Raw genomic sequence first — 72089 nt, 5'->3', positions numbered from 1 at the left:
CAGAACTCCTGAAAATGTCCTTAAATCTCAGCAATATGGTAAAATAAATATTTTGTAGATATTATAATAGTTATTACTTCATTATACTAAAAGTATTTTTTATTAAGTATTCCTCATGAAATATGATGAAAACTTTGTATTTTCAGAATATGCAGCACCCAGAGCGAGTCCTTGAAGTAGCTGTTAAGATGGTTGGTTGGCAGCTGTCTTGTGAACCCTTAATAAGACGCACAGTTAGAGAAGTATACTTTAAACGTGCCAGAATCAGTAGCAGGCCCACTCCTCAGGCTGTGAACATCATTGATGAACATCATTCACTTTATGAACTTAAATATTTAAAGGACAAACCAGTCATAGATCTACAGGGTGACCAGTTCCTTCGTCTCAAATGTGGTGTTGAAGACAAACTGTTGACCGTTAGTTTTTCCGATACCATTGAAGGAAGTACAACTAAGACTTACCTGGATGAAATGAAGCAGTTGTACTGCCGGGATGAGTTTTCCCAGGTTGTCCAAGACTGGAATGATCTGAGAGGCCGGGCAATTGAATTTGCCTACAAACGGATTATTGAAGATCTTAAAAGGGAATTGTCTCAACGTTTGCTCCAGGAATCGAATGATCACGTGATGGAAAAGTGTTGCAGTAAACTCAATAACTGGATAAAAATTGCACCCTATAACACCGGAGACTTTTCTGGTGAAGACGAAGACTGGGATACTGAAAAAGGCTTCAGAGTATTTTCTATTGCATTTGTTCCAGACCTTTCCCAGGCAGCATTTGGTTGTTGCATTGACATTGACGGTGATTGTTGTGAATATATTCGTCTCCCACATTTACTCAAACGGCGCAATGCTTACAATGAAAGAGACGCTTTGGCTAAAAAAAGTGATATTAGGCGCATGCAGGATTTTTTTACTCGCTGTAAACCACATGTTATTTCCATATGTGTACAGTCTCGAGAAGCTCTCATGGTTAAGGAAGACCTGATTCAAATTCTCAAAGATCTAGAAAAACAAGAAAGGTTTCCTAAAATAAATACAGAAATCATTGACAATGACCTAGCTCACATATATGCAATGTCCAAGAAAGGAGAAACAGATTTCCTTGATTACCCTCCGCTATTACGGCAGGCTATATCAGTTGGTCGACGTGTTCAGGATCCATTGATTCAATTCTCGCAGCTATGTAATGCTGATGAAGAATTACTTAACATTAAGTTCCACAGTCTACAGGACCAATTAAACTCTAAGGAACTACTCGATGCTCTGTACACTGAATTCGTCAACTGCACTAATGAAGTTGGGGTCGACCTAAATCGTGCCGTAGCACATCCATATACACAGAACTTGGTCCAGTTTGTTTGTGGTTTAGGACCACGAAAGGCCAACCTTCTTATTAGGAATATGAAGCAGAATAATCATCGTCTAGAAAACAGGAACCAGTTAGTTGTGAACTTCCACATGGGTCCAAAGATATTCATTAACTGTGCAGGATTTATTAAAATAGACACCAATGCTTTGGGTGACAGTGATAATTATATAGACGTTCTAGATTCTACCAGAATTCATCCAGAAGCTTATGACTGGGCTCGAAAAATGGTTTTTGATGCACTAGATTATGAAGATGAAAATGGAGAACCTGCAGAAGCCTTGAAGGAAATCTTAGAAACTCCAGAGAAACTTAGTGAGCTTGATCTTAAAGCTTTTGCTAATGAACTACAGAACCAGGGCTTTGGCAAGAAGAACACAACTTTGTATGACATTAAACGTGAGCTGAAACATAGATACAGAGATTTTAGGTCAACCTACAGGTCTCCGACGCCAGAAGAAGTTTTCAGTATCTTGACTAAGGAGTCGCCGGAGACTTTTTATGTGGGTAAGCTTGTTCAGGCTACCGTCACAAATTTTATTCATCGCAAACTCCGTCGAGATCAAGTGGATAATGCCTATCCTGTCAGAACTGAAGGTACAGGTCTTTGGCAGTGTCCCTTCTGTCTAAAAAATTATTTTCCTGAACTAAGTGAAGTGTGGAATCACTTTGATGCCGGTGATTGCCCAGGTCCAGTCATAGGAATTAAAGTTCGATTAGATAACGGAATATCAGGTTTCATCAGTATAAAAAACTTGTCGGATAAAACGGTGATAAATCCAGCAGAAAGAGTGAGACGAGATTGTTTAGTTCTTTGTCGTATCATGAAAATTTATCCTGATAAATTTTCAGTTGCTCTCACGTCGCGATCATCAGACCTTCAGGACCGAAATAACAAGTGGAAGGCTCCAAAAGACACTTATTATGACCATGAGGCTGAAGAAAAAGATTTAAATTTGGACAGGAAAAAGATGGACCAAAAAGCAAGTCGGTATCAAAAGCGAGTGATTGTTCATCCCTCCTTCAGAAGCATTGACTATAATGAAGCTGAAAAGGTTATGCAGCAATTGGAGCAAGGTGAGGTGATCATTCGACCATCAAGTAAAGGCATTAATCATCTCACTGCTACCTGGAAAGTTACAACAGGAATCTGTCAGCATATCGATGTGCTGGAACAAGCTAAGCAATATGACTTTTCTCTTGGTCAGAAACTATGGATTGGAAATGAAGAATTTGATGATTTTGATGAAATTATTACCAGACACATTTTACCTATGGCCAGTAACGTAAGACAAATACTTGAACACAAATATTACAAGGAGTCTATCATGGGCAATAAAGAGAAAGCAGCAGAGTTACTGAAAGAGGAGAAAAGGAAAAATCCGAAGTCGATCCCGTATATCTTTTCGCCTAGGAAGGATTTGCCAGGAAAGTTTCTCATGTCATATTTACCAAGAGCGAAAGTGATCCATGAATTTGTAACTGTCAATCCTGAAGGTTTCAAGTTTAGGCAGAAAATGCAATTCCTAAATCTTGCCAGACTACTTAATTGGTTTAAGCAGAATTTCCATAGAACATTATCAGGTGCAACACAAAGAATGATGTCCACAGGCACGTCATACATGGGCAACTCAACACCATATCTTATGGGTGTTGATGCCTTCACAATTCAGAAAGTGGCTCAGAACCTAAATCCACAAATGCTGCATAACCTCTCCCAGGCAGCCACTAATACACCTTGTAGTGTCAACACTTCTGGAGGATTCTCTCATGGTTTCTCAGAATACGCTAATACTCCTTACACACCTTCAGATCAGACACCATTCATGACACCGTATGCCACCCCGGGGCCATCCACCATACCTCGCTATAATGGATCACAGACACTTGTGCCATCAAACCCAACTCCCTCACATCAATATGAGGCAGCATATTCTCAGCATATGATGACCAAAGTAACTGGACACTTACCTCAGCCATCTCGCTGTGGATCCCCAGTTAGCAGCCAAGCAAAAACAAAGGATTGCAAAATGGCAGCAGATGCTTTGGTGGAAGTTAACGGTGCGACTAATGGACATAATAGACGAAGGATGACGTCACAATGCAATGCTGGAAACCAGTCAACACCTCGCAATACTAATCAATATAATGTCCGCACACCTCGCCATACTCCTCAATATGATGACCACACATCTCGCAATACTCCACAATATAATAACCAAACACCTCGACTTTCCATGGTTAAGTTCATCATCATCCATTCACGCGCTAACATGAGCACTGGTGGAGACCAAACACTACCCTATGATGATGAATGCCATATATGTCTTTGGTATTGATGACAAAGTTATCTCACTACCTTCAAATTATATGTTTGTATATATAATTTGTACAGTTAAAGAATAAGGAACTGTATTTAATCATTACAATAAGTACTGTAATTAAAAAAATTGTTCACGTAACTAAGGTATTTTTACCAGGGCAGTCTTCAGTAAAAATATGTAGTTTTCTGTACCTACATTCATCATGTTTATAGCATGTGAACGCTGTAATTTTGGATAAAAAAATATTTGTTTATAAAGAAATGCAACGTGTCTCATACGAGATGTTGCATAACTATTCCAAATTTGATTTGTTCCTTTAACTTCATGTTTCCAACTATGACTGACTACCATTGTGATCTGTGAAATGTTTGCTGTGATCTGAGAAACAATTTAGTCAGAAATAATACACTTTATTTCTTTAGAGAAATACACATCAATTTGTTTTTTTTTATCCTGTATTTGTTTGAATGAAATGACGCTGAGCGCACCCGACACCAATTCTTTTAGAAGGTGAGGTGTGATGGAACGATGATAACGACATCTTTTGAGCCCACTGTTAAGAACCTTACTTCCTGTGGAGGTTCTTTCCTATTATAAATTGTTGGTGGACACATTGGAGAATGTTTTCTTGAAATAAATCTGCAGCTGATAACAGGGAGGCCGTGAGTGACTAGTATCATTGCTAAGTAATTCCTACTGAGCTGGAGATTGTTTAGGAATAATGTGTATTGGAATAGGAAAACTATGTGAATGAAAAATGGACTCAATCAAAAAATGATTGGGGAATATGGTAAATGAAGTCAATACAGGGTTTGATTGGAAATGTAGTAGTAGTAGGCATCCGTCAATCCGGTTATGGAGCCCTGGGTGTCTTTTTGTTGTATTCTAGTTGGATGCAGCATCTGCTGTGGCTGAGAAGGCCAACCCGAGAATGTCAGTCTCGACTGCAGCGAGCGCAGATAAAACGCTGAAGCGGGTGCGTCTGGCAGTGGTCGAGACCTCCTCTAAAGTCTATTATCCTCCGCCTGCCTCTTTAGGTCATCCTCGAATTGCTGGAGTCCCTTCTGACCTTTGCATTAGTGGCAGATCTGTCCACTGCTGCTGCCTCCCAAGTGTTGATGTCGATGTTCATCTGCTTGAGGTCGCGTTTGCAGGCATCTTTGAAACGCAGCTGAGGTCTTCTGGTGTTTCTCCTTCCTTCCTGATGCCAGTTCTCCATACAAGAGGTCCTTTGGTATACGGCCATTTTTCCATGTGTGTGTGACATGTCCCAGCAATCGCATGGGTCTCTGTTTCAGGAGATTGAACATTGAAGGGCCTCTGTTCTCTCGAGTACTGTGTTGCTGGTGACGTGGTCTTTCCACGTGATGTCAAGGCTGCGTCTCAGGTTTGTCATGTGCAAGGTATTGAACCGTCTCTCCTGGCGAGAGCGCAGGGTCTAGAATTGCGAGCAGTAGAGACATGTACTCACCACACATGCCATGTAGACTTGTGCCTTGGTGTGCACTGTCAGTTTGGCATTTTCCCAAACGCGCTTTGTGAGCCTGGCAAGTGTTGTTGCGGCCTTCCCGATACGCCTGTTGAGTTCAGTGTCCTGGGAAAGGATGTCTGAGATTGTGGATCCCAGGTATACAAACTCGTGAACTACGTCCAGCACATAGTCGGCTATGTTTATACAGGGTAGCTCATTCACGTCTTGTCCCATCACCTGTGTCTTCTTCAGGCTGATTGTCAGGCCGAATGCGGAACAGGCTGCTGCAAAGCGGTTGAGTAGCTGCTGCAGGCCTTTTGCTGTGTGTGGTGATCGCTGCGTCGTCGGCGAAGAGGAACTCCCTGAGGATTCGCATCTTTACTTTTGTCTTTGCTCGGAGTCTGGATAGATTATAGAGCTTTCAATCAGATCTTGTACGGAGATAGATGCCTTCTGTGGTTGTTCCAAAGGCATGCTTGACGAGGATCGCGAAGATGCCGAACAGGGTTGGAGCAAGAATGCACCCCTGTTTAACATCACTGTTGATGTTGTACTGTTGACGTTCAGTAGTTGAGCCGTCATACACGACTGTCCCCTTCATGCCCTTGTGGAACGATTGTATCATGCTGAGTAGGATGGGTGGGCAGCCAATTTTGGCCAAGGTCTTGAAGAGTCCGTCCCTGCCCACTAGGTTGAAGGCCTTTGTAAGGTCAATGAAGGCAATGTACAAGGCTTTTCTTGAAGCTGTCTCAGGGAGAACACCATGTCAGTGGTCGACATGGTGTAGATTCCCAGGTGAGGTATTAAGGCAGAACGTTTTGTGCCAGTGATAGGGGGGAACAGATTAAGGGTTTGCTATCCGGGAGCTGGAATTGGTGATATTGTTGGAAACATGAATGATATTATGACGGGAAATGGAAACAAACCCATTATTTGTATTAGTGCAGGGGGTAATGATGTTGGACGAGTTAGGAGTGAGGAACTAATACAGAGATTCAGGACAGCCATTGAATTAGTTAGGAGCAAGGGAGGAATCCCGATCATGTGTGGCATTCTTCCAAGAAAGGGAGTGGGAAATGAATGGATGTCGAGGGCAATTGGTGTCAATTGCCGGCTGGAAAGATATTGCAAATCAAATGCAATATCTTTCATAGACAACTGGGAACACTTCTGTGGAAGAAATGAAAAGTATGCTCGTGATGGGGTGCATCTATCGAGAGCTGGGGTTGTTGCTGTTGCGAACTCGTTAAAAGAAGTGGTTAGAGGTGTTTGTTTGGGTTTAAACTGTTAGTAGATAGATTTATGGGAATTGATTTAGAGGAAGGAGGCAATAAAAGTATGTGTTTGAGGGAGAAAGGAATTGGCAAAATGATCAGGGAAAGAGAAGGGCCTCAAAATAACAATTCACTTAGGATATATTACACTAACAGTAGAAGTCTAAGAAATAAAATTAATGAATTAAATGCTCTTGTCTGCACAGAAAAAATTGATATTATTGCACTTACCGAAAAGTGGATGAACGTAGAAAATAGAGAACTATTAGCTGAATATCAGATAAATGGATTTAAACTATTTCACACAGATAGATATATTAGACGAAGAGGGGGAGTAGCCATATATGTTAGGGACAATTTGAAATGTAGTCTCAAAGAGGGAATCAAAACTGAGCCACACACAGAAACTATTTGGATAGAATTAAACGAAAAGGCAAATAATATTATAATAGGAGTTATATATAGGCCACCAAATTTAGACAGAATGGAAGCAAAGCATTTATGGAATGAAATATCTAGAGCATCTAGATCTAACAGTATTTATTTCATGGGTGACTTTAATTTTAGTGGAATAAACTGAGTGAACAAAACAGGGAATAGTGAAGCAGAAGATTTTCTAGAATTAATTGACGATTGCTTTCTTACGCAACACATTAAGGAACCAACGCGGGAAAATAATATTTTAGATTTAGTGTTAACTAACAGGGAAACACAAATTAATGACATCGAAATAGGGAGTGAGCTAGGGAACAGTGATCACAAAGTAATCAGATTTAGCATAGAATGGAATAGACCTGTAGGAGAAAATTCTGTTAAAGTGCCAGATTTTCAAAAAGCTGATTTTAATAGCCTAAGAAACTTTTTGGGTCAAATAAATTGGAAAGTCTTGGGTATTGGGTGTGGGCCGGTCTTGGAGCGAGACATGAACCCAGCGATAGGTGACGTAAAAGGGGATTTCGATGTGGATTTAATATATAACTTATTTAAGAATATTCTAAACAAAGCACAGGAACGTAGTATACCATACAAATTGAATAGGTCGAATACTAATGACCCAAAGTGGATAACAAATAATTTAAAGAACCTTATAGGTAAAAAGAGAGCTTGGTGCAAAACGATTAAGAATGGGGAAGTCAGGTTAGAACAGGAATTCATACAACTGGTTAGAAATGTTAAAAAAGAGATTAGGAAAGCAAAAAGAAACTATGAAGTTCGCATAGCAGAGCAAGCAAAGTCAAATCCTAAAGGGTTTTTTCAGTTATATCGAACTAAGACTAGGGAAAGGATAGGTCCATTAAATCTGAGACAGGTCAAATAACGGATAATGACAAGGAGATGAGTAGTATTTTTAACAAATATTTTATATCTGTATTTACTAAAGAAGAACTTAACGATATGCCATCAGCCGAACAAGTCTATGTGGGTGGGGATGAGGACAGGTTGACTAGTTTAGCAGATACCAGGGAGGATGTAATTAAACAATTAGAAAAACTAAAACCAAACAAATCCCCAGGGCTGGATGAAGTGTTTGCCAGGGTGCTTAAAGAATGCAAAGAGGAGCTTTCCGAGCCACTGTCTACCATATTTATTAAATCAATAGAGTCAGGCAGAGTGCCAGAGTCATGGAAGGTAGCTAATGTGGTACCAATTTTTAAGAAAGGAGATAGATCACTTGCGTCAAACTATCGGCCAATTAGCCTAACGTCTATTGTGGGAAAGTTACTTGAATCAATAATTGCAAATACAATTCGTCTCCATCTTGAAAAACATAAATTAATAAATTAGTCGCAACATGGTTTTACAAATGGCCGTTCATGTTTAACAAATTTGCTAACTTTTTATTCCAGCATAGTTGAGGCAGTTGATAGTGGTAAGGATTGTGATATTGTGTACCTTGACTTTAGCAAAGCTTTTGATACAGTGCCACATGAAAGACTAATTAAAAAAATAGAAGCTCATGGTATTGGGGTGCTATATTAACTTGGATTAGGGCATGGCTATTCCAAAGGAAACAGAGAGTTAGTATAAATGGGGTTAAGTCAGATTGGGATAATGTTGTTAGTGGAGTACCTCAGGGCTCTGTCCTGGGACCTCTGTTGTTTATAATATATATAAATGATTTAGATTCAGGTTTCAGTAGCAACATTTGCAAATTTGCCGATGATACGAAAATCGGTAGGGAAATTAATTCGGAGGAGGACTCACTATCACTTCAAGTTGATCTAGATAGGGTTTTGAAATGGTCAAATGATTAGCAAATGCAGTTTAATGCTGATAAATGTAAAGTTCTGAGGCTAGGTAATGATGATAGAGTTACAAGATACGAGCTAGATGGTGTTGAGATTGCGAAGTCGGATTGCGAAAGGGATCTGGGAGTTATGATTAGTAAGAATTTAAAACAAAAGGATCAATGCATGAATGTTCGTATTAAGGCGAATAGGACACTGGGATTTATTAATCGAAGCGTTAGTAACAAGACACCTGGTGTGGTTCTTAAGCTATATAATCCCATAGTGAGGGATTTGGTGAGTATTGTTGGAGCTCTGAGAGCAGAGATGGATTCCCTGCGGGAGGAGGTGCGACAGCTGGGACTTCGGGAGGAAACGAAGGAGGAGGCCGGTGTTGACGGGACCTCATTAAGAAGGACTGACGGGACCAGTATTAAGAAGTCCTCGTCTTGGCAAGTTGTGAAAGACAGGGGTCTTAAGAAGACCTTGGCAAAACCGACAACTAATAGCCTACACCTAAGGACTTTTAATGCGTTTGACGTATTAGAGGACGAGTGCTGTGTTGAACCTGTTGTTCAACGAGGTGGCAAAGACAAAGTAACGAGGAGCATTAAAACGCAGGTCCCTCAAACTGCTCGAAAGGAAAAGGGAGAATCGAAGCGAATTTTGGTTGCGGGAGATTCCCAGGTGAGGTATTTAGACAGAACGTTTTGTGCCAGAGATAGGGGGCACAGATTAAGGGTTTGCTACCCGGGAGCTGGAATTGGTGATATTGTTGGAAACATGAATGATATTATGACAGGAAATGGGAACAAACCCATTATTTGTATTAGTGCAGGAGGTAATGATGTTGGACGAGTTAGGAGTGAGGAACTAATACAGAGATTCAGGACAGTCATTGAATTAGTTAGGAGCAAGGGAGGAATCCCAATCATATGTGGCATTCTTCCAAGAAAGGGAGTGGGAAATGAATGGATGTCAAGGGCACTTGGTGTCAATTGCCGGCTGGAAAGATATTGCAAATCAAATGCAATATCGTTCATAGACAACTGGGAACACTTCTATGGAAGAAATGAAATGTATGCTCGTGATGGGGTGCATCTATCGAGAGCTGGGGTTGTTGCTGCTGCGAACTCGTTGGAAAAAGTGGTTACAGGTGTTTGTTTGGATTTAAACTGTTAGTAGACAGAGGTATGGGAATTGATTTAGAGGAAGGAGGTAATAAAAGTATGTGTTTGTGGGAGAAAGGAATTGGCAAAATGATCAGGGAAAGAGAAGGGCCTCAAAATAACAATTCACTTAGGGTATATTACACTAACAGTAGAAGTCTAAGAAATAAAATTAACGAATTAAATGCTCTTGTCTGCACAGAAAAAATAGATATTATTGCACTTACCGAAACGTGGATAAATGTAGAAAATAGAGAACTATTAGCTGAATATCAAATAAATGGATTTAAACCATTTCACACAGATAGATATATTAGACGAGGAGGGGGAGTAGCAATATATGTTAGGGACAATTTGAAATGTAGTCTCAAAGAGGGAATCAAAACTGAGCCACACTCAGAAACTATTTGGATAGAATTATACGAAAAAGCAAATAATATTATAATAGGAGTTATATATAGGCCACCAAATTTAGACAGAATGGAAGCAAAGCATTTATGGAATGAAATATCTAGAGCATCTAGATCTAACAGTATTTATGTCATGGGTGACTTTAATTTTAGTGGAATAAACTGGGTGAACAAAACAGGGAATAGTGAAGCAGAAGATTTTCTAGAATTAATTGACAAGCAAAGCAGGGCAGGCAAAGACAAATCCTAAAGGGTTTTTTCAATTATATCGTACTAAGACTAGGGAACGGATAGGTCCATTAAAAACTGAGACAGGTCAAATAACAGATAGTGATGAAGAGATGAGTAGTATTTTTAATAAATATTTTGTTCTGCATTTACTAAAGAGGAACTTAACAATATGCCTTCAGCCGAACAAGTCTATGTGGGTGGGGATGAGGACAGGTTGATGAGTTTAGCAGTTACCAGGGAGGAAGTTCTTAAACAAATAGTAAAACTCAAACCAAACAAATCCCCAGGGCCGGATGAAGTGTTTGCCAGGGTGCTTAAAGAATGCAAAGAGGAGCTTTGTGACCCACTGTCAACCATATTTAATAAATCAATAGAGTCAGGCAGAGTGCCTGAGTTTTGGAAAGTTGCTAATGTGATACCAGTTTTTAAGAAAAGAGATAGATCACTTGCGTCTAACTATCGACCAATTAGCCTAACGTCTATTGTGGGCAAGTTACTCGAATCTATAATAGCAAATAAAATTCGTCTTCATCTTGAAAAACATAAATTAATAATTGAGTCGCAACATGGTTTTATAAATGGCTGTTCATGTTTAACAAATTTATTATCTTTTTATTCTAGCATAGTTGAGGCAGTAGATAGTGGTAAGGATTGTGATGTTGTGTACCTTGACTTTAGCAAAGCTTTTGATACAGTGCCACATGAAAGACTGATTAAAAAGATAGAGGCTCATGGTATTGGGGGTGCTATATTAAACTGGATTAGGGCATGGCTATACCAAAGGAAACAGAGAGTTAGTATAAATGGAGTCAAGTCAGAGTGGGAAAATGTAAGTGGAGTGCCTCAAGGCTCTGTCCTGGGACCTTTGTTGTTTATTATATATATAAATGATTTAGATTCAGGTTTAAGTAGCAACATTTGCAAATTTGCCGATGATACGAAAATCGGTAGGGAAATTAATTCGGAGGAGGACTCACTATCACTTCAAGTTGATCTAGATAGGGTTTTGAAATGGACAAAGGATTGGCAGATGCAGTTTAATGCTGATAAATGTAAAGTTCTGAGGTTAGGTAATGATGATAGAGTTACAAGATACGAGCTAGATGGTGTTGAGATTGCGAAGTCGGATTGCGAAAGGGATCTGGGAGTTATGATTAGTAAGAATTTAAAACAAAAGGATCAATGCATAAATGTTCGTAATAAGGCAAATCGGACACTTGGATTTATTAATCGCAGCGTTAGTAACAAGACACCTGGTGTGGTTCTTAAGCTATATCTTGCTCTAGTTAGGCCCCATTTAGATTTTGCAGTTCAGTTTTGGTCGCCATATTATAGAATGGATATAAATTAACTTGAACGTGTCCAGCGTAGGATGACTAAGTTAATTCCCCAAATTAGAAATCTTTCATATGAAGAAAGATTAACAAAGCTTAAGTTGCATTCACTGGAAAGGCGAAGAGTTAGGGGTGACATGATAGAGGTTTACAAGTGGATGAATGGACATAACAAAGGGGATATTAATAGGGTATTAAAAGTATCAACACAAGACAGAACAAAAACAATGGGTATAAATTGGATAAGTTTAGATTTAGGAAAGACTTGGGTAAATACTGGTTCAGTAACAGGGTTGTTGATTTGTGGAACCAATTGCCGCTTAACATTGTGGAGGTGGGGTCCCTCGATTGTTTCAAGCATGGGTTGGACATGTATATGAGTGGGATTGGGTGGTTATAAATAGGAGGTGCCTCGTATGGGCCAATATGCCTTCTGCAGTTACCTTTGTTCTTATGTTCTTATGCCTGTAGAGAGGTTACCTCCCATCCCCCTGGGATGATGACCCATGTAGGATGATCAATGAGATAACAATGAAAAATCCAACATGATACCACAAGAAATGAGGCACAAATTTCTTGAGGAAATTTATAAAGAAGCCGGAAATGAATTAGATAAAATCTACACTGATGGATCATCTAATCCTGCCAATGGCAGAGCTGGGGCAGCATACTGAAAAAAGCACGTATTGAGAACTATGCCTCATCAACGCAAACAGAACTGCCATTATAATGGCGATAAGATTTCTTGAATGATACAATAGCGGTACAGTGATCAAATATAAATGCTGTTCTCAAACGGTTCCTCCCATTTTGCACCCGCAAGATAACGTAAGATTTTAAGGGTTGCCAAATGTTAATCTTGTTTGATAAGCTGTTCCTAATACAGAGACAATTAAGAAAGTCTCAGATGTGTCTGGGTACAAATGACAGAATGAATAACCCAGCGGGTTTACTTCCTATTGGGGAGTGTTGTACATGCTGCAATGGCGGTGTGTCCACTCACAGGGTCAGTAGCGTTGCCCAATACTGTCACTATGGTGGTGTGTCCGCTCACAGGATGAGTGGCGCTGCCCAATACTGTCACTATGGCGGTGTGTCCACTCTCAGGGTCAGTAGCGTTGCCCAATACGGTCACTATGGTGGTGTGTCCACTCACAGGATGGGTGGCGCTGCCCAATATTGTCACTATGGTGGTGCGTCCACTCACAGGATGAGTGACGCTGCCCAATACTGTCACTATGGTGGTGTATCCACTCACAGGATGAGTGACGCTGCCCAATAAGCTCGCCCCTCGGGGAAAAACTAAAACGGTGTGTTGTGAAGAGTTAGCAAACTTACCAGAAGCTTTGACAAAGTTTAAGTTTAGGAGCGAGTTTATTAGGTAACCCTACTCATCCCGGGAATGGACAGCGCCTTAGTGTATGTACAGAACTCCCTGCAGGTTCGCAGCGGCAGCAACCCCAGCCCTAGACAGATGGAAATGTAAGATTTGTTAATTTCTAAAGAATGTAAGTTAAGATTTGTTAATTTCTAAAGAATGTAAGTTAAGCTTTGTCAATCTTTCTTCATATGATAGGTTTCTAATTTGGAGGATTAACTTTGTCATCCTACGCTGGACGCGTTAATTTATATCCATTCTATAGAACGGCGACCAAAACTTAACTGCATAAATGATTTTCTTATATACTGGTTCAGGTTCGTTTTAAATAGTGGTTCAGTAACAGGGTTTTTGATTTGTGGAACCAATTACCGCGTAACATGATAGAAGTGGGGTCCCTCGATTGTTTCAAGTGTGAGTTGGTCATGTATATGAGTGGGATTAGATGGTTATAAATAGAAGCTGCCTCGTATGGGCCAATAGGCCTTCTGCAGTTACCTTGTTCTTATGTTCCTATCTGTGTGCCGGCTGGATAACAATGTCTGGAGCTAAGATTTAGAGTCTGTATGAATGATGACATTATGTAAATTATTCTCACTTGCATAATTTATGGCCAATTTATTCTTTCAGGGTATTCATTTTCTTTGAGTGGGAAAATGTTGTAAGTGGAGTGCCTCAAGGCTCTGTCCTGGGACCTCTGTTGTATATAATATATATAAATGATTTAGATTCAGGTTTGAGTAGCAACATTTGCAAATTTGCCGATGATACAAAAATCGGTAGGGAAATTAATACGGAAGAAGACTCACTATCACTTCAAGTTGATCTAAATAGGGTTTTGAAATGGTCAAAGGATTGGCAGATGCAGTTTAATGCTGATAAATGTAAAGTTCTGAGACTAGGTAATGATGATAGCTAAACTTTCTAATATGCTGCATTCACCTGAGGTCTATAGAAGAAGAACGAAATCTGATTATGTATTTTGGTTCTACAAGGTAGCCAACTCCATCAAAATATTAAATATGTACCCAACTCAATTAATGATTAATCAACCAATTACTCCATGGGATAACTGGGATTTATCAGTTAATTTTGTAAATGCGCCCAAGAAAGATAGTGTGCACTCTACATTATTAAAACAGTTCACACTGAAAAGAATCACTGAAAGTAATCAGAGTATGGGTAGCGTTGTGTATCAGTGCTATACCGACGGCTCTGTAGAAGAAAGTGGACGATATACCGGATGTGCATGCAATATATTTGAACAATCTTCTCTCGTACATACAGCAATGAAGCGCGTCAATGACTGGGCAAGTACAACTCAAACCGAACTTGCAGGCATATACCTTGCCATTGAATTTTTAAAAGACAAAGGCAGTGGACTTATATACTGTGACTCGCAGAGTGCACTCCTGGCATAGAACGAACATAGTAGTGACATCCAGAAAACAGTCAGTTATATTCGAATGAATGTTTTAGCTGCTAAAGAAAACAGATTTGAAATTAAATTCCTATGGATACCATCACATGTTGGCATCTCAAGGCATGACACTGTTGATATGCTTGCAAAGACAGCCTGCAGAAAACCAATGATAGAAATTGATATGGGTGTTTCATTAGCAGTGACAAAGAGAATACTTAAACAAATATCTAATGAAGATCTCACAGACCTAACAAATTCACAAAGACCGGAAAGTTGTAGCATTAAATATTATGATAGATATCGTGAGGAGACATTCACATATGGGACTAATAGAACAAGAACCCGGCAATGTGATGTTATAGTGGCCAGAATACGCCTGGGATATAGACGTATCTGGCAGCTTTCTCAAAACCCAAATGTCGAGTTCACAATGTGTCAACTTTGTGAAAGAGAAAATATGCACTCTCTTGAACATTATATTGTAGAATGTCCAATATTGACTGACTTTCGCCGTCCTGGGCTAAGGTATGCTGAACTCTGTAATTACTATACGAGTACTGGAACACTTGATGATATATTGGACTTGTACCCAAGATTAACCATGTAATGTATCAATTATATAATGTATGTGATGTAACTATATAACCTGAGCTTGTAAAAGCACCTTCATCACTTTCAGTGATTAAATGCTTAATTGCACACTAGTTTCTCTATCAGCTATCTCACTCTGTCAGAGTAAAAGAGACATAAGAACAAAGGTAACTGCAGAAGGCCCATACGAGGCAGCTCCTATCTATAACCACCCAATCCCACTCATATACTTGTCCAACCCGCGCTTGAAACAATCGAGGGACCCCACCTCCACCACGTTACGCGGTAATTGGTTCCACAAATCAACAACCCTGTTACCGAACCAGTATTTACCCAAGTGTTTCCTAAATCTAAACTTATCCAATTTATACCCAATGTTTCGTGTTCTGTCTTGTGTTGATACTTTTAATACCCTATTAATATCCCCTTTGTTATGTCCATTCATTCACTTGTAAACCTCTATCATGTCACCCCTAATTCTTCGCCTTTCCAGTGAATGCAACTTAAGCTTTGTTAATCTTTCTTCATATGAAAGATTTCTAATTTGGGGGATTAACTTAGACATCCTACGCTGGACACGTTCAAGTGAATTTATATCACTATAAATTCGTACCATTCTATAGTACGGCGACCAAAACTGAACTGCATAATCTAAATGGGGCCTAACCAGAGCAAGATATAGCTGAAGAACCACACCAGGTGTCTTGTCACCAACGCTTTGATTAATAAATCCCAGTGTCCTATTTGCCTTATTGCGAACATTCATGCATTGATCCTTTTGTTTTAAATTCTTACTTATCATAACTCCCAGATCCCTTTCGCAATTTGACTCCGCAATCTCAACACCATCTATCTCGTATCTTGTAACTCTATCATCAATACCTAGCCTCAAAACTTTACATTTATCAGCATTAAACTGCATCTGCCAATCCTTTGACCATTTCAAACCCCTATTTAGTTTGATTTTAAGTTATAGTGAATTTTCGTCCGTGTTTATTTCCTTGCCGATTTTTGCAATATCGGCAAATTTGTAAATGTTGCTACTCAAACCTGAATCTAAATGATTTATATATATTATAAACAACAGAGATCCCAGGACAGAGCCCTGTGGCTCTGTTTCCTTTGGAATAGCCATGCCCTAATTCAACTTAATATAGCACCCCCAATACCACAAGCCTCTATCTTTTTAATCAGTCTTCCAAGTGTCACTGTATCAAAAGCTTTGCTAAAGTTAAGGTAGACAACATCACAATCCTTACCACTATCAACTGCCTCAACTATGCTGGAATAAAAAGATAGCAAATTTGTTAAACGTGAATGGTCATTTGTAAAACTATGTTTCGAATAATTTATTACTGTTTTTCAAGATGAAAACGAATTGTATTTGCAATTATCGATTCAAGTAACTTTCCCACAATAACCTTTAAGCTAATTGGCTGATATTTTGACGCAAGTGATCTTAAAAACTGGTACCACATTTGCAACCTTCCATGACTCTGGCATTGTGCTTGTCTCTATTGTATTATTAAATATGGTTGACAGTGACTCGCAAAGACCCTCTTTGCATTCTTTGAGTGACAGTGGCGCCTTTGTTGCTGTTCCACAGAAATGACACATTTTAACAATTAGGTTTATTACCTCCCAGCAACACCAAGTCTGAGTCTGAATATGGCTAATGCAATGTCTCTGGATATCTTTTTGTCAGGCTTGAAAGAGTAGTATAGAGTGGCTTGTTCGTACCACATCACAGTGGATCTTCCTTCCGCTACTTTGGCTCTGTGGCGACTTTTGATAGTTGAGAATATTTTCTTCTTGATTTGCTCCTTAGTCTGTGAAAAACTTGGAGGTATTTGAACCTGTACAACAGGTAGAGCAGTGGCAGTTTTTGCTAGTGAGTCTGCCTTTTCATTACCATCTATGCCAATGTGACTTGGTATCCAATGTAGGGTGATTGACAGCCCTAGATTGTGCTTATTTTCCTATATGAAGGATTTCTGTGATGAGTTGTATATTATCTCTGTGCTGACTGGATAGCAATGCCTGGAGCGACGCTTTAGAGTCGGTATGAATTATGACATCATGTAAATTATTCTCAATTGTATGATTGACGTCACAGAAGACACAGAGAGCAGAAGAGTCACCTCACCTGGGGTTACAGTCACATGGAGCCCGAGAATATAACTCCAACTGTCATCTGTAAATTGTCCTGAAGCCATCAACACTGCCACTCTCCTGGTCAACAAAGGTGTCCAGCAGCTGGACACCCTCATAAAGACTGTGAAGCAGTATCCTCCCCCACGATAACAGCTTGATGGTTAAATGCAACCTCAGAACACTGGGAAAAAAAAAATTGTACCACTTACGGGTTATTCATGCCCGTGCCACCTCTTGGGTGGCTTAATCTTAATCAATCAATCTGTAAATTGTCCACTTGCATTCCGAAGTTCACGAGTGTCATTGGTCTCCCACCCATCGTCTTCTCTGTTGCATCGTGACTACATTTTCTTGGTGTGATAATGGATTCACATTTATACACTGTGAGTGAATACTTCCCAGCCTATGCGCGGAGGTTATCCCCGAGAATCTGTGCTGTTCATCTTCTACGAATAGCGAAGTTAACAGAAGAAATGCTCAATATTAAAATTGAAAATCTACAACAATTAGCCACAGAAAAGGTTCATCTCAGTATGTTTTTGGCTAACGTTCTAGCTAAACGTATGGAAACGGCTTCTGTCATGATGACTGGAGAATGGGAGAACGTCCTTTGGTATGTGGTAGACCTGGCCAAACACTGGAGCCCAAGACAAATTCTGGATTTTGACATACTAAAGTGTACGTGCGTAAAGTCCTGGATACTCAGGATGTTCACGGACCCCATTTTGTGCCCAAACAAGTACCTGCGTATGGAAATGCTTCACTTCATTGGTATGTGGCCTGAGACGTACCTTCAGGATGCCACCATAGGCACGCAAGCAGCTGCAGGGTTGGTGTCTGCAAGTGCGTATATGCAGCTGGACCATTTTTGCGATGCCTCACAAATGAAACTCTTTTACTTGCTTATCAAGGTGTTGTGTAATCTTCACGAGTATGGTTACCTAGTTGCTGTTACTGCAGCTGCCGTGGACCAGGTGAAGAGTCTGAAGATTGGACCAGAAGTGATCTTCTTCAACAGCCTTATTAAGCTGTTGGGCCAGAAGGCAAATGTGACAGTTGAGATGTACTCTGCCAGCTCTTTTGATTTGTCTTCATTTTCTGTTTTATTTAAATGCGCAATTAACATTTTTAAGTTACTGGTAGTCAGGCCACCTACTATGATGGCTTTCCAGTGTCCTGGTCTGGCTCAGGTTGCAGCTTCCGCTCTTGTCACTATAACATCATCCGTAGTTGCTCTAAGATCCAGGCCCCAAACTATTGATTGCGCCACCTACCTCTCATTTATCATTGAATTAAGTAAAATTTTCCAAAAAATTTCCTCACAAAAACAATTTAAGTTAATTTGGAAAGTTCTGCGAATTAACAACGCCCAGCTATTGTCTTCCCTCAACAGTTCAGGCTTTTCCTTCCAATACTTTCCAAATCCATGTGAGGAGTCGACGGAGGAATGCCCGGAGAAGTTCATTGACTGCATAACCCTGGCAGTGATGGAGGCGCCGGTGCTGCTGCATTCGTCCAAGATGGTGGTGGACGAGTCGACGCTGATCCATCTGCTGCTGGAGTCTCCCTCCGACCCCTTCACACGGTGCCCTCTGGACGACGGCTCCTACAGTCGCCTGCCACACCTCAAAGCTGACATTCTTGCCTGGAGGAACACTGTCGGTCGTAACCTTGATAGTGAAGATTTTGGCAACGTTGAGGTCAACATGGAAAGTGGCGAAGAGAACCCCAACGGTTGTAGCAGCAGCTGTGACACAACTGGTGACAGAATCTTCAACGGATGGAAAGGAGACAGTAGCAGGGACAGTACCACTGCCACCATTGGTAATGTCACCAATGGTGACATTGCTGGTGTCAATGGTGACACCAGCGGCACAACTAGTGGCAGAATCTTCGTGGAATGGCAGGGGGACAGTAGCAAGGAAGAAAACTTTTGCGAAGTGTGTGAATTTCCTTAGATCTTCAATGGTTTCTAAAGACACTGAAGCTTCTTACTCGTAAATTTTGGCTAAAAACTAATTATTTGATGAATGTTTTTTTGTAACAATAAGCATTAATTACCTAATTGTAGCAGAATTAGAAAAACAATTTTAACCCATTACGGGTCATGTACAATATTTATATTCTTAAATAAAGTGAGTTCAAACTGTTCTATAAGTTTAGTATATTTCCTTCAACGATGAAGATGTTTAAATTTTTATGCCAACCCATCCTCAGATCAAGTCCATTCCACTAAGTGGTCGACCCCAAAGACGCATTCATATATGTTAACATAATATTCATTTAATACAGGAATTTTCTCAAATGTAAATTACTATTAATATATGTTAGCATATTGTGCATATTTAGTCATTGGTTAGGTTAGGTGTTTAGGTTCTGTTGACGATTATTTCCATTTGTGGTACGTGGGTGAAGTATTTACAGCGTTGTGGTTTTAGTGGTCCTCTGCAACAGTGAAAATGTAATATCTTATTAAGTATACTTAATACCTTATTAAGTATACACGGAAGTACTCTCTCTCTATCTCTCTCTCTCTCTCTATCTTGATTTACATTTTCTCAAATGTAAATTACTATTAATATATGTTAGCATATTGTGCATATTTAGTCATTGGTTAGGTTAGGTGTTTAGGTTCTGTTGACGATTATTTCCATTTGTGGTACGTGGGTGAAGTATTTACAGCGTTGTGGTTAGAACAGGATGGGGTGCATCTATAGATATTATTATAGATAGATAGATATTATTGCATATACCGAAACGTGGATAAATGTAAAAAATAGAGAACTGTTAGCTGAATATCAAATAAATGGATTTAAACTATTTCACACAGACAGATATATTAGACGAGGAGGGGGAGTAGCCATATATGTTAGGTAAAATTTGTAATGTTGTCTCAAACACGGAATCAAAACTGAGCCACACACAGAAACTATTTGGATAGAATTAAACGAAAAAACAAATACTCTTATAATAGGAGTTATATACAGGCCACCAAACTTAGGATGAAAGCAAAGCATCTACGGGATGAAATATCTAGAATATCTAGGTTTAGCAGTCATGGGTGACTTTAATTTTAGTGAAATTGGTCTAACAGAATAGAATAATGACGCAGAAGATTATCTAGAATTAATTAACGATTGCTTTCTTAGCCCAAAACATTAAGGAACCAACGCTTAGAATAAATCTAAAATAATATTTTAGATTTAGTCTATCTAAAATAATATTTTAGATTTAGTCTATCTAAAATAATATTTTAGATTTAGTCTATCTAAAATAATATTTTAGATTTAGTCTATCTAAAATAATATTTTAGATTTAGTGTTAACTAACAGGGAAACAAATTAATGACATCGAAATAGGGAGTTAGCTAGGGAACAGTGATCATAAAGAAATCAGATTTAGCATTCAATGGAATAGATCTGTAGGAGAAAATTCTGTTAAAGTGCCTGATTTTCAAAAAGCTGATTTCAATAGCCTAAGAAATTTTTTGGGTCAAATAGATTGGAAAGTCTTGGGTATGGGCTGTGGGCCGGTATTGGAGCTAGACGTTAACCCAGCGAAAGGTGACGTAAAAGGGGTTTTCGATGTGGACTCAAAATATAACCAATTTAAAAATATTCTAAGCAAAGCCCAGGAATGTATCAATTAAATAGATCGAATACTAACTAATCCAAAGTGGATAACAAAGAATCTGAAGAACCTTATAGGTAAAAAGAGAGCGTGGTACAAAAGGATTAAGAATGGGGAAGTCTGTTTAGAGCAGGAATTCGTACAACTGGTTAGAAATACTAAAAAAGAGATAAGGAAAGCAAAAAGAAACTATGAAGTTCGCATAGCCGAGCAAGCGAAGACAAATGCTAAAGGTTTTTGCCAGTTATACCGGACAAAGATTAGGGAAAGGATAGGTCCATTAAAAATTGAGACAGGTCAAATAAAAGATAGTGATGAAGAGATGAGTAGTATATTTCATAAATATTTTATATCTGTATTTACAAAAGAGGAACTTAACAATATGCCTTCAGCCGAACAATTCTATGTGGGTGGGGACGAGGACAGGTTGACTAGTTTAGCAATTACAAGGGAGGATGTAATTAAACAAATAGTTAAACTCAAACCAAACAAATCCCCAGGGCCGGATGAAGTGTTTGGCAGGGTTATCTTCTGGAGGTTATCTTGAGATGATTTCAGGGCTTTTAGTGTCCCCGCGGCCCGGTCCTCGACCAGGCCTCCACCCCCAGGATGCAGCCTGTAACAGCTGACTAACACCCAGGTACCTATTTTACTGCTAGGTAGCAGGGGCATAGGGTGAAAGAAACTTTAAGCACCTTAGAAAGAGTGCTTAAAGAATGCAAGAGGAGCTATCCGAGCCACTGTCTACCATATTTAATAAGTCAATAGAGTTAGGCAGAGTGCCAGAGTTATGGAAAGTTGCTAATGTGATACCAATTTTTAAGAAAGGAGATAGATCGCTTGCGTCAAACTATCGACCAATTAGCCTAACGTCTATTGTGGGAAAGTTACTTGAATCGATAATTGCAAATAAAATTCGTCTTCATCTTGAAAAACACAAATTAATAAACGAGTCACAACATGGTTTTACAAATGGCCGTTCATGTTTAACAAATTTGCTATCTTTTTATTCCAGCATAGTTGAGGCAGTTGATAGTGGTAAGGATTGTGATGTTGTGTACATTGACTTTAGCAAAGCTTTTGATACAGTGCCACATGAAAGACTAATTAAAAAAATAGAAGCTCATGGTATTGGGGTGCTATATTAACTTGGATTAGGGCATGGCTATTCCAAAGGAAACAGAGAGTTAGTATAAATGGGGTTAAGTCAGAGTGGGAAAATGTTGTAAGTGGAGTGCCTCAGGGCTCTGTCCTGGGACCTCTGTTGTTTATAATATATATAAATGATTTAGATTCAGGTTTGAGTAGCAACATCTGCAAATTTGCCGATGATACAAAAATCGGCAGGGAAATTAACACGGAAGAATACATGTGGCACTGTATCAAAAGCTTTGCTAAAGTCAAGGTACACAACATCACAGTCCTTACCACTATCATTAGCAATGTCGTAGCTATTCTATTGCCATTTTGGAAACGAAATGCTGTCAGAATCAGTCTAATTAGGAAGGTTTTACCAGTTCGTCCTGGCGCATCTGAGATGATTTATCAAACCCCGTTATTGACAGTTGGAATTATTTGATTGTAAATGGCTTTTCGCTCACTTCTAAGTTCAAATCTTAAATCAATATCAACGCTCCGTTGTAGATTTTTGCTGTGTAATTCATGTTCGTATTTGAATTTTTCTTGCGTATTTGACGGATAATATCTTCAGCCATGTGCGATTTATATTTCTCCCATAGCTCTGTTGGGGATGATGGAGAGCAGGTGGTCATTATGATTGCAAACAATACGCGAATTTGATTTGTATGTAAATGCATACATCCCAGTGTCGGTCGTTATCCAATAAATTCAGAGCTTGACATGCACTGTGGGAAGTGGCATGTGTCACGCCGTTTACAAATCTCAATGGCTGGAACTACGTTGGACCTGGCACATTTACCAACACCTGCGAAGAAAGAAGTATTAATCTTGATTGGGATGCACAGTGTACAGTCGGCCTATCGTAGTTTATTTGAATATGCCAAGTTGTCCGTCGACTTGCTCTCCTCGTTTGTGTCGTTCAAATGATTTTCTACTGGCATTCCATTTGTAATACGTAGCCACTTCCGAATTCAGCAGTTTCGCAAACGCATCATTTGTACATAACGTGAAGAAAGCAGTTAACGTTGTAGCCAGTGGATTCATAGCTGTGTGTCTTGCACATTTGCAACTGTGAAATAAACTTGTAATTTTCTTGTTTTCAAAACAAAAACACAAAATACTAACAAATATTTCAATTAAAACGCAGATCAATCATCACAGCTCAATTTCATCACCAATTGCACTGAAAAATGAGAAGAACTTAAAAAAATGAAATGAAAAACAATGAAAAAAGAAACAGATAAACTATACCCATGGGTATATGGTAAACATATGGTTTACAGTATGGTAAACAACACAGCTCAATTCCAACGCAATGTCACACAAAATAATTAAATCAAAATGAAAATATATAAAAATCTATGAAATTTCAATTTATTAATGCAATCGGAAACATTGAAATGGAATCGTAACATATTTTGTATAGCGCGTGTTGCTCTTACGTGCAACAGATGGCGCTGTTTTTCAAAAAGAGCATGTTTTTACAGGTCACAGGTGTGGCATCTAAACAGTAGGTATATAAAAGCATGCATGTATTCGAATGGAATGTTGTGTCAAAATTTCAAAGCAATCGGTAAAGAACATTTGGAGATTATAGCATGTGTTGCTCCTACATATTACAGATAGCGTTGTTTAAAAAAAACATGTTTTTTCCTGTCACAGATGAGGCATGTATATAGTAGGTATATAAAAACACTAGCCTGTTTAAATGCAACGTTGTGTCAAAATTTCAAAGCAATCGGTAAAAAGGTTACGAAGATTTCTCTTACATGAAAAGCACAGTTTTTTAAGAAAAAAAACATTTTTTTTCCCGCCACAGACGTGACATCTATATAATATGTATATAAAAATCCACTCGGAGGCGAATGGAACTTTCGGAGATTAGCGATTTTGAACAAACGAACATTTCCATTTTTATTTATATAGATGAGGATCAGTTATCTAAAAAAATAATTCCATTTCAGTATGTTAGATTTGATAAGAACAAAATTAAAGCTATTAATTTAATATTCTTGTATCTTCAGGACTTAGGAGAGAGAGACCACCAATCATGTCCCAGTTCATTTACTCAGAAGCAGAGGAAAGTGAAGATGAGCAAAAAGAATATGAAGAAAATGAAAGGAAAAAATTGAAAAAACTAAAAACAGTTATAGCTGAAGAGGATGATGACGATGGTAAGTGATGCAAAAGTTCTCAATGCTGTTGTTGTTGTTGTTGTTATAGATTCAGCTACTCGGAACAAGTTCTAAGTAGCACGGGCTATGGTGAGCCCATAACTTACCTAGCACAGAAGCGGGGCAAGTAGCACGGGCTATGGTGAGCCCGTAGTGGACTTTCCTGGCACAGGAGCGGTGCTGAATGTGAATGTGAACGTTCTCATTGATTTCAAGACTTTGTATATATACTATGAATTTGTTTCATCCATACCTGATGAGGTTCTAGAATTTCTACACCTCAAACCCGGCCCAAGGCCATGATTGAATTTTGAGAGCTTGGTCCAACGGTCTGTTGCTTGGAGTGTACCACATATCCACCATAGTCCAACACTTCTTGAAGAAAACTATCTAGTTTTATCTTTAAAAAATATCCGTCAATATTATGGCTGTGAGGTTGTTGAACAACCGTGGACCTCTCATGTTTATTCAGTGGTTTCTGGTTATGCTTATGGCCCCCCTGTTCCTCATTGGTTGTATTCTGCATTTTCTTCCATGTCGATTACTCCAGTAAGTTGTCATTTACTGTGTAGATTTGGGACCTGGGCCTCCAGTATTTTCCACGTGTATATCATTTGATATCTCTAATTTCTCTTTCTATCGAGTACATTTGGAAAGCATTAAGATCACTTTGTCAATGAATTATTAGGACGTAGTATCCCAATAATTTAGGTGCTTTATCGCGTTTCTTTATGCCGTATATGTTCTCTGAACTCCCTCTATTTTTTTTTTTTTTGAGATATATACAAGAGTTGTTACATTCTTGTACAGCCACTATTATGCGTAGCGTTTCGGGCAGGTCCTTAATCCTATGGTCCCTGTAATACGATCCCCTGCCGCGAAGAATCGTTTTTTCATCCAAGTACACATTTTACTGTTGCGTTAAACAGAGGCTACAGTTAAGGAATTGCGCCCAGTAAATTCTCCCCGGCCAGGATACGAACCCATGACATAGCGCTCGCGGAACGCCAGGCGAATGTCTAACCACTACACCACGGAGACTGTTAACTAGCCTACACCACGGAGACTCCGTGCAGACACGGAGATTTCAGCAATCTGCTTTCAGCAATCTTAAATGATTTGATATAAATGTATGGATACACTTCATTGCTATTGTTAATGTTCTGATATATTTGTCATTTTTAACGAGACGTAGTTAAGAACAAAGGCAACTGCAGAAGGCCTATTGGCCCATACGAGGCAGCTCCTATCTATAACCACCCAATCCCACTCATATATATGTCCAACCCGCGCTTGAAACAATCGATGGACCCCACCTAGTTAAGAACAAAGGCAACTGCAGAAGGCCTATTGGCCCATACGAGGCAGCTTCTATCTATAACCACCCAAGCCCACTCATATGCATGTCCATGAAACAATCGAGGGACCCCACCTCCACCACATTACGCGGTAATTGGTTCCACAAATCAACAACCCTGTTACCGAACCAGTATTTACCCAAGTCTTTTCTAAATCTAAATTTATCCAATATATACCCAATGTTTTGTGTTCTGTCTTGTGTTGCTACTTTTAATACCCTATTAATATCTACTTTGTTGTGTCCATTCATCCACTTGTAAACCTCTATCATGTCACCCCCTAACTCTTCGCCTTTCCAGTGAATGCAATTTAAGCTTTGTTAATCTTTCTTCATATGAAAGATTTCTAATTTGGGGAATTAACTTAGTCAAAGTGAATTTATATCCATTCTATAATACAGCGACCAAAACTAAACTGCATTATCTAAGTGGGGCCTAACCGGAGCAAGATATTGCTGAAGAACCACACCAGGTGTCTTGTTACTAAAGATTCGATTAATAAATCCCAATGTCCTATTTGCCTTATTACGAACATTCATGCATTTATACTTGTTTTAAATTCTTACTAATCATAACTCCCAGATTCCTTTCGCAATCCGACTTCGCTATCTCAACACCATCAAGCTCGTATCTTGTAACACTACCATAAGAACATAAGAACAAAGGTAACTGCAGAAGGCCTATTGGCCCATTCGAGGCAGCTCCTATTCTACAACCACCCAATCCCACTCATATACTTGTCCAATCCGCGCTTGAAACAATCGAGGGACCCCACCTCCACCACGTTACGCGGCAATTGGTTCCACAAATCAACAACCCTGTTACTGAACCAGTATTTACCCAAGTCTTTCCTAAATCTAACCTTATCCAATTTATACCCATTGTTTCGTGTTCTGTCCTGTGTTGATACTTTTAATACCCTATTAATATCCCCCTTGTTATGTCCATTCACCCACTTGTAAACCTCTATCATGTCGCCCCTAACTCTTCGCCTTTCCAGTGAATGCAACTTAAGCTTTGTTAATCTTTCTTCATATGAAAGATTTCTAATTTGGGGAATTAACTTAGTCATCCTACGCTGGACACGTTCAAGTGAATTTATATCCATTCTATAATATGGCGACCAAAACTGAACTGCATAATCTAAATGGGGCCTAACTAGAGCAAGATATAGCTTGAGAACCACACCAGGTGTCTTGTTACTAACGCTGCGATTAATAAATCCAAGTGTCCGATTTGCCTTATTACGAACATTTATGCATTGATCCTTTTGTTTTAAATTTTTACTAATCATAACTCCCAGATCCCTTTCGCAATCCGACTTGGCAATCACAACACCATCTAGCTCGTATCTTGTAACTCTATCATCATTACCTAACCTCAGAACTTTACATTTATCAGCATTAAACTGCATCTGCCAATCCTTTGACCATTTCAAAACCCTATCTAGATCAACTTGAAGTGATAGTGAGTCCTCCTCCGAATTAATTTCCCTACCGATTTTCGTATCATCGGCAAATTTGCAAATGTTGCTACTCAAACCTGAATCTAAATCATTTATATATATTATAAACAACAGAGGTCCCAGGACAGAGCCTTGAGGCACTCCACTTACAACATTTTCCCACTCTGACTTGATTCCATTTATACTAACTCTCTGTTTCCTTTGGTATAGCCATGCCCTAATCCAGCTTAATATAGCACCCCCAATACCATGAGACTCTATCTTTTTAATCAGTCTTTCATGTGGCACTGTATCAAAAGCTTTGCTAAAGTCAAGGTATACAACATCGCAATCCTTACCACTATCAACTGCCTCAACAATGCTAGAATAAAAAGATAACAAATTTGTTAAACATGAACGGCCATTTATAAAACCATGTTGAGACTCAATTATTAATTTATGTTTTTCAAGATGAAGACGAATTTTATTTGCTATTATAGATTCGAGTAACTTTCCCACAATAGACGTTAGGCTAATTGGTCGATAGTTAGACGCAAGTGATCTATCTCCTTTCTTAAAAACTGGTATCACATTAGCAACTTTCCAAAACTCTGGCACTCTGCCTGACTCTATTGATTTATTAAATATGGTTGACAGTGGGTCACAAAGCTTAAGAACAAAGGTAACTGCAGAAGGCCTATTGGCCCATACGAGCTTCTCTTTGCATTCTTTAAGCACCCTGGCAAACACTTCATCCGGCCCTGGGGATTTGTTTGGTTTGAGTTTTACTATTTGTTTAAGAACATCCTCCCTGGTAACTGCTAAACTCGTCAACCTGTCCTCTTCCCCACCCACATAGACTTGTTCAGCTGAAGGCATATTGTTAAGTTCCTCTTTAGTAAATACAGATACAAAATATTTATTAAAAATACTACTCATCTCTTCATCACTATCTGTTATTTGACCTGTATCAGTTTTTAATGGACCTATCCTTTCCCTAGTCTTAGTACGATATAACTGAAAAAACCCTTTAGGATTTGTCTTTGCTTGCCCTGCTATGCGAACTTCATAGTTTCTTTTTGCTTTCCTTATCTCTTTTTTAACATTTCTAACCAGTTGTACGAATTCCTGTTCTAAAGTGACCTCCCCATTTTTAATCCTTTTGTACCAAGCTCTCTTTTTACCTATAAGGTTCTTCAAATTCTTTGTTATCCACTTTGGGTCATTAGTATTCGATCTATTCAATTTGTATGGTATACTACGTTCCTGTGCTTTGTTTAGAATATTCTTAAATAAGTTATATATTGAATCCACATCTAAATCCCCATTTAAGTCATCTATCGCTGGGTTCATGTCTCGCTCCAAGACCGGCCCACACCCCATACCCAAGACTAAAGACTAAAGACTAACCATCATTCCCTAGACTCAGAACTTTATATTTATCAGCATTAAACTGCATCTGACAATCCTTTGACCATTTCAAAACCCTATTTAGATCAACTTGAAGTGATAGTGAGTCTTCTTCCGTATTAATTTCACTACCTACCCTACCGATTTTTGTATCATCGGCAAATTTGCAGATGTTGCTACTCAAACCTTAATCTAAATCATTTATATATATTATAAACATCAGAGGTCCCAGGACAGAGCCTTGAGGCACTCCACTAACAACATTATCCCACTCTGACACATTTATACTAACTCTGTTTCCTTTGGTATAGCCATGCCCTAATCCAACTTAATATAGCACCCCCAATACCATGAGCCTCTATCTTTTTAATCATAAGAACATAAGAACATAAGAACAAAGGCAACTGCAGAAGGCCTATTGGCCCATACGAGGCAGCTTCTATCTATAACCACCCAAGCCCACTCATATGCATGTCCATGAAACAATCGAGGGACCCCACCTCCACCACATTACGCGGTAATTGGTTCCACAAATCAACAACCCTGTTACCGAACCAGTATTTACCCAAGTCTTTTCTAAATCTAAATTTATCCAATATATACCCAATGTTTTGTGTTCTGTCTTGTGTTGCTACTTTTAATACCCTATTAATATCTACTTTGTTGTGTCCATTCATCCACTTGTAAACCTCTATCATGTCACCCCCTAACTCTTCGCCTTTCCAGTGAATGCAATTTAAGCTTTGTTAATCTTTCCTCATATGAAAGATTTCTAATTTGGGGAATTAACTTAGTCATCCTACGCTGGACACGTTCGTGTCCAGCGTAAAGTGAATTTATATCCATTCTATAATACAGCGACCAAAACTAAACTGCATTATCTAAGTGGGGCCTAACCGGAGCAAGATATTGCTGAAGAACCACACCAGGTGTCTTGTTACTAAAGATTCGATTAATAAATCCCAATGTCCTATTTGCCTTATTACGAACATTCATGCATTTATACTTGTTTTAAATTCTTACTAATCATAACTCCCAGATTCCTTTCGCAATCCGACTTCGCTATCTCAACACCATCAAGCTCGTATCTTGTAACACTACCATAAGAACATAAGAACATAAGAACAAAGGTAACTGCAGAAGGCCTATTGGCCCATTCGAGGCAGCTCCTATTCTATAACCACCCAATCCCACTCATATACTTGTCCAATCCGCGCTTGAAACAATCGAGGGACCCCAGCTCCACCACGTTACGCGGCAATTGGTTCCACAAATCAACAACCCTGTTACTGAACCAGTATTTACCCAAGTCTTTCCTAAATCTAAACTTATCCAATTTATACCCATTGTTTCGTGTTCTGTCCTGTGTTGATACTTTTAATACCCTATTAATATCCCCCTTGTTATGTCCATTCACCCACTTGTAAACCTCTATCATGTCGCCCCTAACTCTTCGCCTTTCCAGTGAATGCAACTTAAGCTTTGTTAATCTTTCTTCATATGAAAGATTTCTAATGTGGGGAATTAACTTAGTCATCCTACGCTGGACACGTTCAAGTGAATTTATATCCATTCTATAATATGGCGACCAAAACTGAACTGCATAATCTAAATGGGGCCTAACTAGAGCAAGATATAGCTTGAGAACCACACCAGGTGTCTTGTTACTAACGCTGCGATTAATAAATCCAAGTGTCCGATTTGCCTTATTACGAACATTTATGCATTGATCCTTTTGTTTTAAATTTTTACTAATCATAACTCCCAGATCCCTTTCGCAATCCGACTTGTTATTCTAAACAAAGCACAGGAACGTAGTATACCATACAAATTGAATAGATCGTATACTAATGACCCAAAGTGGATAACAAAGAATTTGAAGAACCTTATAGGTAAAAAGAGAGCTTGGTACAAAAGGATTAAAAATGGGGAGGTCACTTTAGAACAGGAATTCGTACAACTGGTTAGAAATGTTAAAAAAGAGATAAGGAAAGCAAAAAGAAACTATGAAGTTCGCATAGCAGGGCAAGCAAAGACAAATCCTAAAGGGTTTTTTCAGTTATATCGTACTAAGACTAGGGAAAGGATAGGTCCATTAAAAACTGAGACAGGTCAAATAACAGATAGTGATGAAGAGATGAGTAGTATTTTTAATAAATATTTTGTATCTGTATTTACTAAAGAGGAACTTAACAATATGCCTTCAGCCGAACAAGTCTATGTGGGTGGGGACGAGGACAGGTTGACGAGTTTAGCAGTTACCAGGGAGGATGTTCTTAAACAAATAGTAAAACTCAAACCAAACAAATCCCCAGGGCCGGATGAAGTGTTTGCTAGGGTGCTTAAAGAATGCAAAGAGGAGCTTTGTGACCCACTGTCAACCATATTTAATAAATCAATAGAGTCAGGCAGAGTGCCAGAGTTTTGGAAAGTTGCTAATGTGATACCAGTTTTTAAGAAAGGAGATAGATCACTTGCGTCTAACTATCGACCAATTAGCCTAACGTCTATTGTGGGAAAGTTACTCGAATCTATAATAGCAAATAAAATTCGTCTTCATCTTGAAAAACATAAATTAATAATTGAGTCGCAACATGGTTTTATAAATGGCCGTTCATGTTTAACAAATTTGTTATCTTTTTATTCTAGCATTGTTGAGGCAGTTGATAGTGGTAAGGATTGCGATGTTGTATACCTTGACTTTAGCAAAGCTTTTGATACAGTGCCACATGAAAGACTAATTAAAAAAATAGAGTCTCATGGTATTGGGGGTGCTATATTAAGCTGGATTAGGGCATGGCTATACCAAAGGAAACAGAGAGTTAGTATAAATGGAATCAAGTCAGAGTGGGAAAATGTTGTAAGTGGAGTGCCTCAAGGCTCTGTCCTGGGACCTCTGTTGTTTATAATATATATAAATGATTTAGATTCAGGTTTGAGTAGCAACATTTGCAAATTTGCCGATGATACGAAAATCGGTAGGGAAATTAATTCGGAGGAGGACTCACTATCACTTCAAGTTGATCTAGATAGGGTTTTGAAATGGTCAAAGGATTGGCAGATGCAGTTTAATGCTGATAAATGTAAAGTTCTGAGGTTAGGTAATGATGATAGAGTTACAAGATACGAGCTAGATGGTGTTGTGATTGCGAAGTCGGATTGCGAAAGGGATCTGGGAGTTATGATTAGTAAGAATTTAAAACAAAAGGATCAATGCATAAATGTTCGTAATAAGGCAAATCGGACACTTGGATTTATTAATCGCAGCGTTAGTAACAAGACACCTAGTGTGGTTCTCAAGCTATATCTTGCTCTAGTTAGGCCCCATTTAGATTATGCAGTTCAGTTTTGGTCGCCATATTATAGAATGGATATAAATTCACTTGAACGTGTCCAGCGTAGGATGACTAAGTTAATTCCCCAAATTAGAAATCTTTCATATGAAGAAAGATTAACAAAGCTTAAGTTGCATTCACTGGAAAGGCGAAGAGTTAGGGGTGACATGATAGAGGTTTACAAGTGGATGAATGGACATAACCGGGGGGATATTAATAGGGTATTAAAAGTATCAACACAGGACAGAACACGAAACAATGGATATAAATTGGATAAGTTTAGATTTAGGAAAGACTTGGGTAAATACTGGTTCAGTAACAGGGTTGTTGATTTGTGGAACCAATTGCCGCGTAACATTGTGGAGGTGGGGTCCCTCGATTGTTTCAAGCACGGGTTGGACAAGTATATGAGTGGGATTGGGTGGTTATAGAATAGGAGCTGCCTCGTATGGGCCAATAGGCCTTCTGCAGTTACCTTTGTTCTTATGTTCTTATGTTCTTATGTTGGCAATCACAACACCATCTAGCTCGTATCTTGTAACTCTATCATCATTACCTAACCTCAGAACTTTACATTTATCAGCATTAAACTGCATCTGCCAATCCTTTGACCATTTCAAAACCCTATCTAGATCAACTTGAAGTGATAGTGAGTCCTCCTCCGAATTAATTTCCCTACCGATTTTCGTATCATCGGCAAATTTGCAAATGTTGCTACTCAAACCTGAATCTAAATCATTTATATATATTATAAACAACAGAGGTCCCAGGACAGAGCCTTGAGGCACTCCACTTACTACATTTTCCCACTCTGACTTGATTCCATTTATACTAACTCTCTGTTTCCTTTGGTATAGCCATGCCCTAATCCAGCTTAATATAGCACCCCCAATACCATGAGACTCTATCTTTTTAATCAGTCTTTCATGTGGCACTGTATCAAAAGCTTTGCTAAAGTCAAGGTATACAACATCGCAATCCTTACCACTATCAACTGCCTCAACAATGCTAGAATAAAAAGATAACAAATTTGTTAAACATGAACGGCCATTTATAAAACCATGTTGAGACTCAATTATTAATTTATGTTTTTCAAGATGAAGACGAATTTTATTTGCTATTATAGATTCGAGTAACTTTCCCACAATAGACGTTAGGCTAATTGGTCGATAGTTAGACGCAAGTGATCTATCTCCTTTCTTAAAAACTGGTATCACATTAGCAACTTTCCAAAACTCTGGCACTCTGCCTGACTCTATTGATTTATTAAATATGGTTGACAGTGGGTCACAAAGCTCCTCTTTGCATTCTTTAAGCACCCTGGCAAACACTTCATCCGGCCCTGGGGATTTGTTTGGTTTGAGTTTTACTATTTGTTTAAGAACATCCTTAATATCCTTTGGATGAAATATCTAGAGCATCTAGATCTAACAGTATTTATGTCATGGGTGACTTTAATTTTAGCGGAATAAACTGGTTGAACAAAACAGGGAATAGTGAAGCAGAAGATTTTCTAGAATTAATTGACGATTGCTTTCTTACGCAACACATTAAGGAACCAACACGGGAAAATAATATTTTAGATTTAGTGTTAACTAACAGGGAAACGCAAATTAATGACATCGAAATAGGGAGTGAGCTAGGGAGCAGTGATCACAAAGAAATCAGATTTAGCATAGAATGGAATAGACCAGTAGGAGAAAATTCTGTTAAAGTGCCAGATTTTCGAAAAGCTGATTTTAATAGCCTAAGAAATTTTTTGGGTCAAATTGATTGGAAACTCTTGGGTATGGGGTGTGGGCCGGTCTTGGAGCGAGACATGAACCCAGCGATAGGTGACTTAAATGGGGATTTCGATGTGGATTCAATATATAACTTATTTAAGAATATTCTAAACAAAGCACAGGAACGTAGTATACCATACAAATTGAATAGATCGAATACTAATGACCCAAAGTGGATAACAAAGAATTTGAAAAACCTTATAGGTAAAAAGAGAGCTTGGTACAAAAGGATTAAAAATGGGGAGGTCACTTTAGAACAGGAATTCGTACAACTGGTTAGAAATGTTAAAAAAGAGATAAGGAAAGCAAAAAGAAACTATGAAGTTCGCATAGCAGGGCAAGCAAAGACAAATCCTAAAGGGTTTTTTCAGTTATATCGTACCAAGACTAGGGAAAGGATAGGTCCATTAAAAACTGAGACAGGTCAAATAACAGATAGTGATGAAGAGATGAGTAGTATTTTTAATAAATATTTTGTATCTGTATTTACTAAAGAGGAACTTAACAATATGCCTTCAGCCGAACAAGTCTATGTGGGTGGGGACGAGGACAGGTTGACGAGTTTAGCAGTTACCAGGGAGGATGTTCTTAAACAAATAGTAAAACTCAAACCAAACAAATCCCCAGGGCCGGATGAAGTGTTTGCCAGGGTGCTTAAAGAATGCAAAGAGGAGCTTTGTGACCCACTGTCAACCATATTTAATAAATCAATAGAGTCAGGCAGAGTGCCAGAGCTTTGGAAAGTTGCTAATGTGATACCAGTTTTTAAGAAAGGAGATAGATCACTTGCGTCTAACTATCGACCAATTAGCCTAACGTCTATTGTGGGAAAGTTACTCGAATCTATAATAGCAAATAAAATTCGTCTTCATCTTGAAAAACATAAATTAATAATTGAGTTGCAACATGGTTTTATAAATGGCCGTTCATGTTTAACAAATTTGTTATCTTTTTATTCTAGCATTGTTGAGGCAGTTGATAGTGGTAAGGATTGCGATGTTGTATACCTTGACTTTAGCAAAGCTTTTGATACAGTGCCACATGAAAGACTGATTAAAAAGATAGAGTCTCATGGTATTGGGGGTGCTATATTAAGCTGGATTAGGGCATGGCTATACCAAAGGAAACAGAGAGTTAGTATAAATGGAATCAAGTCAGAGTGGGAAAATGTTGTAAGTGGAGTGCCTCAAGGCTCTGTCCTGGGACCTCTGTTGTTTATAATTTATATAAATGATTTAGATTCAGGTTTGAGTAGCAACATTTGCAAATTTGCCGATGATACGAAAATCGGTAGGGAAATTAATTCGGAGGAGGACTCACTATCACTTCAAGTTGATCTAGATAGGGTTTTGAAATGGTCAAAGGATTGGCAGATGCAGTTTAATGCTGATAAATGTAAAGTTCTGAGGTTAGGTAATGATGATAGAGTTACAAGATACGAGCTAGATGGTGTTGTGATTGCGAAGTCGGATTGCGAAAGGGATCTGGGAGTTATGATTAGTAAGAATTTAAAACAAAAGGATCAATGCATAAATGTTCGTAATAAGGCAAATCGGACACTTGGATTTATTAATCGCAGCGTTAGTAACAAGACACCTGGTGTGGTTCTCAAGCTATATCTTGCTCTAGTTAGGCCCCATTTAGATTATGCAGTTCAGTTTTGGTCGCCATATTATAGAATGGATATAAATTCACTTGAACGTGTCCAGCGTAGGATAACTAAGTTAATTCCCCAAATTAGAAATCTTTCATATGAAGAAAGATTAACAAAGCTTAAGTTGCATTCACTGGAAAGGCGAAGAGTTAGGGGTGACATGATAGAGGTTTACAAGTGGATGAATGGACATAACCGGGGGGATATTAGTAGGGTATTAAAAGTATCAACACAGGACAGAACACGAAACAATGGGTATAAATTGGATAAGTTTAGATTTAGGAAAGACTTGGGTAATTACTGGTTCAGTAACAGGGTTGTTGATTTGTGGAACAAATTGCCGCGTAACATTGTGGAGGTGGGGTCCCTCGATTGTTTCAAGCAATTTCAGCTTAAAAAACAACGAGAAGTAACGAAGGAGGAGACCAGCAGTAAAGGGACCTCGTCTTGGAGAGTTGCGAAAGACAGGGGCCTTAAGAAGACTTTGATAAAGCCGCCTTCAAACGCCATAGCAACTTCAAATTCATTTGACGTTTTGGAGGACGAGTGCTGTGGAGAGACTGTGGATCGCGCAAAAGGGAAAGCAACTAAGAGAAAGGAAGCGCAGGCCCCTCAGAAAGTAAAGGAAGTACCTAAGCAAACATTAGTTGTGGGAGATTCCCAGATAAGGTATTTGGATAGAACGTTTTGTGCTAGAGATAGGGGGAACAGGTTAAGGGTTTGCTATCCCGGAGCTGGCATTGGTGATATTATAAACAACATGAATGATATTATGGCTGGTAATGGGAACAATCCCATTATTTGCATTAGCGTGGGAGGAAATGATGTTGGTCGAGTCAGGAGTGAGGAACTGATTCAGAGGTATAAAACAGCCATAGAGTTAGTTAGGAGCAAGGGAGGAATCCCGATCATATGTGGCATTCTTCCAAGAAAGGGAGTGGGAAATGAATGGATATCGAGGGCACTTGGTGTCAATTGCCGGCTGGAAAGATATTGCAAATCAAATGCAATATCTTTCATAGACAACTGGGAACACTTCTATGGAAGAAATGAAATGTATGCTCGTGATGGGGTGCATCTATCGAGAGCTGGGGTTGTTGCTGTTGCGAACTCGCTAGAAGAAGTGGTTAGAGGTGTTTGTTTGGGTTTAAACTGTTAGTAGATAGAGGTATGGGAATTGATTTGGAGGAAGGAGGTAATAAAAGTATGTGTTTGTGGGAGAAAGGAATTGGCAAAACGATCAGGGAAAGAGAAGGTCCGCAAAATAACAAATCACTTAGGGTATATTACACTAACAGTAGAAGTCTAAGAAATAAAATTAACGAATTAAATGCTCTTGTCTGCACAGAAAAAATAGATATTATTGCACTTACCGAAACGTGGATGAATGTAGAAAATAGAGAACTATTAGCTGAATATCAAATATATGGATTTAAACTATTTCACACAGATAGATATATTAGACGAGGAGGTGGAGTAGCCATATATGTTAGGGACAATTTGAAATGTAGTCTCAAAGAGGGAATCAAAACAGAGCCACACACAGAAACTATTTGGATTGAATTAAACGAAAAAGCTAATAATATTATAATAGGAGTAATATATAGGCCACCAAATTTAGACAGAATGGAAGCAAAGCATCTATGGGATGAAATATCTAGAGCATCTAGATCTAACAGTATTTATGTCATGGGTGACTTTAATTTTAGCGGAATAAACTGGTTGAACAAAACAGGGAATAGTGAAGCAGAAGATTTTCTAGAATTAATTGACGATTGCTTTCTTACGCAACACATTAAGGAACCAACACGGGAAAATAATATTTTAGATTTAGTGTTAACTAACAGGGAAACGCAAATTAATGACATCGAAATAGGGAGTGAGCTAGGGAGCAGTGATCACAAAGAAATCAGATTTAGCATAGAATGGAATAGACCAGTAGGAGAAAATTCTGTTAAAGTGCCAGATTTTCGAAAAGCTGATTTTAATAGCCTAAGAAATTTTTTGGGTCAAATTGATTGGAAAGGCTTGGGTATGGGGTGTGGGCCGGTCTTGGAGCGAGACATGAACCCAGCGATAGGTGACTTAAATGGGGATTTCGATGTGGATTCAATATATAACTTATTTAAGAATATTCTAAACAAAGCACAGGAACGTAGTATACCATACAAATTGAATAGATCGTATACTAATGACCCAAAGTGGATAACAAAGAATTTGAAGAACCTTATAGGTAAAAAGAGAGCTTGGTACAAAAGGATTAAAAATGGGGAGGTCACTTTAGAACAGGAATTCGTACAACTGGTTAGAAATGTTAAAAAAGAGATAAGGAAAGCAAAAAGAAACTATGAAGTTCGCATAGCAGGGCAAGCAAAGACAAATCCTAAAGGGTTTTTTCAGTTATATCGTACTAAGACTAGGGAAAGGATAGGTCCATTAAAAACTGAGACAGGTCAAATAACAGATAGTGATGAAGAGATGAGTAGTATTTTTAATAAATATTTTGTATCTGTATTTACTAAAGAGGAACTTAACAATATGCCTTCAGCCGAACAAGTCTATGTGGGTGGGGACGAGGACAGGTTGACGAGTTTAGCAGTTACCAGGGAGGATGTTCTTAAACAAATAGTAAAACTCAAACCAAACAAATCCCCAGGGCCGGATGAAGTGTTTGCTAGGGTGCTTAAAGAATGCAAAGAGGAGCTTTGTGACCCACTGTCAACCATATTTAATAAATCAATAGAGTCAGGCAGAGTGCCAGAGTTTTGGAAAGTTGCTAATGTGATACCAGTTTTTAAGAAAGGAGATAGATCACTTGCGTCTAACTATCGACCAATTAGCCTAACGTCTATTGTGGGAAAGTTACTCGAATCTATAATAGCAAATAAAATTCGTCTTCATCTTGAAAAACATAAATTAATAATTGAGTCGCAACATGGTTTTATAAATGGCCGTTCATGTTTAACAAATTTGTTATCTTTTTATTCTAGCATTGTTGAGGCAGTTGATAGTGGTAAGGATTGCGATGTTGTATACCTTGACTTTAGCAAAGCTTTTGATACAGTGCCACATGAAAGACTGATTAAAAAAATAGAGTCTCATGGTATTGGGGGTGCTATATTAAGCTGGATTAGGGCATGGCTATACCAAAGGAAACAGAGAGTTAGTATAAATGGAATCAAGTCAGAGTGGGAAAATGTTGTAAGTGGAGTGCCTCAAGGCTCTGTCCTGGGACCTCTGTTGTTTATAATATATATAAATGATTTAGATTCAGGTTTGAGTAGCAACATTTGCAAATTTGCCGATGATACGAAGATCGGTAGGGAAATTAATTCGGAGGAGGACTCACTATCACTTCAAGTTGATCTAGATAGGGTTTTGAAATGGTCAAAGGATTGGCAGATGCAGTTTAATGCTGATAAATGTAAAGTTCTGAGGTTAGGTAATGATGATAGAGTTACAAGATACGAGCTAGATGGTGTTGTGATTGCGAAGTCGGATTGCGAAAGGGATCTGGGAGTTATGATTAGTAAGAATTTAAAACATAAGGATCAATGCATAAATGTTCGTAATAAGGCAAATCGGACACTTGGATTTATTAATCGCAGCGTTAGTAACAAGACACCTGGTGTGGTTCTCAAGCTATATCTTGCTCTAGTTAGGCCCCATTTAGATTATGCAGTTCAGTTTTGGTCGCCATATTATAGAATGGATATAAATTCACTTGAACGTGTCCAGCGTAGGATGACTAAGTTAATTCCCCAAATTAGAAATCTTTCATATGAAGAAAGATTAACAAAGCTTAAGTTGCATTCACTGGAAAGGCGAAGAGTTAGGGGTGACATGATAGAGGTTTACAAGTGGATGAATGGACATAACCGGGGGGATATTAATAGGGTATTAAAAGTATCAACACAGGACAGAACACGAAACAATGGATATAAATTGGATAAGTTTAGATTTAGGAAAGACTTGGGTAAATACTGGTTCAGTAACAGGGTTGTTGATTTGTGGAACCAATTGCCGCGTAACATTGTGGAGGTGGGGTCCCTCGATTGTTTCAAGCACGGGTTGGACAAGTATATGAGTGGGATTGGGTGGTTATAGAATAGGAGCTGCCTCGTATGGGCCAATAGGCCTTCTGCAGTTACCTTTGTTCTTATGTTCTTATGTTCTTAAGCACGGGTTGGACATATATATGAGTGGGATTGGGTGGTTATAGAATAGGAGCTGCCTCGTATGGGCCAATAGGCCTTCTGCCTATTGGCCCATACGAGGCATACCTTTGTTCTTATGTTCTTATCCTCCCTGGTAACTGCTAAACTCGTCAACCTGTCCTCGTCCCCACCCACATAGACTTGTTCAGCTGAAGGCATATTGTTAAGTTCCTCTTTAGTAAATACAGATACAAAATATTTATTAAAAATACTACTCATCTCTTCATCACTATCTGTTATTTGACCTGTATCAGTTTTTAATGGACCTATCCTTTCCCTAGTCTTAGTACGATATAACTGAAAAAACCCTTTAGGATTTGTCTTTGCTTGCCCTGCTATGCGAACTTCATAGTTTCTTTTTGCTTTCCTTATCTCTTTTTTAACATTTCTAACCAGTTGTACGAATTCCTGTTCTAAAGTGACCTCCCCATTTTTAATCCTTTTGTACCAAGCTCTCTTTTTACCTATAAGGTTCTTCAAATTCTTTGTTATCCACTTTGGGTCATTAGTATTCGATCTATTCAATTTGTATGGTATACTACGTTCCTGTGCTTTGTTTAGAATATTCTTAAATAAGTTATATATTGAATCCACATCTAAATCCCCATTTAAGTCACCTATCGCTGGGTTCATGTCTCGCTCCAAGACCGGCCCACACCCCATACCCAAGACTAAAGACTAAAGACTAACCATCATTCCCTAGACTCAGAACTTTATATTTATCAGCATTAAACTGCATCTGACAATCCTTTGACCATTTCAAAACCCTATTTAGATCAACTTGAAGTGATAGTGAGTCTTCTTCCGTGCTATATTAAGCTGGATTAGGGCATGGCTATACCAAAGGAAACAGAGAGTTAGTATAAATGGAATCAAGTCAGAGTGGGAAAATGTTGTAAGTGGAGTGCCTCAAGGCTCTGTCCTGGGACCTCTGTTGTTTATAATATATATAAATGATTTAGATTCAGGTTTGAGTAGCAACATTTGCAAATTTGCCGATGATACGAAAATCGGTAGGGAAATTAATTCGGAGGAGGACTCACTATCACTTCAAGTTGATCTAGATAGGGTTTTGAAATGGTCAAAGGATTGGCAGATGCAGTTTAATGCTGATAAATGTAAAGTTCTGAGGTTAGGTAATGATGATAGAGTTACAAGATACGAGCTAGATGGTGTTGTGATTGCGAAGTCGGATTGCGAAAGGGATCTGGGAGTTATGATTAGTAAGAATTTAAAACAAAAGGATCAATGCATAAATGTTCGTAATAAGGCAAATCGGACACTTGGATTTATTAATCGCAGCGTTAGTAACAAGACACCTGGTGTGGTTCTCAAGCTATATCTTGCTCTAGTTAGGCCCCATTTAGATTATGCAGTTCAGTTTTGGTCGCCATATTATAGAATGGATATAAATTCACTTGAACGTGTCCAGCGTAGGATGACTAAGTTAATTCCCCAAATTAGAAATCTTTCATATGAAGAAAGATTAACAAAGCTTAAGTTGCATTCACTGGAAAGGCGAAGAGTTAGGGGTGACATGATAGAGGTTTACAAGTGGATGAATGGACATAACCGGGGGGATATTAATAGGGTATTAAAAGTATCAACACAGGACAGAACACGAAACAATGGATATAAATTGGATAAGTTTAGATTTAGGAAAGACTTGGGTAAATACTGGTTCAGTAACAGGGTTGTTGATTTGTGGAACCAATTGCCGCGTAACATTGTGGAGGTGGGGTCCCTCGATTGTTTCAAGCACGGGTTGGACAAGTATATGAGTGGGATTGGGTGGTTATAGAATAGGAGCTGCCTCGTATGGGCCAATAGGCCTTCTGCAGTTACCTTTGTTCTTATGTTCTTATGTTCTTATTAATTTCACTACCTACCCTACCGATTTTTGTATCATCGGCAAATTTGCAGATGTTGCTACTCAAACCTTAATCTAAATCATTTATATATATTATAAACATCAGAGGTCCCAGGACAGAGCCTTGAGGCACTCCACTAACAACATTATCCCACTCTGACACATTTATACTAACTCTGTTTCCTTTGGTATAGCCATGCCCTAATCCAACTTAATATAGCACCCCCAATACCATGAGCCTCTATCTTTTTAATCATAAGAACATAAGAACATAAGAACAAAGGTAACTGCAGAAGGCCTATTGGCCCATACGAGGCAGCTCCTATTCTATAACCACCCAATCCCACTCATATACTTGTCCAACCCGTGCTTGAAACAATCGAGGGACCCCACCTCCACAATGTTACGCGGCAATTGGTTCCACAAATCAACAACCCTGTTACTGAACCAGTATTTACCCAAGTCTTTCCTAAATCTAAACTTATCCAATTTATACCCATTGTTTCGTGTTCTGTCCTGTGTTGATACTTTTAGTACCTTACCAATATCCCCCCGGTTATGTCCATTCATCCACTTGTAAACCTCTATCATGTCACCCCTAACTCTTCGCCTTTCCAGTGAATGCAACTTAAGCTTTGTTAATCTTTCTTCATATGAAAGATTTCTAATTTGGGGAATTAACTTAGTCATCCTACGCTGGACACGTTCAAGTGAATTTATATCCATTCTATAATATGGCGACCAAAACTGAACTGCATAATCTAAATGGGGCCTAACTAGAGCAAGATATAGCTTGAGAACCACACCAGGTGTCTTGTTACTAACGCTGCGATTAATAAATCCAAGTGTCCGATTTGCCTTATTACGAACATTTATGCATTGATCCTTTTGTTTTAAATTCTTACTAATCATAACTCCCAGATCCCTTTCGCAATCCGACTTCGCAATCACAACACCATCTAGCTCGTATCTTGTAACTCTATCATCATTACCTAACCTCAGAACTTTACATTTATCAGCATTAAACTGCATCTGCCAATCCTTTGACCATTTCAAAACCCTATCTAGATCAACTTGAAGTGATAGTGAGTCCTCCTCCGAATTAATTTCCCTACCGATTTTCGTATCATCGGCAAATTTGCAAATGTTGCTACTCAAACCTGAATCTAAATCATTTATATATATTATAAACAGCAGAGGTCCCAGGACAGAGCCTTGAGGCACTCCACTTACAACATTTTCCCACTCTGACTTGATTCCATTTATACTAACTCTCTGTTTCCTTTGGTATAGCCATGCCCTAATCCAGCTTAATATAGCACCCCCAATACCATGAGACTCTATCTTTTTAATCAGTCTTTCATGTGGCACTGTATCAAAAGCTTTGCTAAAGTCAAGGTACACAACATCACAGTCCTTACCACTATCAACTGCCTCAACTATGCTAGAATAAAAAGATAACAAATTTGTTAAGCATGAACGGCCATTTATAAAAACATTTGAGACTCAATTATTAATTTATGTTTTTCAAGATGAAGACGAATTTTATTTGGAATTATCGATTCGAGTAACTTTCCCACAATAGACGTTAGGCAAATTGGCCGATAGTTTGACGCAAGTGATCTATCTCCTTTCTTAAAAACTGGTATCACATTACCAACTTTCCATAACTCTGGCACTCTGCCTGACTCTATTGATTTATTAAATATGGGAGACAGTGGGTCGCAAAGCTCCTCTTTGCATTCTTTAAGCACCCTGGCAAACACTTCATCCTGCCCTGGGGATTTGTTTGGTTTGAGTTTTACTATTTGTTTAATTACAACCTCCCTGGTAACTGCTAAACTAGTCAACCTGTCTTCGTCCCCACCTACCCACACAGACTAGTTCGGCTGAAGGCATATCGTCAAGTTCCTCTTTAGTAAATACAGATATAAAATATTTATTAAAAATACTACGTTTTATACCTTAGTTGTTATTAAGTGTTGAAAATGAAACTAGGTGACTTGACATCAATCACAGTACTGTTAGTGGGCTCAGAAGCTTCTCAGTGCTTAGTTATTATACCATATGGCCTTGCTTCTGTGCTTCCAAGTTTTTATACAATAATGCCTTGCTTCTGTGCTTCCAAGTTATTATACCATAAAGCCTTGCTTCTGTGCTTCCAAGTTATTATATCATAAAGCCTTGCTTCTGTGCATCCAAGTTATTATATCCTAAAGCCTTGCTTCTGTGCTTCCAAGTTATTATACCATAAAGCCTTTTGAAATATGCCAGACCTTCAAAACTTCAAGAAATGAAGGGAGTTGTCAGTTGTCAGAAATGTCAGTTGCTTAATTTAAAAACTGCAAAGGTGGTCGTTCTGGAGCCTGTTGAATTTTTGAACTGTCTCATCAATATTTTAACTTGCTTAGCTAAATGAACTGTGGGGTTAATTCCTTAAGCCCATTATGTGTCTCTGTAACCTATATTATGGGGTGCATAATAAATGAACTAAACTAACTAAAACTAATAAGAACAATACAATAAGAGTAAAGAACTTTCATCGCATTCATCTCTGGTTATTTATTAATAGATGAAGAGAAAATTCGTGAAGAAAATAAAGACTTTATTAACGACGACGATGAAGAGGATGATGAAGGAGGTTCAGGGTCAGACAGTGAAAAGTATGGCAAACGAAAACGGCGGAAGGACGATGAAGATAAAACAAACTATCTCGATGATGATGATATTGATCTTATTGAGGAGAACACTGGTATGAAACTTGACAGAAAGGTTAGTTTTCTCCAATAATTATTGTAATATATATTTTGTTTATATTTATACAAGTTTCTGTACAGGATAGAAAAAGATAATTTGCATTTTTGTGTTATAAAGAATGAAAAGAACTTGAATTTCACACCGTTTAGATGAATTAGAAACAAAATTGGGAAACCATTATTGCTTCTGCTGGCATATATATAAGTAGAGAAATATAATTTAAAATTAATTTTGGATATATATCTAATATATTTAATATATTTATATTTCAATTATATAAAAGTGTATTTATATAATACACAGTATACAGTATTTTTCAGAGTGAATGTTTTAAAAATAAGTTTTGGACAATTATATAATTTTTATGTTAAATTTTAGTCAAAATTTTTATTAAATTTTCCTAGAAATATATGCTGATTCCAATTATAGCAAAAACCAATTCTGCTGTCTTGTAAATTCAAGATTTTACTGCATTTAAATAAATTTAAAAAAAAAATTATTTTAAAAAGGGTTGACCAATATATATATAAAAAAAAAAGTTGTACTTTTAAACATTTGGCTGCTCCAAAATATTGGGTGCCTCACTGACTTGGAGGTTGTGCTACAATGATAACCTAAGTAAGTCTCATAAGGTTATCTAAGGAATAACCAAACCCTTGAATCATTTGAATGGTTTCGTGAGCGTGTAACATACTAAATCTCTAAATAAGATACTAAATATACTAAGATACTAACATACTAAATAAGAACTATAATACTAGCATAGTACTATAGATTGTCTTCATGATAATTTTTTGTTTATGAATTAATGTATATATGTCTTGAATTTTTGTTTCACAGAGAAAGTATAAGCGTTTGAAGAGGATTGTGGATGAAGAATCTGACGTAGAAGAGGAAGATGTGCAGGGTCAGATTCGAAGAGAGATCTTCGAGGGTTCAGACGTAAGTAAATCTCTGAAGTTTATGTTGTATTCAGTGCCGCTTTATATGCATAAGCAGTGTTTATAAATTGTTTGTTTTCTGACGATGTTTATTATGAGGTACCCTGTGTACTCACCTTACCCTAGTTGTGTTGGAGGGGATTAAGCTTCGGCTCTTTGGTCCCGCCCCTCAACTATTAATCCCAGTGCTTCTCGAGCACTGCTTCCTAAGATCCTCGAGCTCTATCATAACTGCATTTAAAACTGTGGAGTTAGCCTCCACCACATTATTTTCATTTACTAACTACTCTGACACTGTAAGAGTTTTTTCTAATGTTTCTGTGGCTTATTTGGATACGCAGCTTCCCCCTGTATCCTCTTATGCGTATTCATCACATGTTAAATAATCCACCTGGTCTACCCTGTCGGTTCTCCTGAGAATTTTGTATGTGATGATCATGTCTCCCTTAGCTCTTCCATGTCGTTTGTAGTGTGTGATGTTTATTATGAGACACTGTGTGTGATGCTATCTCTCGGTCATTCTTCTTTGTTCTGCTCTAGTGTGTTAGAAATTTTGAATACAGTAAAATAGTTCGAGTGTGCCTTTTAGTCTATCCCTCTTACCTGCATAATTGACACTTTAATGAGAGATATTTCGTTATTGCTTAAATATTATTAGTTGTTTGATTCTGTTTCCTTCGTCTGTCATTCATAACTTTAATATCTGATACCACAGAATGAGGAGGAGGATGGGGCCTCTGCTCTCCACCTTCCACAGCACCCTGACATGTACGCGTCAGAGGAGGAAGAGTCTGATGAAGAGAATTTCATTGTTGATGACAAGACACCCAATGTCAAACAGGAGAGGATGGCTATGCTTAAACCTGGTGGAATGGAGGTTGCCCGTGAAATATTCGGCGGTGATTATTATTTTGAGGACTTTGAACAACATGAAGGTATGTGTTTTGTCAAATTTAAATGTAAATTAAATTATAATGTGGCAGACTAGGTATGTCACACTATTCTCACTTCTCAGATGTACAATCTGAGAAATTTTCCTTCTTCTTGTTCTCACGCCAGGATTGGAGAGACATCTTTTATTTTGACATTATATTTTGTGTATTTTATTATTGCAGTTTGCTCTCTCTCTCTCTCTCTCTCTCTCTCTCTCTCTCTCTCTCTCTCTCTCTCTCTCTCTCTCTCTCTCTCTCTCTCTCTCTCTCTCTCTCTCTCTCTCTCTCTCTCTCTCTCTCTCTCTCTCTCTCTCTCTCTCTCTCTCTCTCTCTCTCTCTCTCTCTCCTCTCTCTCTCTCTCTCTCTCTCTCTCTCTCTCTCTCTCTCTCTCTCTCTCTCTCTCTCTCTCTCTCTCTCTCTCTCTCTCTCTCTCTCTCTCTCTCTCTCTCTCTCTCTCTCTCTCTCTCTCTCTCTCTCTCTCTCTCTCTCTCTAAGTTGGAAAAACAATTTGAAAAACTTTGATGTGGACAATCAAACCAACATTTCAACCATCAGCGTCGTTGTGCCTTGCATATTCACTCAATGGGAGATTTTGCTGCCCAACAAAAATATTCATAATATTGACTAGAAGTTTAAAAAGTTTTCTTTAATTTAATAACAAATTCGATACTTGCATGCAGGATCTTAAATATTTACCCTCTAATTTCTTATGTTGTAATATTCATGTTTTTTGTATTAAAAAAAGAATGGGAGGAGCGTGAAAATGATGATGATGACCATGAGAACGATGAAAAAGGCGATGAGGGTCGAGAGCATCCCCGAGGTCGCAAGGATCGCGGGAATCAAGTCAAGAAGACTATCTTTGAGGTATGTTATGAGGAGCAACTGCAAGCCACAAGATTTTACACTCATTGTGTAATTATCATTAAGGAAGGCATTTATATTTTCACAACGGCCAGAGAGAGGCTGTTGTTTGTGTAGAATATGTTAATAAAGACAATGTGGGAAGTTATGAGTAAAAGATATGAATTAAGAGTGAAGGAAGAGTGCGTCGATGTGGGTCAGTTCATTGTACATAAAATTAGAGCGAAGATTATTTTGGCTAATTTGAGGGCAAGAAGGTCAAGATATTACATACTACATGTGAGTGTGATGGAGCAAGAATTTCGTGGTCGGGAAAAAAGATGCAGTTTATTGAGGGCCAAAATGTTTAAATCTTGTTTACGTTAAGTTACAAGATGCAGTACACTCACAGTAAAAGGTGAGTGTACTTGCTCACCTTTTGAAAGGCTTGAGGCGAAAAACTTGCTTGATGTGAAAGATATGGTGACCTTTAAATCATTCTCATCTTCAAAACTATTTATACAGTCCTATATTCTACTTGTTTGGTATAATGAGAATACTTACCTCCTGCAAGAAGATTTTCGGGCAGGGAGGCAGCAAATATTATTTAACCTGTCTCAGTAGTAATTTGGGGACCTGGATATAAATTGGTTTTAGATCATGCACTAGGGAAAAGTGCTGCTGAATATCGTAGGCGGCTGTCGTACCTGGCTTGAGGCATTTAATCTCAACCCGACCTACATCATGAAAGTAGGAGACAAAATGTTGGTGGTGGTGATAAAGATCAAGTTAATGAGTGTGTGGCAACATTAATTACGCATACAAATATAAATGCTATTCTTTCAGGTATTTTAACCCAGTGAATTAGAGCGAGGCCATTTCACTGACCAAGATCATCAAATCCGGAAGCTGGATATTCCCGAGAGATTCCAGCTGAGGCGGATACCTGTGACTCGCACCCGTGGAGATGGTGACGATCGCTCAGCAGATAAAGAGCTGACTCAAGAAGCCAAGTGGATTTATCACCATGCATTCTTCAGGCCATTTATATCCAATCAAGTAGTTAATTTGCTTTTGTTGAAAAGTATAAATAATAAGAATATACATGTATTTCTTCTCAATTTGATGCGCAGGGCTAAAGTTCCTTCAAATTCCAATACATAATGCAATAGTGGCATCTGTTCTACAGATATGACACTAACTGTTGAGTTTATTACCTCCCAGCAGCACTTTTAACCAAGTCTGAGCCTGTGTATGGCTACTGCAATGTCTCTGGATATCTTTTTGGTACCCAGTGGCTGTCCGTACCGCATCGCAGTGGGTCTTCCTTCCGGTACTTTGGCTCTGTGTAAAAGTCGCTCTGTGGCGACTTTTGATAGTTGGGAGTATTTCTTCTTGATTTGATCCTTAATCTGTGAAAAACTTGGAGGAATTTGAACCTGTACAGCAGGTAGAGCAGTGGCAGTTTCTGCTAGTTAGTCTGCCTTTCATTACCATCTATTCCAATGTGACTGATTGACAGTCCTAGATTGTGTGCTTCTTTTCCTTTATGTAGGATTTCAGTGATAAGTTGTATATTATCTCTGATGGATAACAATGCCTGGAACGAAGATTTAGATTCGATATGAATGGAGACATCATGTAAATTATTCGCAATTGCATAATTTATGGCCTCCTTCAGGGCATATAACCATGATGCAATGCAACCATGATGCTTCTGAAAGCTTCATGGTTGTTAGTGTGAACTGCTGCCCCAGCATATCTCTTTCTTGATCAACTGATCCATCTGTGAAGATGAAAGTGGTGTTTGGTCTTGAGATAATTTCCATTTTTGTTCTATGACTGCTTTGAGGGTCTGAGAGTCCTATCCTGATGTTTTAACTGATAATCCTTCAATGATTATCTAGACTAGATTTTTACCATAGAAGCTGCCGAATGTGTTAATATGGTTTACCATCTCTTTTGTTTTTATTAGTCCTTTTTTTTTTGGAATCTTTCAGGTCCACTTTCTGTAGAGATCAGATTATCCGTCCATCCACTTGTTCTATATTGAAGGTTTCTCTGTAGCGATCTGCGAAAGCTCTCTTTGATTGACTGTCTGGCGGTGATTCCAAAAATTTTTGCTGTTATGATGGCTATTCTTTGTTTGATCCTGTTTTCTAACGCTGGTAAATTGGTTTCCATTCTTAGATTCTCTCGACGTGTCCATATAGGTTCTCCCATCACTGAGGTGGAGTTGTAATGTAAGAGCTGGAGCAGCATAGCCAATGAGTGACTTAACTGCCTGCAAAAACGTAGTCCATTTTGAGTACTAGTAAAAATGCACTATCTCTAAGACTTGTCAGGAAGAACACAGCTGAGTGTTCAATGATGGCTTTTTTTCGATGCAAAAGATATTCAATTTCTCGAATGAATTTCAACTGGTTGTCCATTATGACTCCATGGTATTAAAAAGAGGTAACCAACTCAATTTCATGTCCTTGTATTGCGAATCTGTTGTCGTGAATTGTCATTTTAACGGCCATTGTTTTGGTATTATTGCTGTTTATTTTCAGTGCTATGCGTTCCGCTTCCCTGTTGATTATCTCTAGGCATTTTTGTATATGGTTCATGGCGTCTTTGCCATTGATGATGACCACAAAGTCGTCGGCAATAAATTATACAACAATACCATTATTTTGTACAGGAGGGGCGTGAAAAGGCTAGGCATGGCTCGCACAAGGATACTAATACAATCCAGAAAATATACAACGCCCTGGACTTGATGAGGAACCAAACCTTCGAAATTCCATTTATAGCCTTTTATAGGAAGGAAGAGGTCTGCCCTGAATTAAACATTCGTGATTTATGGAAAATCTATCGTTGGGATGAAAAGGTATTGATACTAAATATCAACTTAATTATATCAGGTAAACCATTTATGAAAAATATCAACTTAGTTATATCAGATAAAGCGTTCGAAATTTGACGTTTAATAATCTTTTATTCTCTAAGAAAATTTAAATTTGTGGAATGAACTATTTTTAAGATATGCTAAAAGATTCTGTATACGATATATTGAAAAAGTGCCTAATCATGATGCAGCACAGGTTTGAACTACAACCAATTAGTCTGATATCAGTGATAAAGCACGTCGCAGCTTTAAAATGCAAAGAGCCAACATCAAGGGTTCGATATATAACCTAGATGCTGAACTTGTATCCATTATAAATTACAGATTGACACGAATTATTTAAAATTTTATATCGTGAATTATAAATGAAGAATAATTATTGTAATTATTAAAGATGCACAAATCAATAATGCACTAACCCTTAAATACTTGTAAATTTTGTCACAGTGGTGTCAACTGAAGTATCGCAAGGAGAACTTGCGGTCACTCTTCCAGTCAATGAGAGAATACCAAGGTGATCACATCACGAAGGACCCAGATGGTTCACATATAGAAAATATGCGCATTCTTCAGGAGGAGGACATTGTAAGGTGAGATGACATATTACATTATGTTAAACACTTGCCGTCATGTCATTATGTAAAGCATTTATTCAACTCTGGAGATGACATTTATTTATTTATTTATTTATTTATTTATTTATTTATTTATTTATTTATTTATTTATTTATTTATTTATTTATTTATTTATTTATTTATTTATATATATACAAGAAGGTACATTGGGTTTGTGAGAATACATTGGATAGTACAGTATTTACATTCTTGTAAAGCCACTAGTACGCACAGCGTTTCGGGCAGGTCCTTAATCTAGCAGATAATTTTAAGTAGGTAATTTCAATCAGAATTGATAAATGATAAAGATACATTACAAGAGAAAAATGAGATGAGAAATCAATAATGCACTACACTACACTACATGCAATAATGCACGTATATAAATAATATAGACATGAGTCTGGGGATTCATGTACTGGTGGAGTATGACCCCAGTTTCTATTCAGAGTTACACAATATTCGGACTCGTCACTTGCGCCAACTAACTGTAGCCTAACATGATCCTAGCAGTTACTATATAACACTATCGCGTGGATGTTTGTGCGAACATATATAAGTACGAACAAGCCTGAATGGTCCCCAGGCATGTAGTTTTCAGGAGCATATATAAATAATATAGACGCTGGAACTAAATAACTTCTAATATTCTGGTGTTAAATGGCATTTAAATTTTTAAAAATATTATTGCTTGCCTTAAATCAAGCAATGATGACAAACATTTTGTTTTATTTTCCAGAATTGAGGAGATTGAAACTTCAGAACAGTTCAATGATTATTACAAAATTTTCCTGCTTCACTATGGCAAAGATCAGCTATCAATTCGTGAACACATGAATACCAAGCACAGGAAGCAGAGAACTACACCAAGAGTCACTAGGGGTTTTAAGGTGCATGATCATGGTGAACGGGACCAAAATGGTGCTGGTATTGAGGATGGGAAGATACAGAGGAAAGTAGATGAATATGAGGATACAGAGGATGCAGATGAATATGAGAAGAGTGGTAATAATAAAAACAAGAAAGGTTCATTGAGAGCTAATGAGGATGTAGAAAAAGAGGTGGAGACAGAAATAGAAGAACAAATGGAGGAAGAAAATCACGAATCTGAGGAAGACTCTGAGTCTTTGAGAAGAGTTGTTCGAAAACACGAGTATGAACTTCTGCGGAAGGCTGGTATTGGTGAGTATCTTTTTGCATGATTGCTTCAATGCCCCCATTTAGGTTACTTAGTTCAAGTTTGGCCTCCATATTATAGAACTGAAATATTTTCTCTTGAATCCATACAGAGAAGGATGATTGATGCCAGGTATTAGGAAACCTCTCTTATGAAGAGAGATATAAGAGAGATCTTATATCTAGAAAAGATATATAGGTATAGAAAAAATATGAGTAAGAGGTAACATAAAAGAGATGATTGAGATTGGGACATTGATATTGCTTTGAGGCATTGTTAGAAGTATTATTATTTTTCTTTCTAATGTTAAAATATGAATAAAAAACTTTTATTACAATCTTTCTAATAAATATAAATGTATATGACATACTATGGCCGGGATTGAGTGAGGAAGTGCAGCAGTAAACAGGTGTTGTCAGCAGTCTGCTTAAGCCTCGTCCGGGGCGGGAATTGTCGCCAAGATAATTTTACTTAATTATTTCAGTGTCTGATTAAATTAAAATTTTTGGTTTCTTGCAGTAATATTGAAGATAAATATTCAATTTGATAAATGTGTATAAATAACGAAAATTAACACGTGATTAACACGAAAATTTGATAAATGTATATTATAAAATGTGCAGAATATCACTATACTTAAAAATAATTTGCATGCTAGACGTGAATATTATGAAGATTAAACCACACACCAGAAGATGAGGAGACGACGACGTTTCGACCACCATTATCGACTATATTAATTATCGATTATTATTATTATAGACACATTAATGATTGCGACAATCGAATTGATAATGGTCATCAGACTTGCCACGCATATTTTGAACGTAATTCTTATAGCACGCATACAATATAATTTTTGTCGTAGTTCTTACCATTTTTTTTCCACGTGCGGTGTTGCATTGGGCTCGATATTATTATTTGTCATAGAACGCGTATAGATAGATTAGTGTCACTAATTAGTTAAATATCATATTCTTATGAAAATTTATATTCTTAACTGTATGATCAAATAATCATTCTGCTTTTACTGATACGACACTATATGCACACTCATATATCTTCATTTTTGTGCACTTTAACGAACCACGAAGAGCATAAATTCCGTGATTTAAATTTAGATTTGGTTTGTATTATTGTTTATCTAGTTGTTAGCATAAACAATATTACATAACAAAGTAACTAGTGAAATGCAATATTCATAACACATTTTTAACCATTAACTTGTTTAAAATTTAAATTATTTTTTGTTATTGATTCCAAACTCAAACTTCCAGAGTCACTTACAAATAAATTTGGCCTGACTGCTGAGCAGTTTGGTGAGAACCAACGTGATAACTATCAGAGGTTTGATGTTCAACAGTGGCCAGAGGACCCCACGAGGGAATCTAAGCAGCTCATTTCCAAGTAAGTAATGAGATAGTTGAATGATTTATCTGTAAATATACAGCTAATGGTTCTAATCACGAAATCACGTACAGCTAATCACGAAAAATAAACACGTGATATAAAAACGTGATATAAAAATCTGAACCCTCTCAATTCTGGCACTAATAACGTTGCAAAACACGACTAAAAACTTACTCCTGCTTTAATCCATCACTAAAAAAGGACTCTCAATTCACTAATTTAACCGCATCATCCTACTGAAAGTGTAAAATAAATCAAGGATATAGTTAAGACAAATGGATAGAATTTTAGCATTCCTTTGCGCTATGAATGTGCAAATGGCTAGAGATGAAGGGGTTTTGCCTAAATTTTGCACCTTTTGTTCAACGTTTTCCATATATTTGAATTAAAGAATGTGGGTAATAAAAAGAGGACAGAACTCCTGAAAATGTCCTTAAATCTCAGCAATATGGTAAAATAAATATTTTGTAGATATTATAATAGTTATTACTTCATTATAGTAAAAGTATTTTTTATTAAGTATTCCTCATGAAATATGATGAAAACTTTGTATTTTCAGAATATGCAGCACCCTAGAGCGAGTCCTTGAAGTAGCTGTTAGGATGGTTGGTTGGCAGCTGTCTTGTGAACCCTTAATAAGACGCACAGTTAGAGAAGTATACTTTAAACGTGCCAGAATCAGTAGCAGGCCCACTCCTCAGGCTGTGAACATCATTGATGAACATCATTCACTTTATGAACTTAAATATTTAAAGGACAAACCAGTCATAGATCTACAGGGTGACCATTTCCTTCGTCTCAAATGTAGTGTTGAAGACAAACTGTTGACCGTTAGCTTTTCCGATACCATTGAAGGAAGTACAACTAAGACTTACCTGGATGAAATGAAGCAGTTGTACTGCCGGGATGAGTTTTCCCAGGTTGTCCAAGACTGGAATGATCTGAGAGGCCGGGCAATTGAATTTGCCTACAAACGGATTATTGAAGATCTTAAAAGGGAATTGTCTCAACGTTTGCTCCAGGAATCGAATGATCACGTGATGGAAAAGTGTTGCAGTAAACTCAATAACTGGATAAAAATTGCACCCTATAACCCCGGAGACTTTTCTGGTGAAGACGAAGACTGGGATACTGAAAAAGGCTTCAGAGTATTTTCTATTGCATTTGTTCCAGACCTTTCCCAGGCAGCATTTGGTTGTTGCATTGACATTGACGGTGATTGTTGTGAATATATTCGTCTCCCACATTTACTCAAACGGCGCAATGCTTACAATGAAAGAGACGCTTTGGCTAAAAAAAGTGATATTAGGCGCATGCAGGATTTTTTACTCGCTGTAAACCACATGTTATTTCCATATGTGGACAGTCTCGAGAAGCTCTCATGGTTAAGGAAGACCTGATTCAAATTCTCAAAGATCTAGGAAAAACAAGAAAGGTTTCCTAAAATAAATACAGAAATCATTGACAATGACCTAGCTCACATATATGCAATGTCCAAGAAAGGAGAAGCAGATTTCCTTGATTACCCTCCACTATTACGGCAGGCTATATCAGTTGGTCGACGTGTTCAGGATCCATTGATTGAATTCTCGCAGCTATGTAATGCTGATGAAGAATTACTTAACATTAAGTTCCACAGTCTACAGGACCAATTAAACTCTAAGGAACTACTCGATGCTCTGTACACTGAATTCGTCAACTGCACTAATGAAGTTGGGGTCGACCTAAATCGTGCCGTAGCACATCCATATACACAGAACTTGGTCCAGTTTGTTTGTGGTTTAGGACCACGAAAGGCCAACCTTCTTATTAGGAATATGAAGCAGAATAATCATCGTCTAGAAAACAGGAACCAGTTAGTTGTGAACTTCCACATGGGTCCAAAGATATTCATTAACTGTGCAGGATTTATTAAAATAGACACCAATGCTTTGGGTGACAGTGATAATTATATAGACGTTCTAGATTCTACCAGAATTCATCCAGAAGCTTATGACTGGGCTCGAAAAATGATTTTTGATGCACTAGATTATGAAGATGAAAATGGAGAACCTGCAGAAGCCTTGAAGGAAATCTTAGAAACTCCAGAGAAACTTAGTGAGCTTGATCTTAAAGCTTTTGCTAATGAACTACAGAACCAAGGCTTTGGCAAGAACACAACTTTGTATGACATTAAACGTGAGCTGAAACGTAGATACAGAGATTTTAGGTCAACCTACAGGTCTCCGACGCCAGAAGAAGTTTTCAGTATCTTGACTAAGGAGTCGCCGGAGACTTTATGTGGGTAAGCTTGTTCAGGCTACCGTCACAAATTTTATTCATCGCAAACTCCGTCGAGATCAAGTGGATAATGCCTATCCTGTCAGAACTGAAGGTACAGGTCTTTGGCAGTGTCCCTTCTTTCTAAAAAATTATTTTCCTGAACTAAGTGAAGTGTGGAATCACTTTGATGCCGGTGATTGCCCAGGTCCAGACATAGGAATTAAAGTTCGATTAGATAACGGAATATCAGGTTTCATCAGTATAAAAAACTTGTCGGATAAAACGGTGATAAATCCAGCAGAAAGAGTGAGACGAGATTGTTTAGTTCTTTGTCGTATCATGAAAATTTATCCTGATAAATTTTCAGTTGATCTCACGTCGCGATCATCAGACCTTCAGGACCGAAATAACAAGTGGAAGTGCTCCAAAAGACACTTATTATGACCATGAGGCTGAAGAAAAAGATTTAAATTTGGACAGGAAAAAGATGGACCAAAAAGCAAGTCGGTATCAAGAGCGAGTGATTGTTCATCCCTCCTTCAGAAACATTGACTATAATGAAGCTGAAAAGGTTATGCAGCAATTGGAGCAAGGAGAGGTGATCATACGACCATCAAGTAAAGGCATTAATCATCTCACTGCTACCTGGAAAGTTACAACAGGAATCTGTCAGCATATCGATGTGCTGGAACAAGCTAAGCAATATGACTTTTCTCTTGGTCAGAAACTATGGATTGGAAATGAAGAATTTGATGATTTGGATGAAATTATTACCAGACACATTTTACCTATGGCCAGTAACGTAAGACAAATACTTGAACACAAATATTACAAGGAGTCTATCATGGGCAATAAGGAGAAAGCAGCAGAGTTACTGAACGAGGAGAAAAGGAAAAATCCGAAGTCGATCCCGTATATCTTTTCGCCTAGGAAGGATTTGCCAGGAAAGTTTCTCATGTCATATTTACCAAGAGCGAAAGTGATCCATGAATTTGTAACTGTCAATCCTGAAGGTTTCAAGTTTAGGCAGAAAATGCAATTCCTAAATCTTGCCGGACTACTTAATTGGTTTAAGCAGAATTTCCATAGAACATTATCAGGTGCAACACCAAGAATGATGTCCACAGGCACGTCATACATGGGCAACTCAACACCATATCTTATGGGTGTTGATGCCTTCATAATTCAGAAAGTGGCTCAGAACCTAAATCCACAAATGGTGCATAACCTCTCCCAGGCAGCCACTAATACACCTTGTAGTGTCAACACTTCTGGAGGATTCTCTCATGGTTTCTCAAAATACGCTAATACTCCTTACACACCTTCAGATAAGACACCATTCATGACACCGTATGCCACCCCGGGGCCATCCACCATACCTCGCTATAATGGATCACAGACACTTGTGCCATCAAACCCAACTCCCTCACATCAATATGAGGCAGCATATTCTCAGCATATGATGACCAAAGTAACTGGACACTTACCTCAGCCATCTCGCTGTGGATCCCCAGTTAGCAGCCAAGCAAAAAAAAAGGATTGCAAAATGGCAGCAGATGCTTTGGTGGAAGTTAACGGTGCGACTAATGGACATAACAGACGAAGGATGCCACAATGCAATGCTGGAAACCAGTCAAGACCTCGCAATACTCACCAATATGATGACCACACATCTCGCAATACTCCACGATATAATAACTAAACACCTCGCCTTTTCCATGGTTAAGTTCATCATCATCCATTCACACTCTAACATGAGCACTGGTGGAGACCAAACACTACCCTATGATGATGAATGCCATATATGTCTTTGGTATTGATGACAAAGTTATCTCACTACCTTCAAATTATATGTTTGTATATATAATTTGTACAGTTAAAGAATAAGGAACTGTATTTAATCATTACAATAAGTACTGTAATTAAAAAAATTGTTCACGTAACTATGGTATTTTTACCATTTTTTTTTTTTATTTTTTTTATTTTTAGTTTTCTGTACCTACATTCATCATGTTTATAGCATGTGAACGCTATAATTTAGGATAAAAAAAATATTTTTTTTATAAAGAAATGCAACGTATCTCATACGAGATGTTGCATAACTATTCCAAATTTGATTTGTTCCTTTAACTTCATGTTTCCAACTATGACTGAATCTGTGAAATGTTTGCTGTGATCTGAGAAACAATTTAGTCAGAAATAATACACTTTATTTCTTTAGAGAAATACACATCAATTTGTTTATTTTTATCCTGTATTTGTTTGAATGAAATGACGCTGAGCGCACCCGACACCAATTCTTTTAGAAGGTGAGGTGATGGAACGATGTCAACGACATCTTTTGAGCCCACTGTTAAGAACCTTACTTCCTGTGGAGGTTCTTTCCTATTATAAATTGTTGGTGGACACATTGGAGAATGTTTTCTTGAAATAAATCTGCAGCTGATAACAGGGAGGCCGTGAGTGACTAGTATCACTGCTAAGTAATCCCTACTGAGCTGGAGATTGTTTAGGAATAATGTGTATTGGAATAGGAAAACTATGTGAATGATAAATGGACTCAATCAAAAAATGATTGGGGAATATGGTAAATGAAGTCAATACAGGATTTGATTGGAAATGTAGTAGTAGTAGGCATCCGTCAATCCGGTTATGGAGTAGTGCCCTGTGTGTCTAGTTGTTGTAGTCTAGTTGGATGCAGCGTCTGCTGCATCCAAATAGATGTGGCTGAGAAGGCCAACCCGAGAATGTCAGTCTCGACTGCAACGAGCTCAGATAAAGCGCTGAAGCGGGTGCGTCTGACAGTGGTCGAGACCTCCTCTGAAGTCTATTATCCTCCGCCTGCCTCTTCAAGTCATCCTCGAATTCCTTCTGACCTTTGCATTAGTGGCAGATCTGTCCACAGCTGCTGCCTCCCAAGTGTTGATGTCGATGTTCATCTGCTTGAAGTCGCGTTTGCAGGCATCTTTGAAACGCAGCTGAGGTCTTCCGGTTTGTCTCCTTCCTTCTGATGCCAGTTCTCCATACAAGAGGTCCTTTGGTATACGGCCATTTTCCATGTGTGTGTGACATGTCCCAGCCATCGCATGGGTATCTGTTTCAGGAGATTGAACATTGAAGGGACTCTGTTCTCTCGAGTACTGTGTTGCTGGTGACGTGGTCTTTCCACGTGATGTCAAGGCTGCGTCTCAGGTTCGTCATGTGCAAGGTATTGAACCGTCTCTCCTGGCGAGAGCGCAGGGTCTAGAATTCCGAGCAGTAGAGACATGTACTCACCACACATGCCATGTAGACTTGTGCTTTGGTGTGCACTGTCAGTTTGGCATTTTCCCAAACGCGCTTTGTGAGCCAGGCAAGTGTTGTTGCGGCCTTCCCGATACGCCTGTTGAGTTCAGTGTCCAGGGAAAGGATGTCTGAGATTGTGGATCCCAGATATACAAACTCGTGAACTACCTCCAGCACATAGTCGGCTATGTTTATACAGAGTAGCTCATTCAGGTCTTGTCCCAACACCTGGGTCTTCTTCAGGCTGATTGTCAGGCCGAATGCGGAACAGGCTGCTGCAAAGCGGTTGAGTAGCTGCTGCAGGCCTTCTGCTGTGTGTGTGGTGATCGCTGCGTCGTCGGCGAAGAGGAACTCCCTGAGGATTCGCATCTGTACTTTTGTCTTTGCTCGGAGTCTGGATAGATTATAGAGCTTTCAATCAGATCTTGTGCGGAGATAGATGCCTTCTGTGGTTGTTCCAAAGGCATGCTTGACGAGGATCGCGAAGAAGATGCCGAACAGGGTTGGAGCAAGAATGCACCCCTGTTTAACACCACTGTTGATGTTGTACTGTTGATGTTCAGTAGTTGAGCCGTCACACACGACTATCCCCTTCATGCCCTTGTGGAACGATTGTATCATGCTGAGTAGGACGGGTGGGCAGCCAATTTTGGCCAAGGTCTTGAAGAGTCCGTCCCTGCCCACTAGGTTGAAGGCCTTTGTAAGGTCAATGAAAGCAATGTACAAGGCTTTTCTTGAAGCTGTCTCAGGGAGAACACCATGTCAGTGCTCGACATGGTGTAGATTCCCAGGTGAGGTATTTAGATAGAACGTTTTGTGCCAGAGATAGGGGGAACAGATTAAGGGTTTGCTATCCGGGAGCTGGAATTGGTGATATTGTTGGAAACATGAATGATATTATGACGGGAAATGGAAACAAACCCATTATTTGTATTAGTGCAGGGGGTAATGATGTTGGACGAGTTAGGAGTGAGGAACTAATACAGAGATTCAAGACAGCCATTGAATTAGTTAGGAGCAAGGGAGGAATCCCGATCATATGTGGCATTCTTCCAAGAAAGGGAGTGGGAAATGAATGGATGTCGAGGGCAATTGGTGTCAATTGCCGGCTGGAAAGATATTGCAAATAAAATGCAATATCTTTCAAAGACAACTGGGAACACTTCTGTGGAAGAAATGAAATGTATGCTCGTGATGGGGTGCATCTATCGAGAGCTGGGGTTGTTGCTGTTGCGAACTCGTTGGAAGAAGTGGTTAGAGGTGTTTGTTTGGGTTTAAACTGTTAGTAGATAGAGGTATGGGAATTGATTTAGAGGAAGGAGGTAATAAAAGTATGTGTTTGTGGGAGAAAGGAATTGGCAAAATGATCAAGGAAAGAGAAGGGCCTCAAAATAACAATTCACTTAGAGTATATTACACTAACAGTAGAAGTCTAAGAAATAAAATTAACGAATTAAATGCTCTTGTCTGCACAGAAAAAATAGATATTATTGCATTTACCGAAACGTTGACGAATGTAGAAAATAGAGAACTATTAGCTGAATATCAAATAAATGGATTTAAACTATTTCACACAGATAGATGTATTAAACGAGGAGGTGGAGTAGCCATATATGTTAGGGACAATTTGAAATGTAGTCTCAAAGAGGGAATCAAAACTGAGCCACACACAGAAACTATTTGGATAGAATTAAACGAAAAAGCAAAAAAAATTATAATAGGAGTTATATATAGGCCACCAAATTTAGACAGAATGGAAGCAAAGCATCTATGGGATGAAATATCTAGGGCATCTAGATCTAACAGTATTTACGTCATGGGTAACTTTAATATTAGTGGAATAAACTGGTTGAACAAAACAGGGAATAGTGAAGCAGAAGATTTTCTAGAATTAATTGACGATTGCTTTCTTACGCAACACATTAAGGAACCAACACGGGAAAATAATATTTTAGATTTAGTGTTAACTAACAGGGAAACACAAATTAATGACATCGAAATAGGGAGTGAGCTAGGGAACAGTGATCAAAAAGAAATCAGATTTAGCATAAAATGGAATAGACCTGTAGGAGAAAATTCTGTTAAAGTGCCAGATTTTCGAAAAGCTGATTTTAATAGCCTAAGAAATTTTTGGGGTCAAATAGATTGATAAGTCTTGGGTATGGGGTGTGGGCCGGTCATGAACCCAGCGACAGGTGACGTAAAAGGGGATTTCGATGTGGATTCAATATATAACTTATTTAAGAATATTCTAAGCAAAGCACAGGAACGTAGTATACCATACAAATTGAATAGATCGAATACTAATGACCCAAAGTGGATAACAAATAATTTAAAGAACCTTATAGGTAAAAAGAGAGCTTAGTACAAAAGGATTAAGAATGGGGAAGTCAGTTTAGAACAGGAATTCATACAACTGGTTAGAAATGTTAAAAAAGAGATTAGGAAAGCAAAAGGAAACTATGAAGTTCGCATAGCAGAGCAAGCAAAGTCAAATCCTAAAGGGTTTTTTCAGTTATATCGAACTAAGACTAGGGAAAGGATAGGTCCATTAAAAACTGAGACAGGTGAAATAACAGATAGTGATGAAGAGATGAGTAGTATTTTTAATAAATATTTTGTATCTGTATTTACTAAAGAGGAACTTAACAATATGCCTTCAGCCGAACAAGTCTATGTGGGTGGGGACGAGGACAGTTTGACGAGTTTAGCAGTTACTAGGGAGGATGTTCTTAAACAAATAGTAAAACTCAAACCAAACAAATCCCCAGAGCCGGATGAAGTGTTTGCCAGGGTGCTTAAAGAATGCAAAGAGGAGCTTTGTGACCCACTGTCAACCATATTTAATTAATCAATAGAGTCAGGCAGAGTGCCAGAGTCATGGAAGGTAGCTAATGTGGTTCCAATTTTTAAGAAAGGAGATAGATCACTTGCGTCAAACTATCGGCCAATTAGCCTAACGTCTTTTGTGAGAAAGTTACTTGAATCAATAATTACAAATATAATTCGTCTCCATCTTGAAAAACATAAATTAATAATTGAGTCGCAACATGGTTTTATAAATGGCCGTTCATGTTTAACAAATTTGTTATCTTTTATTCTAGCATAGTTGAGGCAGTTGATAGTGGTAAGGATTGTGATGTTGTGTACCTTGACTTTAGCAAAGCTTTTGATACAGTGCCACATGAAAGACTAATTAAAAAAATAGAAGCTCATGGTATTGGGGGTGTTATATTAACTTGGATTAGGGCATGGCTATTCCAAAGGAAAAAGAGAGTTAGTATAAATGGCATTAAGTCAGAGTGGGATAATGCTGTTAGTGGAGTACTTCAGGGCTCTGTCCTGGGACCTCTGTTGTTTATAATATATATATATATATATAAATGATTTAGATTCAGGTTTGAGTAGCAACATTTGCAAATTTGCCGATGATACGAAAATCAGTAGGGAAATTAATTCGGAGGAGGACTCACTATCACTTCAAGTCAAGTCACTTCTAGTTATCACTAGAAGAACTAGTCAGTCTGGTGTAGTCACAGTGAGAGGTTGTGTTAGCTGGAGCTCCGATTCTAGTAACATTATTATTGCAATAATGGAAGGATTAGTGAAGGATTTGGTGAGTCTGGTTGGAGCTCTGAGAGCAGAGATGGATTCCCTGCGGGAGGAGGTACGACGGCTGAGACTTCGGGAGGAAACGAAGGAGGCCAGTGTTGACGAGACCTCATTAAGAAGGACTGACGGGACCAGTATTAAGAAGACCCCGTCTTGGCAAGTTGTGAAAGACAGGAGTCTTAAGCAGGCCTTGGCAACACTAACAACTAATAGCCTACACCTAAGAACTTTTAATGCATTTGCCGTATTAGAGGACGAGTGCTGTGGTGAACCTGTTGTTCAAAGAGGAGGCAAAGCAACGAGGAGCATTGAAGCGCAGGTCCCTCAAACTGCTCAAAAAGAAAAGGGAGAATCGAAGCGAATTTTGGTTGCGGGAGATTCCCAGGTGAGGTATTTAGACAGAACGTTTTGTGCCAGAGATAGGGGGAACAGATTAAGGGTTTGCTATCTGGGAGCTGGAATTGGTGATATTCTTGAAAACATGAATGATATTATGACGGGAAATGGAAACAAACCCATTATTTGTATTAGTGCAGGGGGTAATGATGTTGGGCGAGTTAGGAGTGAGGAACTAATACAGAGATTCAAGACAGCCACTGAATTAGTTATGAGCAAGGGAGGAATCCCGATCATATGTGGCATTCTTCCAAGAAAGGGAGTGGGAAATGAATGGATGTCGAGGGCACTTGGTGTCAATTGCCGGCTGGAGAGATATTGCAAATCAAATGCAATATCTTTCATAGACAACTGGGAACACTTCTATGGAAGAAATGAAATGTATGCTCGTGATGGGATGCATCTATCGAGAGCTGGGGTTGTTGCTGTTGCGAACTCGTTGGAAGAAGTGGTTAGAGGTGTTTGTTTGGGTTAAAACTGTTAGTAGATAGAGGTATGGGAATTGATTTGGAGGAAGGAGGTAACAAAAGTATGTGTTTGTGGGAAAAAGGAATTGGCAAAATGATCAGGGAAAGAGAAGGGCCTCAAAATAACAATTCACTTAGGGTATATTACACTAACAGTTGAAGTCTAAGAAATAAAATTAACGAATTAAATGCTCTTGTCTGCACAGAAAAAATAGATATTATTGCACTTACCGAAACGTGGATGAATGTAGAAAATAGAGAACTATTAGCTGAATATCAAATAAATGGATTTAAACTATTTCAAACAGATAGATATATTAGACGAGGAGGTGGAGTAGCCATATATGTTAGGGACAATTTGAAATGTAGTCTCAAAGAGGGAATCAAAACTGAGCCACACACAGAAACTATTTGGATAGAATTAAACGAAAAAGCTAATAATATTATAAAGGAGTTATATATAGGCCACCAAATTTAGACAGAATGGAAGCAAAGCATCTATGGGATGAAATATCTAGAGCATCTAGATCAAGCAGTATTTATGTCATGGGTGACTTTAATTTTAGTGGAATAAACTGGTTGAACAAAACAGGGAATAGTGAAGCAGAAGATTTTCTCGAATTAATTGACGATTGCTTTCTTACGCAACACATTAAGGAACCAACACGAGAAAATAATATTTTAGATTTAGTGTTAACTAACAGGGAAACACAAATTAATGACATCGAAATAGGGAGTGAGCTAGGGAACAGTGATCACAAAGAAATCAGATTTAGCATAGAATGGAATAGACCTGTAGGAGAAAATTCTGTTAAAGTGCCAGATTTTCGAGAAGCTGATTTTAATAGCCTAAGAAATTTTTTGGGTCAAATTGTTTAGAAAACCTTGGATAGGGGTGTGGGCCGATCTTGGCGCTAGACATTAACCCAGCGATAGGTGACGTAAAAGAGGTCAATTTAGAACAGGAATTCGTACAACTGGTTAGAAATGTTAAAAAAGAGATAAGGAAAGCAAAAAGAAACTATGAAGTTCGCATAGCAGGGCAAGCAAAGACAAATCCTAAAGGTTTTTTTCAGTTATATCGTACTAAGACTAGGGACAGGATAGGTCCATTAAAAACTGAGACAGGTCAAATAACAGATAGTGATGAAGAGATGAATAGTATTTTTATTAAATATTTTGTATCTCTATTTACTAAAGAGGAACTTAACAATATGCCTTCAGCCGAAGAAGTCTAATTAAATTTTTATTAAATTAATTCGGGGGAGGAATCACTATCACTTCAAGTTGATCTAGATAGGGTTTTGAAATGGTCAAAGGATTGGCAGATGCAGTTTAATGCTGATAAATGTAAAGTTCTGAGGTTAGGTAATGATGATAGAGTTACAAGATACGAGCTAGATGGTGTTGAGATTGCGAAGTCGGATTGCGAAAGGGATCTGGGAGTTATGATTAGTAAGAATTTAAAACAAAAGGATCAATGCATAAATGTTCGTAATAAGGCAAATCGGACACTTGGATTTATTAATCGCAGCGTTAGTAACAAGACACCTGGTGTGGTTCTCAAGCTATATCTTGCTCTAGTTAGGCCCCATTTAGATTATGCAGTTCAGTTTTGGTCGCAATATTAGAGAATGGATATAAATTTACTTGAACGTGTCCAGCGAAGGATGACTAAGTTAATTCCACAAATTAGAAATCTGTCATATGAAGAAAGATTAACAAAGCTTAAGTTGCATTCACTGGAAAGGCGAAGAGTTAGGGGTGACATAATAGAGGTTTACAAGTGGGTGAATGGACATAACAAAGGGGATATTAATAGGGTGTTAAAAGTATCAACACGAAAAAATGGGTATAAATTGGATAAGTTTAGATTTAGGAAAGACTTGGGTAAATACTGGTTCAGTAACAGGGTTGTTGATTTGTGGAACCAATTACCGCGTAACGTGCTGGAGGTGGGGTCCCTCGATTGTTTGAAGCTCGGGTTCGACAAATATATGAGTGGGATTGGGTGGTTATAAATAGGAGCTGCCTCGTATGGGCCAATAGGCCTTCTGCAGTTGCCTTTGTTCTTATGTTAAGTTGATCTAGATAGGGTTTTGAAATGGTCAAAGGATTGGCAAATGCAGTTTAATGCTGGTAAATTTAAAGTTCTGAAGCTAGGTAATGATGATAGAGTTACAAGATACGAGCTAGATGGTGTTGAGATTGCGAAGTCAGATTGCGAAAGGGATCTGGGAGTTATGTTTAGTAAGAATTTGAATCAAAAGGACAAAGGCATGAATGTTCGTAATAAGGCGAATAGGACACTGGGATTTATTAATCGAAGCGTTAGTAACAAGACACCTGCTGTGGTTCTTAAGGTATATCTTGCTCTGGTTAAGAACATAAGAACAAAGGTAACTGCAGAAGGCCTATTGACCCATACGAGGCAGCTCCTATCTATAACCACCCAATCCCACTCATATACTTGTCCACCCCGCGCTTGAAACAATCGAGGGAACCCACCTCCACCACGTTACGCGACAATTGGTTCCACAAATCAACAACCCTGTTACTGAAACAGTATTTACCCAAGTCTTTTCTAAATCTAAACTTATCCAATTCATACCCATTGTTTCGTGTTCTGTCTTGTGTTGATATTTTTAATACCCTATTAATATCCCCCCTGTTATGTCCATTTATCCACTTGTAAACCTCTATCATGTCACCCCTAACTCTTTGCCTTTCCAGTGAATGCAACTTAAGCTTTGTTAATCTTTCTTCATATGAAAGATTTCTAATTTCGGGAATTAACTTAGTCATCCTACATTGGACACGTTTAAGTGAATTTATATCCATTCTATAATATGGCGACCAAAACTGAACTGCATAATCTAAATGGGGCCTAACCAGAGCAAGATATAGCTTAAGAACCACACCAGGAGTCTTGTTACTAACACTTCGATTAATAAATCCCAGTGTCCTATTCGCCTTATTACGAACATTCATGCATTGATCCTTTTGTTTTAAATTCTTACTAATCATAATTCTTGCTACCTTTAGCAATCCGACTTCGCAATCTCAACACCATCTAGCTCGTATCTTGTAACTCTATCATCATTACCTAGCCTCAGTACTTTACATTTATCAGCATTAAACTGCATTTGCCAATCCTTTGACCATTTCTAAACCTTATCTAGATCAACTTGAAGTGATAGTGAGTCCTCCGAATTAATTTTTTAAATTAAAAGTTTAAATTAAAAATCCTACCGATTTTCGTATCATCAGCAAATTTGCAAATGTTGCTACTCAAACCTGAATCTAAATCATTTATATATATTATAAACAACAGTGGTCCCAGGACAGAGCCCTAAGGTACTCCACTAACAACATTATCCCACTCTGACTTAACCCCATTTATACTAACTCTCTGTTTCCTTTGGAATAGCCATGCCCTAATCCAAGTTAATATAGCACCCCAATACCATGAGCTTCTATTCTTTTAATTAGTATTTCATGTGGCACTGTATCAAAAGCTTTGCTAAAGTCAAGGTACACAACATCACAATCCTTACCACTATCAACTCCCTCAACTATGCTGGAATAAAAAGTTAGCAAATTTGTTAAACATGAACGGCCATTTGTAAAACCATGTTGCGACTCATTTATTAATTTATGTTTTTCAAGATGGAGACGAATTGTATTTGCAATTATTGATTCAAGTAACTTTCCCACAATAGACGTTAGGCTAATTGGCCGATAGTTTGACGCAAGTGATCTATCTCCTTTCTTAAAAATTGGTACCACATTAGCTACCTTCCATGACTCTGGCACTCTGCCTGACTCTATTGATTTATTAAATATGGTAGACAGTGGCTCGGAAAGGTCCTCTTTGCATTCTTTAAGCACCCTGGCAAACACTTCATCCGGCCCTGGGGATTTGTTTGATTTTAGTTTTTCTAATTGTTTAATTACATCCTCCCTGGTAACTCCTAAACTCGTCAACCTGTCCTCATCCCCACCCACATAGACTTGTTCGGCTGAAGGCATATTGTTAAGTTCTTCTTTAGTAAATACAGATATAAAATATTTGTTAAAAATACTACTCATCTCCTTGACATTATCCGTTATTTGACCTGTCTCAGATTTTAATAGACCTATCCTTTCCCTAGTCTTAGTTAGATATAACTGAAAAAACCCTTTAGGATTTGACTTTGCTGGCTCTGCTATGCGAACTTCATAGTTTCTTTTTGCTTTCCTAATCTCTTTTTTAACATTTCTAACCAGTTGTATGAATTCCTGTTCTAAACTGACTTCCCCATTCTTAATCCTTTTGTACCAAGCTCTCTTTTTACCTATAAGGTTCTTTAAATTATTTGTTATCCACTTTGGGTCATTAGTATTCAATCTATTCAATTTGTATGGTATACTACGTTCCTGTGCTTTGTTTAGAATATTCTTAAATAAGTTATATATTAAATCCACATCGAAATCCTCTTTTAAGTCACCTATCGCTGGGTTTATGTCTCGCTCCAAGACCGGCCCACACCCCATACCCAAGACTTTCCAATCTATTTGACCCAAAAAATTTCTTAGGCTATTAAAATCAGCTTTTCGAAAATCTGGCACTTTAACAGAATTTTCTCCTACAGGTCTATTCCATTCTATGCTAAATCTGATTACTTTGTGATCACTGTTCCCTAGCTCACTCCCTATTTCGATGTCATTAATTTGTGTTTCCCTGTTAGTTAACACTAAATCTAAAATATTATTTTCCCGCGTTGGTTCCCTAATGTGTTGCGTAAGAAAGCAATCGTCAATTAATTCTAGAAAATCTTCTGCTTCACTATTCCCTGTTTTGTTCACCCAGTTTATTCCACTAAAATTAAAGTCACCCATGACATAAATACTGTTAGATCTAGATGCTCTAGATATTTCATCCCATAGATGCTTTGCTTCCAATCTGTCTAAAATGGGTAGCCTATATATAGCTCCTATTATAATATTATTTGCTTTTTCGTTTAATTCTATCCAAATAGTTTCTGTGTGTGGCTCAGTTTTGATTCCCTCTTTGAGACTACATTTCAAATTGTCCCTAACATATATGGCTACTCCCCCTCCTCGTCTAATATATCGATCTGTGTGAAATAGTTTAAATCCATTTATCTGATATTCAGCTAATAGTTCTCTATTTTCTACATTCATCCACGGTTCCACAAATCAACACAGTTGTTGATTTGTGGAACCAATTACCGCGTAACGTGGTGGAGGTGGGGTCCCTCGATTGTTTCAAGCGTGGGTTGGACATATATATGAGTGGGATTAGATGGTTATAGATAGGAGCTGCCTCGTATGGGCCAATAGGCCTCCTGCAGTTACCTTTCTTCTTATGTTCAATTGATTGATTGATTGATATAGATTAAGCCACCCAAGAGGTGGCACGGGCATGAATAGCCAGTTAGTGGTACAATTTTTTTTTTCTCAGTATTCTGAGGTTGCATTTACCCATCAAGCTGTTATCGCGGGGGAGGATACTGCTTCACAGTCTTTATGAGGGTGTCCAGCTGCTGGACACCTTTGTTGACCAGGAGAGTGGCTGTGTTGATGGCTTCAGGGTGGCCACTGCATGATTCAGGATCTCTTAAAGCTCTTCTAAGGTCATCGGCTGCTTCACATTCCAGAAGATAGTGAAGTAATGGCTTTTCTGTGACAGTTTGGCAGAAGATGCACTCTCTCTGTCGGGGTTCACCAATCTCCCAGTTGCATCTGTAACCTAGACGTAGTCTATATAGCCTAACTGCTATTTCCCTGTGGATTCCTTTTGGGATATTTAACCTTTCTAATTTGGTTGCCTGAAGATACCATGTTGCAGATGGCGAACCTTCAGCTATTCTCTGGTGCAGGTAGGCTTTGTTGAGATGTGAGAGTTTTTTGGTGATGATGTTTTTTATGTTCTCTAGGTTGGGTTGAATTGTTTTATGTATCACTGGATGACGAGTTGCCAATTTAGCAATTTCATCAGCTTTTTCATTTAATGGGATTCCAATATGGGATGGGATCCAGTTTAAAGTTATGTTGAGTCCTTTGTCTTTAGCGACTGCTCCAAGATACAAAATGGTGGTAATTATTTCCACATTATCTTTCACTGTTTTTGTCCTAGTATTTGAAGTGCAGCTTTTGAGTCTGTGTGTATGATTGCATTTTGAGTGTTTTGTGCAATCACATATGCGAATGCCTGTTGTATGGCAAACAGCTCAGTTTGGGTTGATGATACTAGTCCTCCCAGTCTCCAATATGCCTGAATGCTTCTCTGAACGCTGGTCGTGCAAAGAGCAGCGCAAGCACTCTCATTTTCTGTGTCCACCGATCCGTCTGTGAAGATGTGGGTGGCTCCTGCTACTGCTATACATTTGCTCTTCTATTATGCGCCTTAGGATTGTCGGATCATAGGCAGCCTTTTTCATTGGGAGACTTTCTATTACTATTTTGAAAGTAGGCTCTTCCCACGGCGCGGAAGGAGTGTAATTTGGGTGTGGATGATCACCCTCTCTATCAAGAATCATGCTTTTTAAATGTAGTCTGTTTAGGACTTTTCCTGCTCTTGCAACCCAAGAGTTTCCATTGTTTTGGCCTAGTCCAACCACCAAGGCCTGCCGTACTGGGATTGGATCAGAAGAAATAATTATCTTACTGATAATTGTAGCTGTCCTTTGTGATATTCTTTCTTGTAGAGAGGGCAAACCCGTCTCCAGTCAAAGAGTTTCAAGCCTGGTCCACATGGGGGCTGCCAGTGCAGCTCTCATAGCATTGTTTTGGGCAACTTCAAGCTTTTTCCACTGTTGGTGTGATAGATTTGTAAGTGCAGGTGCGGCATAATCGATCACTGATCTGACTGCCTTTACATAGTATGTGCGAAGGACTTGCAGATTGGCTCCTCCAGAAAGGGAGGTTAGCGACCTGAGGATTGCCATCTGGGCCGCAGTTCGCTCTCTCAAGTAAGTGACCTCAGCATTAAAATTCATGTGTGTGTCCAGGATGATTCCTAGATCAAATCATCTAGGTGTCGACCCATTCTATTGGTTGACCCTGTACTGTGAGTTGGATGTTGGGCTTCGCTATTTTTATGGGCATGGCCTTTGACTTTGAGGGGTTGAGTTTGATCCCAATCTGTTTTGCCTCTTTACTGATGCAGTCTAAGCATTTGGGTGCAAGGCACGCCGCATCCCTTCCTTTTATGACGATGACAAAGTCGTCCGCGTAGTTTAGCAGCCTGCAGTGATGTGGGAGTTTCAACCTCATTATTCTTTCCATTAAACAGTTGAAGAGAAGAGGGCTGAGAATACCTACTTGCGGTGTACCATTTTCATGTCTTTTGTACTCAGAGACTGTGCCATGAAGTTTTACTCTTGCTTCTCTGTTTATGAGACAGTTTTTGGTCCAGGAGAGCAGGTTGCCTCTGACCTCTTTGTCAATGAGGCAGCAGAGAATAGCTGAGGCGCTAGCCAGTTCAAAGGCTTTTCCGAGGTCCAGGAATATCAGCATTCCTGGTCTGTCATTCAAGTGGGCTAACAGAGTTGTAATACATTCCACTGTGCCAACCCCTTTTCTATAGGCATACATAGTGCAGTTTAGGCATTTTCCACTCCAGTCTGTTGAGTGCCATTGTGTCAGCCGTCTTGGCTGCACAGCTTTGGAGAGAGATGGGCCTGGGATTAGCTGGATCTTTGGGTTTTGGGATCGGCACTATGTCTGCTCTATTCCAAGCAGGTCTAGTTTGAGAAGTCCAGGCTAAATTAATTAACCTAAGGTATGCAGCGTCTCCCTCTGGGCCGAGGTTTCTAATCATTTTATAGGTTGTTGACCAGACCACACACTAGAAATTGAAGGGACGACGACGTTTCGGTCCGTCCTGGACCATTCTCAAGTCGATTGTGATGAGGACAGGTAGGGACAGGCATTAAATAGGCAAGAGAGAGCTGAGGAGGAAAGTCAGGTGTAGGGGATAGTAGTAATGAGAACTGCAGCAGGCCTATTGGCCCATACGAGGCAGCTCCTATTATAACCACCGAAGGAGATAGTAATAGGAATAAGAAGAGGATAGCAAGGGAGCGTAGAAGACAATGAACAGAAAAAGGGAGAAGAGAGAAAGAAAGGGAAAGAGAAAGAAAGAAATGGAAGGGGGAAAGCTTATATTAAGTCACGTTTGTTAGAAAGATTAGAGCATTTGAGTATATACTGTGAAAGGGAAGAGTCCACAGCAACAAAGCCAGGACTCAAGTTCATGTTGGGTACATTGTTAATAAGAGCCGATTCTACAAGACAGCGTCTGTGTAGAGTAGAGGCAGGAAAGATTATTTTGGAGGAAGACCAATCAATGGGATGATTAGAATCCCTCACATGGCAGAAGAGAGCATTGTTAGTGTCTGCAGACATAACACTTCTCTTGTGTTCTTTAAGTCTGTCATTCAGTGTACGGCCAGTTTCGCCAAAGTATTGGAGAGGACAAGATGAACAGGAAATAGAGTAGACACCAGCAGCATTAGAAGCAGGAGGAGCAGTGTGAACTAGATTGCTACGAAGTGTGTTAGTTTGTCGAAAGGCGAGTTTAATGTCAAGAGGACGAAAGGTATTGGTAAAAGTTTTGAGTTCAGATATGAAGGGAAGGCATAGTACAGTGCTACTAGTGTTGCAAGCAGGTTTAGGATGAAAGAAATTTCGTTTAGCTTGGGAGTGGGCACAGTTGATGAAATGCAAAGGATAACCAAGGCGAGAGAATGATTTGTAGATAAAGGCAATTTCAGAATCAAGAAACTGAGGGTCGCTGATGCGTAGAGCGCGGAGGAAGAGAGAGACGAGGACACTTTTCTTAACAGAAAGAGGATGGTAGGAAAAGAAGTGAATGTACATGCCACTATGCATGGGTTTACGGTAGACAGAGAAAGAGAACCCAGACACAGAGCTGTGAACATGAACATCAAGAAAAGGAAGGAGGGAATTAGATTCCCACTCCACTTTGAAATGGATAGAAGGAGCCAGATTGTTAAGAGAGGTGAGGAAAGACTGGAAAAGATTAAGGTCATGAGGCCATAAAGCAAAAATGTCATCAACATAGCGAAGCCAGAGAGAGGGACGAGTATCAATAGAAG

The 72089-nt window shown here is 38.5% G+C and overlaps 1 protein-coding gene and 1 pseudogene across 1 annotated transcript in view; both read left to right on the top strand.

The window, feature by feature from the left end:
• LOC138352113 (transcription elongation factor SPT6-like) overlaps nucleotides 1–3707 on the top strand; it is a 59818-nt gene extending 56111 nt beyond the window's left edge. Inside the window, exon 12 of the mRNA XM_069304372.1 lies at nucleotides 147–3707. Coding sequence (XP_069160473.1) covers nucleotides 147–3707 — 3561 coding nt within the window. The remainder of the gene's footprint in view (nucleotides 1–146) is intronic.
• Nucleotides 3708–24175: 20468 nt separating this feature from the next.
• On the top strand, nucleotides 24176–56927 carry LOC138352112 (transcription elongation factor SPT6-like; annotated as a pseudogene).
• The last annotated feature ends 15162 nt before the right edge of the window (nucleotides 56928–72089 follow it).

This window comes from Procambarus clarkii, chromosome 52 (assembly GCF_040958095.1).
Source record: "Procambarus clarkii isolate CNS0578487 chromosome 52, FALCON_Pclarkii_2.0, whole genome shotgun sequence".
In the NCBI taxonomy this organism is placed as follows: Eukaryota; Metazoa; Arthropoda; class Malacostraca; order Decapoda; family Cambaridae; genus Procambarus; species Procambarus clarkii.
The sequence above is the reverse complement of the archived record's forward strand: the minus strand, read 5'-3'. Positions and strand labels throughout refer to the sequence as shown.